This window comes from Cyprinodon tularosa, unplaced genomic scaffold (assembly GCF_016077235.1).
Source record: "Cyprinodon tularosa strain WSP-4 unplaced genomic scaffold, ASM1607723v1 ctg1612, whole genome shotgun sequence".
NCBI lineage: Eukaryota > Metazoa > Chordata > Actinopteri > Cyprinodontiformes > Cyprinodontidae > Cyprinodon > Cyprinodon tularosa.
Genome location: NW_024038452.1, coordinates 1 through 69,777, shown reverse-complemented (window position 1 = coordinate 69,777; position 69,777 = coordinate 1). Strand labels below are relative to the sequence as shown.

Below are 69,777 nucleotides of genomic sequence, written 5' to 3'. Positions count from 1 at the left end.
CCCAAAAAGTCAATCAGTGGTTCCAGTCAGTCCAGTGGTTCCAGTCCAATAAACAGTCAGTCCAGTGGTTCCAGTCCATTAAACAGTCAGTCCAGTGGTTCCAGTCCATTAAACAGTCAGTCCAGTGGTTCCAGTCCATTAAACAGTCAGTCCAGTGGTTCCAGTCCATTAAACAGTCAGTCCAGTGGTTCCAGTGCATTAAACAGTCAGTCCAGTGGTTCCAGTCCATTAAACAGTCAGTCCAGTGGTTCCAGTCAGTCCAGTGGTTCCAGTCCAATAAACAGTCAGTCCAGTGGTTCCAGTCCATTAAACAGTCAGTCCAGTGGTTCCAGTCAGTCCAGTGGTTCCATTGGGACTCTCTGCCCTGTCTTCAGGCGAAGTCTAAAGACTTTTCTCATCCTAAGGAGGCGAAGGCCTCCAGCCAATCAGCATCCAGTGAACATCCCAGTTCTCAGTCTCTGCAGACAACAAACCCAAACTTCAGACACAAGAGAATCCAGGAGCACGAGAAGGAGAGGAAGGAGCTCCTCTCCAGACCTCCCCTTCAGGTACTCCCCCGCAGATCAAGCACTCGCTAAACCCGAGCAGGTCGCTTCATTCTGCCGTGTCACTCAGACATCAGAGAGGAGAGGAGAGGAAGTGGATCCTCCTCCTGCCAGGAGCGTCTCAGAGGAGCCTGCTGATCCGTCCAGCAGAGAGGAGGTTCTGCCGGTGGAGCAGCCCTTCATCAAGCTGAGTCAGGAGGAGTACGGAGAACACCACTCCTCCATCATGCACTGCAGGTTTGGACTGAGCCCTGATCAGCTCCACCCATCACCGCCGCCTCCTTTCTCACCTTTCTCCCTCTGCTGACCTGCAGGGTGGACAGTTCTGGTCGCCGGGTGGCCAGTCTGGATGTGGACGGCGTCGTCAAGGTCGGATTATTTTACCTTCCATTGTGGTAAAATGATGTTTTGGTCAAGGAGGCTTTAAAAGCTTTCCTCCTGCCTCCTCAGGTGTGGTCCTTCAACCCCATGATGCAGACCAAAGCCACCATCATGTCCAAGTCTCCTCTGCTGTGCCTGGAGTGGGCGACCAAACCAGACCGACTGGTAAAACCTTCCGGTTGGCCAAACTCTGCCTAGAGCCAAAGTCTTCATCAGGCCTTCTCTCCGTCTCAGAGAGCGCCTCAAACGCCTGAATGGAGGCATTTCTGTCTGCAGGATGCATGAAGACTTTAGCTCTGGACAGCAGCTAGCACTGATTAGCATGTAGCATGCCTGTTGTTCTGAATGCTTTTGTCTCTGGCTAGTTGTTGCTAGGCAGCGGTGTCGGAACGGTGCGACTCTATGATACAGAAGCCAAGAAGAATCTCTATGAGATGAACATCAATGAAACTCATCCCAGGTGAACCCGCCTCTCTGGACTAATCAGCGATGATGATAAAATCTAACCTATCAATATCTGGATCAGAGCTACGCAGAGCAGAAATCCCAGCGGTGATTAGATCAGATTGGGACAGAGATGCAGGGATGTCTGATAAAACATCGTCTGACGGTACGAACAGGTAGATGAAGGATGCTGCAGGGAAACCTCCAGCAGGTGGAGACGGTTTTACGCCTCAGAGGGCCAATTAGCTTAATCAGCAGCTTTAGGCTTTGATGAGTCACATGCCTGAAAGAATCAGGATAACATGGCAGAAAGTTAGCTGCTAGCTACCTGCTCCGCTGTTAGACAGTAAAGATGTGCGACTGTTTCTGCAGTAAGACCTGACTTGGTATCGCAGTCATATTTAGGTCAGAGCCTTGACTGGAGCACTAAACTTATGGCTGAGAGAAGCTAGCAGACCTATTAGCTGCTACATGCTAACAGTGTGAAGAAGCCATTTTCCCTCAGAGCTTCTGAAAGTTTAAATGACAGGAAGTGAAGCTTTAATCCACTGCTAAGCCTGAACTAAACATGATCCCGGTTTAGAGCAGCGGAGAGTTTAGCACACCATTAACATCTGAAGCGCGGAGCTGCTAATGGCCTTCATGTTAGCGCTTTGATTACTGGCACTCCTTCTAAAAGACATTTAGACTCACTTTATTGCATTTTGTTTCCAGAGTGTTACAGCTTTCAGTGAATGAGCTTCAGCTGCGCGGTAAAAATGAACATTTCCATTTCTGAGGTGCAGCAGTGATCAGAATATAAACACTGTAGGAGAGAAGATGGATGGATGGATGATGGATGGATGGATGGATGATGGATGAGGGATGGATGGATGGATGGATGGATGGATGGATGATGGATGGATGGATGGATGGATGATGGATGGATGATGGATGGATGGATGATGGATGGATGGCTGGATGGATTGGATATGATGGAGATGGATGGATGATGGATGGATGATGGAATGATGGTATGATGGATGGATGCTGGATGGATGATGATGGATGGATGGATGGAGGATGGTGGAGGATGGATGATGGATGGATGGATGATGATGGATGATGATGATGGATGGATGATGGATTGATGCTGGATGGATGGATGATGGAGGAGGATGGATGATGATGCGGATTGAATGGATGATGGACGGATGCTGGATGATTGGATATGGATGGCATGGAGGATGGAGGATGGATGGAGGATGGATGATGGATGGATGATGATGGATGATGGATGGAGGATGGATGAATGATGGATGGATGATGATGGATGGATGGATGGATGGATGGATTGATGGATGGAATGAATGGATGATGGATGGATGGATGGATGATGGATGGATGATGGATGGATTGGACTGGATGGATGGATGATGGATGATGGATGGATGGATGATGGTTGGATGGACGGATGGATGGATGATGGATGGATGATGGATTATGGATGGATGGATGATGATGGATGGACGGATGGATGGAGGGATGATGGATGATGATGGATGATGATGGATGGATGGATGATGGACGGATATGGATGATGGATGGATGGATGAAGGATGGATGACGGATGGATGGATGATGGTTGGATGGAATGAATGGATGGATGGATGGATGGAGATGGATGGATGGATGATGGATGGATGGATGGATGATGGATGTATGGATGATGGATGATGGATGGGATGATGGATGGATGGATGATGGATGATGGATGGATGGGATGAATGGATGATGGAAGATGGAGGATGAAGGATGATGGATGTGGATGGATATGGATGGATGGATGATGGATGGATGATGGAGATGGATGGATGGATGATGGACTGGATGGATGTATTGTATTGGTGTGATGGAGTGAAGGATGTGAGATGAATGGATGGATATGATGGATGATGGGACCGGATGAGTTGGGTAGGTGTAAGATGGATGGATGGATGGTGGATGGATGAATGGATGGAGGATGATGGATGAATGGATGGATGGAGGATGAATGGATGGGATGGATGATGGATGGATGATGGATGGATGGATGGATGATTGATGGATGGATGGATATGATGGATCGATGGATGATGGATGGATGATGATGGATGGATGGATGATGGATGGATATGGATGATGGATGGATGGGTTATGGATGGATGGATGGATGATGGATGGATAATTGATGGATTGATGATGATGGATGATGGATGGGATGATGATGGATGGATGGATGATGGATGGATGGATGGATGGATGATGGATGATGGATGATGGATGGATGGATGGATGGATGATGGATGGATGATGGATGATGGAGGATGGATGATGGATGATGGATGATGGACTGGATGATGGATGGGATGGATGATGGATATGGATCGGATGATGGATGATGGATGGATGGATGGATGGATGATAATGATGATGGATGGATGATGGATGGATGGATGGATGATGGATGGATGATGGATGAGATGGATGGATGATTGGATGGATGATGGAGGATGAATGGATGGATGATGGATGTGGATGGAGGATGGAGGATGAAGTAAGTATGGATGATGGATTGATGGAATAATGGATTGCATGAAGGATGAAGGATGGATGATTGAAGATGATGGATTGATTGAATGATGGCTGGAAGCTGGAATTGATATGAAGAGGATGATAGGATTGATGATTGATTGATGGCTGATGGATGTAAGATGGATGGATGATGATGGATGGATGATGGAATGGAATGGACTGAAGGATGTATGATGGATGATGGATGGATGGATGATGGATGTATGGATGGAAGGATGGGTGTGATGGATGATGATTGATGGATGATGGATGGATGGATGATGGGAAGATGGATGGATAAGTGGTAGGTGTATGGATGGATGGATGGATGGATGGATTATGGATGGATGGATGATGGAAGGATGATATGGATGGATGGATGGAGATGGATGGATGGATGATGGAAGGATTATGGATGGATGAAGATAAGGATGAAGGAAGGAAGAAGGATGCGGGATCTGGATTTATGGTGGATGATGAAGGATGAGGATGGATGGCGGAAGGATGGATGAAGGATGGAAGGATGGATTGGATAGATTGGAAGAAGGATGATTAAGATGGTATGGCTGGATAGATACGGATGTATGGCAGGCTGGAAGACTGGAATGGCTGGATGATGGTGAAGATGGATTGTCTGGATGTATGTGAAAGAAGGAAGGAAGGAGAATGGATGAAGGCGATGGATATCGCAAGGAGAGCGTGAGATGTTATGTGATGGATGTATGGAAGTTCTGTGCAGTGAGCGTATACGGAGGTGATGATGGATGAAGGATTGGATGGATGGGATTGAATGCAGGAAGATGGATGGATGGATGGCTGATGGATGATGGATGGATGGATGATGGATGGATGGGATTGATGATGTGATGGATGCTGGATGATGAAGGATGGATGATGGATGATGGATGGATGGATGGATGGATGATGATGGAATGGATGGAGAAGGATGATAGATGGCTGATGGATGGATGATGGATGGAATCTTCATTCATCAGTGCAGGCAAGGAAGGCAGGCAGCATTCAGTCAGTTCGCAGTCAGGCATGGCAGCAGGCTGTGCAGGCCATCATGCTTGCAGTCATTGCAGCATTCATAAGCATTCATTCATTCATCAGTTCCTTCATTCATCATTCATTCATCATTCATTGCATTCATTCATTCATCATTGCAGTCAGTCATTCATTCAGTCATCATTCCATTCATTCATCATTCTGTCATCATTCATATCAGTCATCATTCATTAAATCATCAATTCATCATTCAATTCATTCACATTCATTCACATTAATTCATTCATTCATCATTCATTCATCATTCATCTTCCATCATTCATTCATCATTCATTCATTCATCATTCATTCATCATTCATTCATTCTTCGATTCATTCATCCATTCATCAGTCATCATTCATTCATTCATTCAGTTCATGTTCATTCATTCATTCATGTATATCATTCAGCAGTCATTTCATTCATCATTCATTCATCATTCATTCATTCATTCATTCATTCATTCATTCATTCATTCATTCATTCATTCATCATTCATTCATTCATTCATTCATTCATCATTCATTCATTCATTCATTCATTCATTCATTCATTCATCATTCATCATTCATTCATTCATTCATTCATTCATCATTCATTCATTCATCATTCATTCATTCATCATTCATTCATCATTCATTCATTCATTCATTCATTCATTCATTCATTCATTCATTCATCATTCATTCATTCATTCATCATTCATTCATTCATTCATTCATCATTCATTCATTCATTCATTCATTCATTCATTCATTCATCATTCATTCATTCATCATTCATTCATTCATTCATTCATTCATTCATTCATTCATCATTCATTCATTCATTCATCATTCATTCATTCATTCATTCATTCATCATTCATTCATTCATTCATTCATTCATTCATTCATTCATCATTCATTCATTCATTCATTCATCATTCATTCATTCATTCATTCATCATTCATTCATTCATTCATTCATTCATTCATCATTCATTCATTCATCATTCATTCATCATTCATTCATACATTCATCATTCATTCATCATTCATTCATTCATCATTCATTCATTCATTCATTCATTCATTCATCATTCATTCATTCATTCATTCATCATTCATTCATTCATTCATTCATCATTCATTCATTCATCATTCATTCATTCATTCATCATTCATTCATTCATTCATTCATCATTCATTCATTCATTCATTCATTCATTCATTCATTCATTCATCATTCATTCATTCATTCATTCATCATTCATTCATTCATTCATTCATTCATTCATTCATTCATTCATTCATTCATCATTCATTCATTCATTCATTCATTCATTCATTCATTCATTCATCATTCATTCATCATTCATTCATTCATTCATTCATTCATCATTCATTCATTCATTCATTCATTCATTCATTCATTCATTCATCATCATTCATTCATCATTCATTCATCATTCATTCATTCATTCATTCATTCATCATTCATTCATTCATTCATTCATTCATCATTCATTCATTCATCATTCATTCATCATTCATTCATTCATCATTCATTCATTCATTCATTCATTCATTCATTCATTCATTCATTCATTCATCATTCATTCATTCATTCATCATTCATTCATTCATTCATTCATTCATTCATTCATCATTCATTCATTCATTCATTCATTCATTCATTCATTCATTCATTCATTCATTCATTCATTCATCATTCATTCATTCATTCATTCATTCATTCATTCATTCATTCATTCATTCATTCATTCATTCATTCATTCATCATTCATTCATTCATTCATCATTCATTCATTCATTCATTCATTCATTCATTCATTCATTCATTCATTCATTCATTCATTCATTCATTCATTCATTCATCATTCATTCATCATCATTCATTCATTCATTCATTCATTCATTCATTCATCATTCATTCATTCATCATTCATTCATTCATCATTCATTCATTCATTCATTCATTCATTCATTCATTCATTCATTCATTCATTCATTCATTCATTCATTCATTCATTCATTCATTCATTCATTCATTCATTCATTCATTCATCATTCATTCATCATTCATTCATTCATTCATTCATTCATCATTCATTCATTCATTCATTCATTCATTCATTCATTCATTCATTCATTCATTCATTCATCATTCATTCATTCATTCATTCATTCATTCATTCATTCATTCATTCATTCATTCATCATTCATTCATTCATTCATTCATTCATTCATTCATTCATTCATTCATCATTCATTCATTCATCATTCATTCATTCATTCATTCATTCATTCATTCATTCATTCATTCATTCATCATTCATTCATTCATTCATTCATTCATTCATCATTCATTCATTCATTCATTCATTCATTCATTCATCATTCATTCATTCATTCATTCATTCATTCATTCATTCATCATTCATTCATTCATTCATTCATTCATTCATTCATTCATCATTCATTCATTCATTCATTCATTCATTCATTCATTCATTCATTCATTCATTCATTCATCATTCATTCATCATTCATTCATTCATTCATTCATTCATTCATTCATTCATTCATTCATTCATTCATTCATCATTCATTCATTCATTCATTCATTCATCATTCATTCATTCATTCATTCATTCATCATTCATTCATTCATTCATCATTCATTCATTCATTCATTCATTCATTCATTCATTCATTCATTCATTCATCATTCATTCATTCATTCATTCATCATTCATTCATTCATTCATTCATTCATTCATCATTCATTCATTCATTCATTCATTCATCATTCATTCATTCATTCATTCATTCATTCATTCATTCATTCATTCATCATTCAGTTCATCATTCATTCATTCATTCATTCATTCATTCATTCATTCATTCATCATTCATTCATCATTCATCATTCATTCATTCATTCATTCATCTTTCATCATTCATTCATCATTCGATTCATCATTCATTCATTCAATTCATTCATCATTCATTCATTCATTCATTCAGTTCATTCATTCATTCATTCATTCATCATCATTCATTCATTCAGTCATTCATTCATTCATTCATCATTCATTCATTCATTAATTCATTCATTCATTCATCATTCATTCATTCATTCATTCATGCATCATTCATTCATTCATTCATCATTCATTCATTCATTCATTCATTCATTCATTCATCATTCATTCATTCATTCATTCATTCATTCATTCATTCATTCATTTCATTCATTCATTCATTCATCATTCATTCATTCATTCATTCATTTCATTCATTCATTCATTCATTCAGTCATTCATCATTCATCATTCATTCATTCATTCATTCATCATTCATTCATTCATTCATATCATTCATTCATCAGTTCATTCATTCATTCATCATCATCATTCATTCATTCATCATTCATTCATTCATTCATCATCATTCATTCATTCATTCATTCATCATTCATTCATTCATTCATTCATTCATTCATTCATCATTCAGTCATCATTCATCATTCATCATCATTCATCATTCATCATCATTCATCATTCATTCATTCATCATTCATTCATCCTTCATTCATCATTCATTCATTCATCATTCATTCATTCATTCATTCATTCATCATTCATCATTCATTCATTCATTCATCATTCATTCATTCATCATTCATTCATTCATTCATTCATCATCATTCATTCATTCATTCATTCATTCATCATTCATTCATTGCATTCATTCATTCATTCATTCATTCATTCATTCATTCATTCATTCATTCATTCATCATTCATTCATTCATTCATTCATCATTCATTCATTCATCATTCATTCATTCATTCATTCATCATTCATTCATTCATTCATTCATTCATTCATTCATTCATTCATTCATTCATCATTCATTCATTCATTCATTCATTCATTCATTCATTCATTCATTCATTCATTCATTCATTCATTCATCATTCATTCATTCATTCATTCATTCATTCATTCATTCATTCATTCATTCATTCATTCATTCATTCATTCATTCATTCATTCATTCATTCATTCATTCATCATTCATTCATTCATTCATTCATTCATTCATTCATCATTCATTCATTCATTCATTCATTCATTCATCATTCATTCATTCATTCATTCATTCATTCATTCATTCATTCATTCATTCATTCATTCATTCATTCATCATTCATTCATTCATTCATTCATTCATTCATCATTCATTCATTCATTCATTCATTCATTCATTCATTCATTCATTCATTCATTCATTCATTCATTCATTCATTCATCATTCATTCATTCATTCATTCATCATTCATTCATCATTCATTCATTCATTCATTCATTCATTCATTCATTCATTCATTCATTCATTCATCATTCATTCATCATTCATTCATTCATTCATTCATTCATCATTCATTCATTCATTCATTCATCATTCATTCAGTCATTCATTCATTCATTCATTCATTCATTCATTCATCATTCATTCATTCATTCATCATTCATCATTCATTCATTCATCATTCATCATTCATTCATTCATTCATTCATCATTCATTCATTCATTCATCATTCATTCATTCATTCATTCATCATTCATTCATTCATTCATTCATTCATCATTCATTCATTCATTCATTCATTCATTCATCATTCATTCATTCATTCATTCATTCATTCATTCATTCATCATTCATTCATTCATCATTCATCATTCATTCATTCATTCATTCATTCATCATTCATTCATTCATTCATTCATTCATTCATTCATTCATTCATTCATTCATTCATTCATTCATTCATTCATTCATTCATTCATTCATTCATTCATTCATTCATTCATCATTCATTCATTCATTCATTCATTCATTCATTCATTCATTCATTCATTCATTCATTCATCATTCATTCATCATTCATTCATCATTCATTCATTCATTCATTCATTCATTCATTCATCATTCATTCATTCATCATTCATTCATTCATTCATCATTCATTCATTCATTCATTCATTCATTCATTCATTCATCATTCATTCATCATTCATTCATTCATTCATTCATTCATTCATTCATTCATTCATTCATTCATTCATTCATTCATTCATTCATTCATTCATTCATCATTCATTCATTCATTCATTCATTCATTCATTCATTCATTCATTCATTCATTCATTCATTCATTCATCATTCATTCATTCATTCATCATTCATTCATTCATTCATTCATTCATTCATCATTCATTCATTCATTCATTCATTCATTCATCATTCATTCATTCATTCATTCATTCATTCATTCATTCATTCATTCATTCATCATTCATTCATTCATTCATTCATTCATTCATTCATTCATTCATTCATCATTCATTCATTCATTCATTCATTCATTCATCATTCATTCATTATTCATTCATTCATTCATCATTCATTCATCATTCATTCATTCATTCATTCATTCATTCATTCATTCATTCATTCATTCATTCATTCATTCATTCATTCATTCATTCATCATTCATTCATTCATTCATTCATTCATCATTCATTCATTCATTCATCATTCATTCATTCATTCATTCATTCATTCATTCATTCATTCATCATTCATTCATTCATTCATTCATTCATTCATCATTCATTCATTCATCATTCATTCATTCATTCATTCATTCATTCATTCATTCATTCATTCATTCATCATTCATTCATTCATTCATCATTCATTCATTCATTCATTCATCATTCATTCATTCATTCATTCATTCATTCATCATTCATTCATTCATTCATTCATTCATTCATTCATCATTCATTCATTCATTCATTCATTCATTCATTCATTCATCATTCATTCATCATTCATTCATTCATTCATTCATTCATCATTCATTCATTCATTCATTCATTCATTCATTCATTCATTCATCATTCATTCATTCATTCATTCATTCATTCATTCATCATTCATTCATTCATTCATTCATTCATTCATTCATTCATTCATTCATTCATTCATTCATTCATTCATTCATTCATCATTCATTCATTCATTCATTCATTCATTCATTCATTCATTCATTCATTCATTCATCATTCATTCATCATTCATTCATTCATCATTCATTCATTCATTCATTCATCATTCATTCATTCATTCATTCATTCATTCATTCATTCATTCATTCATTCATTCATCATTCATTCATTCATTCATTCATTCATTCATTCATTCATTCATTCATTCATCATCATTCATTCATTCATTCATTCATTCATTCATTCATTCATTCATTCATTCATTCATTCATTCATTCATCATTCATTCATTCATTCATCATTCATTCATTCATTCATTCATTCATTCATTCATTCATTCATTCATTCATTCATTCATCATTCATTCATTCATTCATTCATTCATTCATTCATCATTCATTCATTCATTCATTCATTCATTCATTCATTCATTCATTCATTCATTCATTCATTCATTCATTCATCATTCATTCATTCATTCATTCATTCATTCATTCATTCATTCATTCATTCATTCATTCATTCATTCATTCATTCATTCATTCATTCATTCATCATTCATTCATTCATTCATTCATTCATTCATTCATTCATTCATTCATTCATTCATTCATTCATTCATTCATTCATTCATTCATTCATTCATTCATTCATTCATTCATTCATTCATTCATTCATTCATCATTCATTCATTCATTCATTCATTCATTCATTCATTCATTCATTCATTCATCATTCATTCATTCATTCATTCATTCATTCATCATTCATTCATTCATTCATTCATTCATTCATTCATTCATTCATTCATTCATTCATTCATTCATTCATTCATTCATTCATTCATTCATTCATTCATTCATTCATTCATTCATTCATTCATTCATTCATCATTCATTCATTCATTCATTCATTCATTCATTCATTCATTCATTCATTCATTCATTCATTCATTCATTCATTCATTCATTCATTCATTCATTCATTCATTCATTCATTCATTCATTCATTCATTCATTCATTCATCATTCATTCATTCATTCATTCATTCATTCATTCATTCATTCATTCATTCATTCATCATTCATTCATTCATTCATTCATTCATTCATTCATTCATTCATTCATTCATTCATTCATCATTCATTCATTCATTCATTCATTCATTCATCATTCATTCATTCATTCATTCATTCATTCATTCATTCATTCATTCATTCATTCATTCATTCATCATTCATTCATTCATTCATTCATTCATTCATTCATTCATTCATTCATTCATTCATTCATTCATTCATTCATTCATTCATTCATTCATCATTCATTCATCATTCATTCATTCATTCATTCATTCATTCATTCATTCATTCATTCATTCATTCATTCATTCATTCATTCATCATTCATCATTCATTCATTCATTCATTCATTCATTCATTCATTCATTCATTCATTCATTCATTCATTCATTCATCATTCATTCATTCATTCATCATTCATTCATTCATTCATTCATTCATTCATCATTCATTCATTCATTCATTCATTCATCATTCATTCATTCATTCATTCATTCATCATTCATTCATTCATTCATTCATTCATTCATTCATTCATTCATTCATTCATTCATTCATCATTCATTCATTCATTCATTCATCATTCATTCATTCATTCATTCATTCATTCATTCATTCATTCATTCATTCATTCATTCATTCATTCATTCATTCATTCATTCATTCATTCATTCATTCATCATTCATTCATTCATTCATTCATCATTCATTCATTCATTCATTCATCATTCATTCATTCATTCATTCATTCATTCATTCATTCATCATTCATTCATTCATTCATCATTCATTCATTCATTCATTCATTCATTCATTCATTCATTCATTCATTCATTCATTCATTCATTCATTCATTCATTCATCATTCATTCATTCATTCATTCATTCATTCATTCATTCATTCATTCATTCATTCATTCATTCATTCATTCATTCATTCATTCATTCATTCATCATTCATTCATTCATTCATTCATTCATTCATTCATTCATTCATTCATTCATTCATTCATTCATTCATCATTCATTCATCATTCATTCATTCATTCATTCATTCATTCATTCATTCATTCATTCATTCATTCATTCATCATTCATTCATTCATTCATTCATTCATTCATTCATTCATTCATTCATCATTCATTCATTCATTCATTCATTCATTCATTCATTCATCATTCATTCATTCATTCATTCATCATTCATCATTCATTCATTCATTCATCATTCATTCATTCATTCATTCATTCATTCATTCATTCATTCATTCATCATTCATTCATTCATTCATTCATTCATCATTCATTCATTCATTCATCATTCATTCATCATTCATTCATCATTCATTCATTCATTCATTCATTCATCATTCATTCATTCATTCATTCATCATTCATTCATTCATCATTCATTCATTCATTCATTCATCATTCATTCATCATTCATTCATTCATTCATCATTCATTCATTCATTCATTCATTCATTCATTCATTCATTCATTCATTCATCATTCATTCATCATTCATTCATTCATCATTCATTCATCATTCATTCATTCATTCATTCATTCATTCATTCATTCATTCATTCATTCATTCATCATTCATTCATCATTCATTCATTCATTCATTCATTCATTCATTCATCATTCATTCATCATTCATTCATTCATTCATTCATTCATTCATTCATTCATTCATCATTCATTCATCATTCATTCATTCATTCATTCATTCATTCATTCATCATTCATTCATCATTCATTCATCATTCATTCATCATTCATTCATTCATTCATTCATTCATCATTCATTCATTCATTCATTCATTCATCATTCATTCATTCATTCATCATTCATTCATTCATTCATTCATTCATTCATTCATCATTCATTCATTCATCATTCATTCATCATTCATTCATTCATTCATTCATTCATTCATTCATCATTCATTCATTCATTCATTCATTCATTCATTCATTCATTCATTCATTCATTCATTCATTCATTCATTCATTCATTCATTCATTCATTCATTCATTCATTCATTCATTCATCATTCATATCGATTATTCATTCATTCATCATTCATTCATTCATTCATCATTCATTCATCATTCAATTCATTCATTCAGTTTTCCATTCATCATTCAGTCTTTCATTCATTCATCATTCATCATTCATTCATTCATCATTCATCATTATTCATTCATTCATCCATTCAATTCATTCACCCACATTAGCCACTACCCTACCCCCCTCTACCCCCTCCCTACAATAGAATCCCACATCATCATCATTCAGAACTCCCCCGTCACCCCATCACGCAGCACCCCCCCCCCAAAAAATAAAGCATCACCCCCAACATATACCAAAAGACCCCCAACCCCCCCCCGCGAAAGTTGCCCCTCCCTCCGACTTAAAAGCATCCAGTCAAAGTGCCCATCGCAGCATTGAATCATGTCAACACAACATCATACCCTGCCTCTAGTCGAACAGCTTGCAGCCCATCGGCTTCAACCTTCGACATTCTCGCGCCTGCTCCTCCTCGCTCCCGGAGGAGCCTACGCCGTCCCTCTTCTCGCCCCATCCCCCAGTGTCGGGTCAGCTGCTCCTCTGGGACACCAAGACGGTCAAACAGCAGGTGGGGAAGCAGCAGCGTGAAGCTGATCAGAGCAGACCTGTCTGAGCGTCGATCCACGCGTTTTCATGGACTCTGATGGTTTATCTTCCAGCTCCAGTTCTCTCTGGAACCAGAACCAGTAGCCATCAACTGCACCGCCTTCAACCACAATGGGAACCTGCTGGTAACGGGAGCTGCTGATGGCGTCATCAGACTCTTTGGTTGGTCTCATCAGACTCTCCCACATCTTTATCCGCCGCTGTTCAGTCCCACTGACTCCTCCCCTCTTCCTGCTGCAGATATGCAGCGATACGAGAGCGCCATGAGCTGGAGAGCTCATGACGGCGAGGTTTACAGCGTGGAGTTCAGCTACGACGAGAACACAGTGTTCAGTGTGGGAGAGGATGGGAAGGTGAGCGGCGCGTGGGGGACTCTGCTGCCCCCGCAGGCCACAGGCTGTAACTCCATGTGTCTGGTTGCAGTTCATCCAGTGGAACATCCACCGCTGCGGCGTCAAGCAGTCAGAGCAGGTTCTACCGCAGGACGCCACGGGCCCCTTCGTCCTGTCCGGATACAGCGGCTATAAACAGGTGGGGGCCGGCTGAGTACGGGTAGAAAGTCACAGACGGTGCACGCTCCCCGTGCGGCCGGTTGGAATGAGGCGGAGCCTGTTCACAGTGGTGAGGGAATGGCCTGATGATGTCACTTTCACTCTCTGAAGGTCCAGGTCCCCAGGGGCCGACTGTTCGCCTTCGACTCTGAAGGACAACATGTCCTGACCTGTTCCAGCGCCGGAGGACTCGTCTACAAAGTACGTCCGCCTCCATCACACTTCTTTCTCTCGCACATCTACATCCGTTTTCTATGCTCCTCCTCTCAGTATAACGTAGATATGCTGTTTCTGCTCCAGACTTAATACAATAGAATAGAGTAGAATATTCCTTTATTTTCACACAATGGGGAAATTCTGCTGTTTACAGCAACAAAAGGATAATAGAAAAAATGGTCACATAAATGTGGACCTTAGAAAAATGTATAAGAATAACATAAAAAAATAAACAATAAAATATTGTAAAGTGTTTTATATATAAAACTGGAGAATAAATAACCAATAAGCAGCTATGGACATTTTTACAGTAATTTGAAAATAGCAGCAACATCAGAGACGAGCAGAATGGCAGCAGCAGGTTATTATATTTTATTATATATTTATATATTATAACTGACTAAGGTAGAAACTGAGCAGAATCAGCCTGAATGGAAGAACTGGTTGAGGTTGATGGGATGGTTCTAGAGTCTTCCAGCTGCTGGGAGGAAGAATCTGTGATAACGCTCCCTGGTGCATTTAAGGTGCAGCAGTCTGTAACTGAAGGAGCTGTCCAGTTCAGCACCAGCTGAACCAGTATGGGGGGGGGATCCGTCTGTTTCCAGAGGGCATCCAATCACAGCTACCTCAGTGTCCGTTCCCTGGATGTTCATCGGTGTCAGTGGGGTGGATCTGCCTAAGGTGGTTCTACTGGAACCAGACCACCGAGTTCTGGGTCCCTGTCTGTCCTCTGAGTCGTCTCCACCTGAGATGAGGCCAACTATGGCAGAAAGGTCAGAGAAGGTCTGGAGGAGGCGGTGTGGGGAGCTGATGGAGACGTCTGCAGGGCAGAGGGTGAAGAGGAACGGTTCCAGCACTGTTCCCTGTGGGACCCCCGTACTGCAGACCAACCTATCAGAGACACAGCCCTGTGTCCTCACACACTGTGGGGGGCAGAGGTAGTCCAGAACCCAGTGGGACATGTTCTGGTCCACTGCTGGCAGCTCCAGCTTAGGAATCCTGGCTGGATGGAGCTGAAAGCAGTGGAGAAATCAAAGACCATGATCCTCACAGAGCTTCCAGGATTCTCTGGGTGAGTCAGAGGAAGATGATGACATCATCTGCCCAATCCCAGCGCGCTAGGATAACTGGATCCAATGGTAAACTGGAGCTTTGCTGAAAGAAGCAAATATCACTTCAACCCTTAGAGATTAAAACTCTGTTTTATCAACAAGCTTTTAATTTGACAGGATGAAGGTAACTCCTCCTTTCTGAGCATCTCCAAAGTCTCTTTTATCTTTAGTTCATGCAAACCTGCCTGCTGTGTATATCAGCATAGATGTGTGTTTGATAGAAGCTGACATGTTGGATCAAAGGTCATCACTCTGTGCTGCTCCTCTTCCAGCTGACGGGTGAAGAGCCGGCCCTGGAGCGAGTGCTGTCGCTGGGCGGACACAGAGCCCCGGTGGTGACGGTGGATTGGTCCTCGGCGGTGGACTGCGGCACCTGCCTCACGGCCTCCATGGACGGGAAGATCAAACTGAGCACGCTGCTGGCGCAGAAGTCCTAACTGATCCAGTCTGACTCCTGTTTCAGGCTCCAACCATTAAAAGCTGACTAGTCTGACCCTGAAGGCTCATTTATTCTCCTGGTGATGTTCCAAAGGTTTCCTCCAATCCTAATCTTTCTGTCTGAGGTGATTGACAGATTTAATGTCCAATCATCATTAGCAGGATGCAGCTGAAGATTCTCATCCAGAAAAGTTTAAAATCATTCCACTGGACTTAGTCTCCAAGTTTGAAGACATTTCTCTTCCATCCAAGGAGAGTTTTCTATTCAAAAGAAATAGCATTGACAGCATTGGAAAAACTCCCTTTGAACAGGAAGAAACCTCCAGCAGAACCAGGCTCAGTGTGAGCGGCCATCTGCTGAGGCCCACTGGGGTTCAAGGAGACAGAAGCAGAGATAGAAAAAGAAGCATAGATACAAAAGGCAACTGTCAACCAGCTCCACAGGCGGCCCCGTCCAGGAAACACACAGCCAGGCAGACGAGCTCCGAGCCAGCTCCCATGTCAGAGGATGAAGAGAGCACATCCAGTTAGTCACAGTCAGAGAAACAGGACTACACTGGAAAACAGGCCAAGCTCCAACATCTAGAAACAAAGGTGTTGATGGCAGCAGCACAGCTGATATTTCTCTCCAGGATGGAATCACAGCCAAACAGGAACAGACCAGATGAAGCTACTATGAGAAAAAGCAGAGAGAGCAGAACGTTAGAGATTGAACTAACAGATTCTGCAGAGTGGGAGAATAGAGATAGAATGAAGCAGAATGATGAAAAAGGGGTCCCTATGTCCTCCAGCAGTCTAAGCCTATAGCAGCAGAACTATAGAGATAGCTCAGGATAACCTGAGCCACTCTAACTAGAAGCTTTATCAAAAAGGAAAGTTTTAAGCCTAGCCTTAAAAGTAGACAGGGTGTCTGCCTCACGGACTAAAACTGGTAGTTGGTTCCACAGGAGAGGAGCCTGAGAACTAAAAGATCTGCCTCCCATTCTACTTTTAGAAATTCTAGGAACCACTAGTAAACCTGCAGATTGAGAGCGAAGTGCTCTGTTAGGAACATAAGGAACAATCAGATCTCTGATATCAGATGGAGCTTGGCCATTTAAGGCTTTATATGTGAGAAGGAGGATTTTAAATTCTATTCTGGATTTAACAGGAAGCCAATGAAGAGAAGCCAGGATAGGCGAGATATGATCTCTCTTTTTCATTTTCATCAGAACTCTGGCTGCAGCATTTTGGATCAGCTGAAGGCTTTTAACTACAGTTTGTGGACTTCCTGATAGTAAAGAATTACAATAGTCCAGCCTTGAAGTAACAAATGCATGGACTAGTTTCTCAGCATCACCCCTGGACAGGAGATTTCTCATTTTAGCAATATTCCTCAGATGAAAGAAGGAAATTCTAGAAACCTCTTTGATCTGGGATTTAAATGACAGGTCCTGATCAAAAACAACACCAAGATTTTTTACTTTATTATCTGAAATCAGTTTAATCCCATCCAAATGAAGTGACTGACTAATCAGCTTCTTTTTCAGAGACTCTGGTCCAAAGACTATAACTTCTGTTTTGTCTGCATTCAGAAGCAGAAAGTTAAGAGTCATCCAGGTTTTTCTGTCTTCAGACATGCCTGTAATCTATGTAATGGGTTAGCTTCATCTGGATTTATAGACAGATATAGCTGGGTATCATCAGCATAACAGTGGAAATTAATCCCATGCTGTCTAATAACTCTACCAATTGGGAGCATGTATAAAGTAAAGAGAATTGGTCCTAGCACTGATCCCTGTGGTACTCCACAGGTAACCTTTGAGCGTGTTGAAGATCTATCATTAACATGAACAAACTGAATTCGATCAGATAGATAAGATTTAAACCAGTCTAGTGCTGTTCCTTTATTTCCAACAAAATATTCAAGTCTTTCTAAAAGAATATTATGGTCAACTGGATCAAATGCAGCACTAAGATCCAACAGGACGAGCACAGATACAAGTCCATTATCTGAGGCCATGAGAATACCTCCTTAAATAACCTGGTTGGAACTGGATCTAACATCCAAGTTGAAGGCTTAGATGAAGACAATAATTTTGCTAATTCAGAAAGTTCAACTGGATCAAAGCAGTCTAAACCCGGTTCAGATTCCATGACTACCTCAGGTACAATCGCGGATAGAGGAGTGCTTATGATCTTATTTTTAATAAGATCAATCTTATTTATAAAGAATCCCATAAAATCATTGCTGCTAAGAGCAGGTGGAATGGACGGTTCAACAGAGCTATGGCTCTGGGTGAGTTTGGCAACTGTATTAAAAAGAAATCTAGGATTATTCTTATTCTCCTCTATTAATGAGGAGAAGTATGCTGCTCTTGCTTTACAAAGGGTCCTCTTATACAGCAGTAAACCATTTTTCCAGACTAGGAAGGATTCCCGTAGACCTATATCATGCATTCTCTCTCCAGTTTCCTAGCATTTTGCTTCAAAGTACGCAGCTCTGCATTAAACCAAGGAGCAAGCTTTCTATTTTTAACGGTTTTCATTTTCAAAGGAGCTGCGTTGTCTAAGGCAATACGCAGAGAACTAGCAACCCCATCAACAAAATCATCAACCTGTGAAGAGGAATAAACTAAGCTTTTGCACTGTGCAGCACTGCTCAGCGACACAGAGGAGAGAGAAAGTGAAGCAGATTCTTTCAAATTTATAACTGCTCTATCTGATAAAGATCTACTAATGGAAAACTTTTGGGGGAGGAGAACTCTGTTAAAGTAATCCTGAAGGTCAGAGAGGACAGGGTTGTGAGGAAATACTGTTATTTATTCACATTCTCCAAAGTATGAAGATGAGAATGCGTGGGACTATTCACATTTTGAACAAAGCCAATAGTGTCTAAGATAGCATTAAAGGCTGCTCTTAAGCTATCGCCTTCAATGTCAGCATGGATGTTAAAATCTCCCACTATGATGACCCTGTCAGTATTTAATACCAAATCAGAAAGGAACTCTGAAAACTCATCTAAACATTCAGCTCCAATGATGCCACACCTGGAAAGTTTGGTTTAAACACCTTTATTTCTTATTTTTGGAACAACTTCATTCTTTTAGTTTCCATGTTTGATCAGAACATTCAGAAAGAATCACATATTGATTGATTGATTGATTGATTGTGTAGAAAGTCTGCAGTGAGCTGGAATCCCTCCTGGCAGACTGAAGCAGGCTGTATGAGGCAGACAGCTGATTGGACACTCAGCTGAAGCTGTAGGAAAAGTACAATGTGCCTCCTTTCCTCAGGCTACAGCGCTCCCAGTGGTTTCCCCTCCTAAGCCGGGTGTAGCAGCGTCCCACTTCGTCATCAAAGAGAGGATCCTGGTCGTAAACTCTGAGCTCCAGGCGATCGTTGGCCCGGGCGTCTGAGTGGGAGAAGGTTTGTGACCAGTAGGGGTTTGGGTTGTTCCGGATAACGTTGGTTTCACCCAGATAACGGGAGACGCAGTAGACCTTCACATAGCCGTCTGCTTCGCTTACACCCTTTCGCAGACCTCTAGCGCTGAGGTGAGACACCCTTAGGTCTGAGAGGGCCACGCCCACACAGCAGAGCAGCAAGACGAGCAGAGGAAGGCTGGAGGCCATGACTTCAGGAGGCTGCAAGCAGAAGATCAAGGAGTTAGAGAAGAACCTTCCTGATGCACTCAGCATCTGCTTGATTCAGCTCTATTTCACTGCCTTTGAGGTGGAAGTCAACAACACAGCAGGATGAACAGTGGGGGACCCATCTGACAGCATGAAGTAGGCTAACAGGAGATGTAAAGACCAGACTAGCATATCTGAAGAAGCCAGTGAAGGTGGCCTGGCTGTGGGAGCAGCTGGAGGAGCAGCTTGGTCACTTCTGAGGCTGAGATCAGCCCAAAGGTGAGGAGGAGATGTGGAGGTCTTACCTGCAGCTGTGATGTCAGATCTAAGCTCAGGTGTGTCTGCAGCTCCTTATAAACAGCCCAGCAGAGGGAGGAGGCTGCTTTATGATGGCTGCTCTTATCAGTCCTGTTCTTTACTGCATCTGCTGCATCTTTTGATCACGTCCTCTAGGAACAGAGATCACTTTGATAAAAACCTTCCATCTTTATTGTTCCTGGTGGTTCTGACCCTGACCTGCAGCGCTGCCACGCTTACGACCATCAGAGATGGGAAGTAACGGAGTACAAATACTTCGTTACTGTACTCAAGTAGATTTTTCTGATATTTTGACTTTACTTTACTACTTATTTCTATGGCGACTTTTTACTTCTACTCCTTACATTTTTACACAAATATCTGTATTTTTTACTCCTTACATTTTAAAAAATTGTCTCGTTACTTTAGTTTTGAATCATTTCAATGGAGTTACCGTTATTATTTTTCACGTCATCAATACCAAATTCAATCTAATTGGATGGGAATCTACGTTGCATTTGACGCACCGCTACAAGATGAATCGACAGATTCGGCGGTATTCATTCACGGCAAATCATTGCAGCTTGGTGGCGGTGGCGTTAGCATAGTAGCATGGACGACGAGATGATTGAAAATGAACACAACGGAGATCTAGTCCTATTGGCAGACATCCATTTAAAATGTAGGCAACGGCATGAAAAAAGTGGTTTCTACTTTTACTTTTATACTTTAAGTAAATTTACAAGCCTGTACTTTGTTACTTTTACTTGAGTAAAGAAGTTTAATCAGTACTTCCACTTTTACCAGAGTATTTTTTAACTCGAGTATCTGTACTTTTACTCAAGAACGGAAAGTGAGTACTTTTGCCATTTCTGCCGACCATCAGAGAAAGAATAATGTTGATGGCGTTTATCTGGAGCACGATCCTAGAAATGAAGCCAGACTTTGATTTGGAAAAGCAAACGTTGCCTTTCTGCATTGAATGCTGTTAAATGCAGGATGTTGGTCTGTAGGAACTAAAAGGCTTTGATTGAATCCAGTGAAACCGTCCGTCTGGGTCTCCTGCTTTGGCCAAATATTGGTCAGGTGAAAAACGGAAGTAGAAATGAGGTCAGTGCAGGTTTATAGGGAAACAACAAGGTGGAGTTTCTGCTGCAAGGTCACCCAGTCAGTAACCAGAGTGGTAAATTTAATCCCAGTTTGCTATAAACTGGCTGCTATTCATCCTTTTATTGCTTCATCCCAGAAACTGTTCTCCACTTCCCTGACTTTACTGGGACCTACTGGCAGCACTGATAACATCAGGGAAACACGGAGGCTGCAGTGGGATTAAATGGAAAGGATTTGATGTGGAACTGGGTCCCAGTCTGGACCTTCCTCTCTTTTCTGGGACTCGCTGTCATCAAACCAAGGGTCAGAGACACGGATCTGAACACGGTTCCAGCTGCAGAAATGCAGCAAGAACAAAAACGCTATTTTCCATCCTCTTAATCAGGATTTGCTTTTCTACAAAGAAATGATAATTAACTCACTAAACACCAACGATGCGGCGTCCTTGACCTCCTTGCAGCATTATAACTGTTTCCTACAATCATACAGGTGCTGGTCATAAAATTAGAATATCATGAAAAAGTAGATTGATTTCAGTAATTCCATTTAAAAAGTGAAACTTGTATATTATATTCATACATTACATACAAACTCATATATTTCAGATGTTTATTTTGTTTAATTTTGATGATTACAAATGACAACAAATGAAAATCTCAAATTCATCATATCAGAAAATTAGAATATTACTGAAGACCAATAAAAACAAAGGATTTATAGAAATGTTGGCCAACTGAAAAGTATGAACATGAAAAGTATGAGCATGTACAGCACTCAGTATTTAGTTGGGCCTCCTTTGGCCTGTATTACTGCAGCAATGCGGCGTGGCATGGAGTCGATCAGTCTGTGGCACTGCTCAGGTGTTATGATAGCCCAGGTTGCTCTAATAGTGGCTTTTAGCTCTTCTGAATTGTTGGGTCTGGTGTATTGCATCTTCTTCTTCACAATACCCCATAGATTTTCTATGGGGTTAAGGTCAGGAGAGTTTGCTGGCCAATTAAGAACAGGGATACCATGGTCCTTCAACCAGGTACTGGTAGCTTTGGCACTGTGTGCAGGTGCCAAGTCCTGTTGGAAAATGAAATCTGCATCTCCAAAAAGTTGGTCAGCTGCAGGAAGCATGAAGTGCTCTAAAACTTCCTGGTATGTGGCTGCGTTGACCCTGGACCTCAGAAAACACAATGGACCAACACCAGCAGATGACATGGCACCCCAAACCATCACTGACTGTGGAAACTTTACACTGGACTTCAAGCAACGTGGATGAAGTGCCTCTCTTCTTTTCCTCCAGACTCTGGGACCTTGATTTCCAAAGGAAATGCAAAATTTACTTTCATCAGAGAACATGACTTTGGACCACTCACCAGCAGTCCAGTCCTGTTTCTCTTTAGCCCAGGCAAGACGCTTCTGACGCTGTCTGTGGTTCAAGAGTGGCTTGACACAAGGAATGCGACAGCAGAAACCCATGTCTTTCATACGTCTGTGTGTGGTGGTTCTTGAAGCACTCACTCCAGCTGCAGTCCACTCTTTGTGAATCTCCCCCACATTTTTGAATGGGTTTTGTTTCACAATCCTCTCCAGGGTGCGGTTATCTCTCTTGCTTGTACACTTTTTTCGACCACATCTTTTCCTTCCCTTCGCCTCTCTATTAATGTGCTTGGACACTGAGCTCTGTGAACAGCCAGCCTCTTTAGCGATGACCTTTTGTGTCTTGCCCTCCTTGTGCAAGGTGTCGATGGTCGTCTTTTGGACAACTGTCAAGTCAGCAGTCTTCCCCATGATTGTGTAGCCTATAGAACTAGACTGAAAGACCATTTAAAGGCTTTTGCAGGTGGTTTGAGTTAATTAGCTGATTAGAGTGTGGCACCAGGGGCCATCAATTTTGAACCTTTTCACGATATTCTAATTTTCTGATATGATGAATTTGAGATTTTCATTTGTTGTCATTTGTAATCATCAAAATTAAACCAAATAAACATCTGAAATATATGAGTTTGTATGTAATGTATGAATATAATATACAAGTTTCACTTTTTAAATGGAATTACTGAAATCAATCTACTTTTTCATGATATTCTAATTTTATGACCAGCACCTGTATAATGTTTCTATTATTAAAGTGGGTTTATAATAGTAAAGGATTAAATGTAACTCAACCTTTTATCGTCGTCCTTTATTGCTGCTGTCTGACTGTTTAAATAGCTCCTTATGTCTATTATCTACAATCACAACGCTAAGAATGAGCCTACGTTTATTCAGATACAAAATCCCTTTAACAATCATAAAAGACAATCTAACACTATTTTATCTGTAATGTAATATTATCCAACATAAACAGCCAGATTCCAGCATTATTTACATACATTAATGTTTGTACTAATTTACTTATGGACGGTGTGGAAATCTAGAAAAATAGAATCAGTTTAAATAGAGCTCCTCTTTTTATCTTTATTCCATTTCTAGAAGTAGAAGTCAATTAAATAGAACTATTTTTATGTGGACAAAAAATAGCAGATCTTTAGCATCCTTCTCTTGTTTTTATTTTCTACAAAATAAATAAAACCTGTTATTTTTACCTGAACTTCTGTCAAAATGAAAACAGTAACAGCAAATAAATATTGTTAAAGCGAATCAGAAATGTTGATATTTTTCAGTCTTTGTTCATTTTAACAGCAGTTTTCCTTGAATCCTGTTGACTGAATATTTTTTTTTTAGAAAATAAATCCAAAACTTTGGTTTCCTTCCTTTTCTCAATTTTACAAAAAAAAACTTCTCTTGCTTCTTTACGGAATGGGAATCAGAATTTTTTTAAAATTGGGACAAATTTTTCCTTGCCTAATATTAAAATGTTGGAGCGCCGATTGTGGCGTAACAAACACGTCAAATAAAACTAAAAAAAACAAGCAACAAAAAGATCAGAGGGGATTTAAAAAACAGTGCGTTTGAAATTTTAAAAGGGTTCAGGAAAGAGCGTTGCAGCTACCAGGGAGGAGCTCCCAGGGGAAAAGGGAAGCAATGCTGCTGTAAAACCTTCAGCCGTAAAAATCATGATACAGATCCCTCAACTTTCTTAAATTTCATTCAAATTAAAACCCTTAGCTCACACCCCCAAAATTTAAACAGTCTTGGGAAAGCAGGGAAAAATCTTTTGGGGCGCCTTTAAAAAATGTAAAAATAAAAATTTCCCACTGGTTTGTGTTTGGACACCCAATTTGACAACAGTCAAAGCAGTTTTTAAAATAATTGCTAAATCAGTGACTCGTGTCTTCAGATAAATTACCCCTTTCCAGCCCTGGGAAATTTTTAGAGGAAGTCAGGGTTTTTAAAAGATAGGCAGAAGTTTGAAATTTAATCAATTATTCTTTACAAAAAATTTAAAAACCAATTAAATCACAACATCATTTTTTTCTTGGGGGGCCTGATAAATCGGCTTTTTTTAAAATTTTTTTTTTAAACCCCCCTAGATCTGCCAGTTCCTCTTTTTGAAAACCCTTTGATCTGTTTCCCCCGGCCCCACCCTCAAACCTGCCATTTCCAGGAAACCCCCAACCAGAGAAATCAGAGAAAAAATTTTAACAGGTTTATTGAGGGAAACAATTTGGGGTTTGGATTCGGGGGAAATCAGAGAGTGGGAACCGGAAGGGAAGTGTAAAGGGGAAGTTCACAGGGGTTTATTTCCCGGGTCCGGGGGATTTTTGAACGACGTCTTCCCAAAAACCAGGGGACAAAAGGGACTCAGTTTGCGGAAAAAGGTTTTTTTCCGGAATCCAGTTGTGGGGTTTTTCCAGAGATTGAGGGGGGTCGTTTGAGGGGGCAGGTTTTGGTTTGGTTTTGGGTCCTAAGGGAGCAATGGAGCCCGGGCTTTCCATTAGATTTCCCGGAAAAACTTGAATGGGAGTAAAGGAGAAAACCCTTTCCCCAGTGTGAAAAATCAAAAAATTTCCGGGGAAGGGAAAGGGCCCAAAAAATCCGGGGAAGCAGGTGACTTTCCCGTCAAAAGGCCCAAAAAAAAAACAACTTTAGCCCCCAAGAAACAAAAGACCCAGTTAAAAATCAAACCCTTTGGGTAGAGTACACAAAAAAAATTTGGGAAAAAAACCTTGGGGTCAAAAGGGAGTGCCGTCCCCCCGCTCAAATTAAATCCCCCAGCGATGAGCAACCCGGAGGGGGTGCAGGGGGGGGCCAAAAGAGGCAGGGTATCCCCCTGGTTTTTTGGGGGGAGAAGAACACCCACACAAACAGGGAAACTCCCCACAGCTTTGAAAACGCCCAAACCTGGTCAAAAACCCGTTTCCCGGGTTTTATGGAATTTGGAAAAAATTTTCCTCTGATCGAGGCCCTCAATTCTTTTACAGGTAAGGAAGGGGTTTTGTTCGGCCCTTTGGGGGGAAAGGGTTTATCCTTCGGCTTCATCCCCCGTCTTTAAAGGTCAAATTGAAACGTATGAAAAAAAAGGGGGTTTGGGGGCCAGCCTTTAGTGTTCTCCCTTCCAAAACCCCCCGCTGAGTGGGCAAGTTTCCTTCCCATGGATTGGGACGCCCACAACGCCCCTGTTTCGGGTGCCCCAGGACTCTCCCCCTTTCGTGGCCTCCATTGATATCAGCCCCCCCCTTTCCCCGCTGAGGGGCTTTCCCTTGCAGTGCCCTCCCTTCAGGGACCAGTCCGCCGGTTTCAGAGCCATTGGAAAAAAACCTTACAGCCCTTTGGTGATCTGCTGAGCGGAAGTAGGTGGGCGACCCCAGGGGGGTGGGTCGCCCCCAGTTTTTTTCCCCGGGGAGAAGGTCTGGTTTCTACCGGGCCCTCGTATAAAGGCCTTTTCAAGAAGATGTTCCCCCCCCAAAAGTTTTATTGGTCCTTATGGGTGGAGAGGACCATTTGGGGCTTCCCCTGTCTGGGCTTCGTCTCCCCTCTAAATCTCGGGGTTCACCCCACCCTTAAAGTTTTCCCCAAATTAAGCCCCTTGTTTCCAGCCCCTTTGCCCCCCCACTGAGCCCCCCCCCCCTTTGGGCTTGATGGCCCCCCAGCCCACCGGTCTGTAGGATCATTGAGCCCGTTGACCGTAAAATGGGGAAATGTTTTCCCTTTTAAAAGCGCCCCCTTTTTAAGTCAGGGACCCAAAGCGTTTTTTCATTCATTCATTACCCATTCCTCACACACTGATGGTGGCAAGCTACATTGTAGCCACAAGCCTTTTCCTGGGGGCCCTGACAGAAGCGGGGTTTCCGTTTCACTGTTGCCCCCCGGGCCCCCTGACCAAACCATCAGTAGACCCAATTTTTTAGGTGAAGTGTTTTTGCCCAAAAAGGGCCAAAGACCCTGAAAGTCAGGGGCCCGGGGGTTGAACCCTTAAACCCCTTTGATTTCAGGGCAACCCTGTACATCCAAGCCATAACGTTCACATATCGAGGACTGGGGGGGGTTTCGGTTTTAGAGGATGTTGTTTTGGGCCCTTTGGGTCCTTTATTTTGGACCCTACCCCCTTTTTGGGGGGCTTTTCCCCAAAATTTTAAACCCCCGGCCTTTTGGAACCACCCTATTTTCAGTCGTTGAGGGGGGGGGGTTTCTTTTTAGGAAACCAGTTTTTGTGGGGTTGTGTTTTGGGGTTTTTCTTTTCCCCACCGGTGGTTTCCCTTTTCTCGTTGGTCCTTTTCGAAAACCGGGGGCTGGGGGGCTCACACTGAGGACTAGCGGTTTGGGCTGTAAATAAATCGAGGCAGAGTGTTTTCCCCGTTTTGGGTTTTCTCTGCCAAGCTGGGGAATTTGCGAGTCATAAAAAACCCCCTTTTCCCCCTTCAAAAAAAAAAGAAACTTCCCCCCCTTTGGGTTTTAACCGCCCCAAAAACAAAAGGGGAATTTTGGAAAGGTTTTATCCCCTAACCCTGAGTCCCGTTTTCTCTCTTTATCCAAAGTCATCTTTTAAAAATTTCCCCTGGAAACCCCGAACTAACCCCCGATACCCCTTTCCCTTCATTCCATGGTTCATTCAAAAAAACTTGTTTTTAAAATTTTCCCCGTCTCTCTGAGTGGTTTTTTTGCATTAAAATGTCAGATTCTTAAATAAAATCATGACATAAACGAATTTAAAAAAGAAAAAAATGAGGTGTTTTTGCGTCCCGGTTTATACTTACGTTTTTTAAAAAAAAAAACAAACCAAAAAATTTTCCAAATTTTTAAATCTAAAGAGAAAGTAGATCAACAAAACTGATCCCGAAAGCCGTGCCCGCGTCCCCACTAGAAACTATAGAAAGTTTGATCAGAGGGAAAACCCGAGCCCGGCCCGCTTTTCGGGGGGCCTCACTAGAACTAAAAAGAAAGTAAAATAGACAGCCGATAGATTTCTGCTGCCTCCCCCATCCACCCCCCCCAAGAAAACTTAGAAAGTAGAAAGGGGCAGCTGATCCAGAAGTGCTGCCTGCGTCCCCACTAGAACTATAGAAAGTAGATCAGGGCAAAGCTGGAATTTCCGATTTTCCTGCATGCCATTTCCCCCTTTTACTTGAATAGAAAAATAGGTTTTAGAAGTGATTCCCGACGCCGCTGCCTTTCGTTTTCCTTGAATATAGAAAGTAGATTAAAAAGCTTTATCCCGACGCCACCTTTCCGCGTCCTCACTAGAAAATTTTAGCAAGTAGATCCGAAGCGATCCAGACGCTGCTGCCTGGTCCTCACTAGAACTATAGAAAGTAGATCAGAAAAGCTGATCAGATGCTGCTGCCTGCCCCTTTCCCCATAGAAATATAGAAAAAAAGGGTCAGACAGTGATCCCAGGGGTGGGTGCCTGCGTCCTCACTAAAAAACATAGAAAGTTGAAACAGAAAAGTGAACCGATGCTGCTGCCTGCATCTCACCAGAACTATAGAAAAATAGATCCCCGACAGCTTTATCCCGTGCTGCTGCCGCGTCCTCACTAGAACTATTTGAAAAATAGGGTCAGGGCAGCTGATTCCCGAAGCCATGCCTGGTCCCCACTAGGGAAAAAAAAGAAAATTGATCAGGGCAAACTGATCCAGACGCTGTTTCCTGTTTCACTAGAACTATAGAAAGGGAGATCAGAAGCTGATCCAGAGCTGCTGCCTGCGTCTCACTTTGAACCTATAGAAAGTAGATCAGACAGCTATCAGATGCCGTGCTGGTCCTCACTGAAATATAGAAAATTAAGGGTCGGCAAGGATCCAGACGCCCCTGCCCGCGCCTCACTAGAACTATTTGAAAGAGATCAAAAACCAGTTTATCCCGACGCTGCTGCCTGCATCCCCCACTAGAAAACTATAGAAAGTAGGTCAGGGGCAGCTGATTTCCCCGAGCCGCTGCCCGGTCCTCACTAGAATATAGAAAAGTAGTCGAAAAGCTTTATCCAGCGCTGCTGCCTGCGTTCCTCCAAGAAAATTTAGAAAATGAAACAGACGTGATCCCGACGCTGCTGCTGCGTTTCCTTTTCCAGAAATATAGAAAGTAGAACCCGAAGGCTGATCCAGACGTTTCTGCCTTTCGTCCTCAATAAAAACCCATAGAAAAGGGAGAAACAGACAGTGTCCGGGGGGCCGCCCGCCTGCGTCCTCAATAGAAACTATAGAAAATAGATCAGACAGTGATCCGGACGCTGTCGCCCCGCGGGCCTCACTAGAACTATAGAAAGTAGATTAGAAAGGGTGATCCAAAAGCTGTGCCCGATCCCCTAGAACCCATAGAAAGTAGATCAGGAAAAAGCTGATTTTCCCGACGCTGCTGCCGGGTCCTCACTAGAAATATAGAAAGTTGTTTTGGCAAACTGTTTTCCCGACCGGGGGCGCCCGCGTCCTCTAGAACTATAGAAATTTGATCGACAAATGAAACGGACGCTGCTGGGCCCGCGTCCTCAATAGGGCTTAGGAAGTTTGATCAGACAGTGATCCAGATGCTGCTGCCCGCGGTTTCCCCACTAGAAAAATAGGAAGTTGATCAGGGGCAACTGATCCGAAGCTGCTGCCTGCGTCCCCCACTTTTGAACTATTGAAAGTGATAGACAGCTGATCAGGGCGCCCCTTTCCTTTCGTTTTCACCCAGAAATATAGAAAGTAGATCAGCCCGTGATCCAGACCCTGCTGTCTGGGGTCCTCACTAGGAAAAATATAGAAAGTTTGATATTAGGCAGCTGATCCAGACGCTGCTGCCTGCGTCCTCACTAGAACTATAGAAAGTAGATCAGACAGCTGATCCAGACGCTGCTGCCTGCGTCCTCACTAGAACTATAGAAAGTAGATCAGACAGCTGATCCAGACGCTGCTGCCTGCGTCCTCACTAGAACTATAGAAAGTAGATCAGACAGCTGATCCAGACGCTGCTGCCTGCGTCCTCACTAGAACTATAGAAAGTAGATCAGACAGCTGATCCAGACGCTGCTGCCTGCGTCCTCACTAGAACTATAGAAAGTAGATCAGACAGCTGATCCAGATGCTGCTGCCTGCGTCCTCACTAGAACTATAGAAAGTAGATCAGACAGCTGATCCAGACGCTGCTGCCTGCGTCCTCACTAGAACTATAGAAAGTAGATCAGACAGCTGATCCAGACGCTGCTGCCTGCGTCCTCACTAGAACTATAGAAAGTAGATCAGACAGCTGATCCAGATGCTGCTGCCTGCGTCCTCACTAGAACTATAGAAAGTAGATCAGACAGCTGATCCAGATGCTGCTGCCTGCGTCCTCACTAGAACTATAGAAAGTAGATCAGACAGCTGATCCAGACGCTGCTGCCTGCGTCCTCACTAGAACTATAGAAAGTAGATCAGACAGCTGATCCAGACGCTGCTGCCTGCGTCCTCACTAGAACTATAGAAAGTAGATCAGACAGCTGATCCAGATGCTGCTGCCTGCGTCCTCACTAGAACTATAGAAAGTAGATCAGACAGCTGATCCAGACGCTGCTGCCTGCGTCCTCACTAGAACTATAGAAAGTAGATCAGACAGCTGATCCAGACGCTGCTGCCTGCGTCCTCACTAGAACTATAGAAAGTAGATCAGACAGCTGATCCAGACGCTGCTGCCTGCGTCCTCACTAGAACTATAGAAAGTAGATCAGACAGCTGATCCAGATGCTGCTGCCTGCGTCCTCACTAGAACTATAGAAAGTAGATCAGACAGCTGATCCAGACGCTGCTGCCTGCGTCCTCACTAGAACTATAGAAAGTAGATCAGACAGCTGATCCAGATGCTGCTGCCTGCGTCCTCACTAGAACTATAGAAAGTAGATCAGACAGCTGATCCAGACGCTGCTGCCTGCGTCCTCACTAGAACTATAGAAAGTAGATCAGACAGCTGATCCAGACGCTGCTGCCTGCGTCCTCACTAGAACTATAGAAAGTAGATCAGACAGCTGATCCAGACGCTGCTGCCTGCGTCCTCACTAGAACTATAGAAAGTAGATCAGACAGCTGATCCAGACCCTGCTGCCTGCGTCCTCACTAGAACTATAGAAAGTAGATCAGACAGCTGATCCAGATGCTGCTGCCTGCATCCTCACTAGAACTATAGAAAGTAGATCAGACAGCTGATCCAGATGCTGCTGCCTGCGTCCTCACTAGAACTATTTCTAGAAGGAGTGTAGAAATCACAGAATAGATCAGCACCTCAGCGCAAAACATATCTGTTGTCAGTGGATCTACCTCCCAGACCACTCAGGTCTTCTAGTTCCACATAGAACCAAAGATGGAGAAGCAGCATCTATGCTCCGCAGATCTGGAGAAACTCCTGAGTTCTTTGAAGTCGTTAGTTTAGAGTCTTTGGGAGTTAAACCGTAAACCGAGGATCATTAGTTTAAGGTCGTGTTTTAACTGTTTGATTTACTACCTATTTTATCTTCATTTGCTTTGATTTTTCTTTTATTTTTTTCTATTTTATAGTTTGATTGACGGGTCAGCATGTGACTGAATGACTGAAGTTCTACAGACCATTTAAAGAACTTTGAATTGTCTTTGAACTGAATGTTGCTATGGAGATAAACTAGCCTTGTTGACCTGCGTTTGTCTACGACGGGAAGCCCTGCCACATTCCTGCTGGTTAATCAGGTTCTATGAAGCCTAGCTCTCAGTGTAGTGAAGCTTTTTCTCTTTCAGCTTCCAGCGGGATAAAAGTATTCAACTATTCACCCTAGTTAAATAAAAGGAGATCGATGGATTTCACTCAGTCGGTCCTTTATTCTCTGATCTTTGCAGAGAGAGAACATTTCATCAAATGGCCGTTAATATGTTGTAATCAGCCCCGTTCTGATCTGGACACAGTTAATCTCTCTTACTTATAAACAGGTTTGGGTCACACTCAAAACAAATTCCAGACACTGGGTTAAACCATAAAAATTTATTATAAAGAATTTGGCTTCTTATGGGAAAAAAACATCTCACTCAAACATTTTGCAGGTGAAACAGACGGAATAAAAACATTTTTCACTGGATAAAAAGCACAACTTAATATATGAGAAAAGAGAAATCTAAAGGACAATGATGCCACACCTGGAAAGTTTGGTTTAAACACCTTTATTTCTTATTTTTGGAACAACTTCATTCTTTTAGTTTCCATGTTTGATCAGAACATTCAGAAAGAATCACATATTGATTGATTGATTGATTGTGTAGAAAGTCTGCAGTGAGCTGGAATCCCTCCTGGCAGACTGAAGCAGGCTGTATGAGGCAGACAGCTGATTGGACACTCAGCTGAAGCTGTAGGAAAAGTACAATGTGCCTCCTTTCCTCAGGCTACAGCGCTCCCAGTGGTTTCCCCTCCTAAGCCGGGTGTAGCAGCGTCCCACTTCGTCATCAAAGAGAGGATCCTGGTCGTAAACTCTGAGCTCCAGGCGATCGTTGGCCCGGGCGTCTGAGTGGGAGAAGGTTTGTGACCAGTAGGGGTTTGGGTTGTTCCGGATAACGTTGGTTTCACCCAGATAACGGGAGACGCAGTAGACCTTCACATAGCCGTCTGCTTCGCTTACACCCTTTCGCAGACCTCTAGCGCTGAGGTGAGACACCCTTAGGTCTGAGAGGGCCACGCCCACACAGCAGAGCAGCAAGACGAGCAGAGGAAGGCTGGAGGCCATGACTTCAGGAGGCTGCAAGCAGAAGATCAAGGAGTTAGAGAAGAACCTTCCTGATGCACTCAGCATCTGCTTGATTCAGCTCTATTTCACTGCCTTTGAGGTGGAAGTCAACAACACAGCAGGATGAACAGTGGGGGACCCATCTGACAGCATGAAGTAGGCTAACAGGAGATGTAAAGACCAGACTAGCATATCTGAAGAAGCCAGTGAAGGTGGCCTGGCTGTGGGAGCAGCTGGAGGAGCAGCTTGGTCACTTCTGAGGCTGAGATCAGCCCAAAGGTGAGGAGGAGATGTGGAGGTCTTACCTGCAGCTGTGATGTCAGATCTAAGCTCAGGTGTGTCTGCAGCTCCTTATAAACAGCCCAGCAGAGGGAGGAGGCTGCTTTATGATGGCTGCTCTTATCAGTCCTGTTCTTTACTGCATCTGCTGCATCTTTTGATCACGTCCTCTAGGAACAGAGATCACTTTGATAAAAACCTTCCATCTTTATTGTTCCTGGTGGTTCTGACCCTGACCTGCAGCGCTGCCACGCTTACGACCATCAGAGATGGGAAGTAACGGAGTACAAATACTTCGTTACTGTACTCAAGTAGATTTTTCTGATATTTTGACTTTACTTTACTACTTATTTCTATGGCGACTTTTTACTTCTACTCCTTACATTTTTACACAAATATCTGTATTTTTTACTCCTTACATTTTAAAAAATTGTCTCGTTACTTTAGTTTTGAATCATTTCAATGGAGTTACCGTTATTATTTTTCACGTCATCAATACCAAATTCAATCTAATTGGATGGGAATCTACGTTGCATTTGACGCACCGCTACAAGATGAATCGACAGATTCGGCGGTATTCATTCACGGCAAATCATTGCAGCTTGGTGGCGGTGGCGTTAGCATAGTAGCATGGACGACGAGATGATTGAAAATGAACACAACGGAGATCTAGTCCTATTGGCAGACATCCATTTAAAATGTAGGCAACGGCATGAAAAAAGTGGTTTCTACTTTTACTTTTATACTTTAAGTAAATTTACAAGCCTGTACTTTGTTACTTTTACTTGAGTAAAGAAGTTTAATCAGTACTTCCACTTTTACCAGAGTATTTTTTAACTCGAGTATCTGTACTTTTACTCAAGAACGGAAAGTGAGTACTTTTGCCATTTCTGCCGACCATCAGAGAAAGAATAATGTTGATGGCGTTTATCTGGAGCACGATCCTAGAAATGAAGCCAGACTTTGATTTGGAAAAGCAAACGTTGCCTTTCTGCATTGAATGCTGTTAAATGCAGGATGTTGGTCTGTAGGAACTAAAAGGCTTTGATTGAATCCAGTGAAACCGTCCGTCTGGGTCTCCTGCTTTGGCCAAATATTGGTCAGGTGAAAAACGGAAGTAGAAATGAGGTCAGTGCAGGTTTATAGGGAAACAACAAGGTGGAGTTTCTGCTGCAAGGTCACCCAGTCAGTAACCAGAGTGGTAAATTTAATCCCAGTTTGCTATAAACTGGCTGCTATTCATCCTTTTATTGCTTCATCCCAGAAACTGTTCTCCACTTCCCTGACTTTACTGGGACCTACTGGCAGCACTGATAACATCAGGGAAACACGGAGGCTGCAGTGGGATTAAATGGAAAGGATTTGATGTGGAACTGGGTCCCAGTCTGGACCTTCCTCTCTTTTCTGGGACTCGCTGTCATCAAACCAAGGGTCAGAGACACGGATCTGAACACGGTTCCAGCTGCAGAAATGCAGCAAGAACAAAAACGCTATTTTCCATCCTCTTAATCAGGATTTGCTTTTCTACAAAGAAATGATAATTAACTCACTAAACACCAACGATGCGGCGTCCTTGACCTCCTTGTTAAAGTTCAGGAAGAGAAGAACAAGGTTTTCGGTTAAATGTGTGAAAAAAACTGACTGGGCTCCAACTGATTCATGAGCTGATCTGTCGCCTAGCAACCATGACAGCCAAACCCAGATGAAGCTAACCCATTACATAGATTACAGGCATGTCTGAAGACATAAAAACCTGGATGACTCTTAACTTTCTGCTTCTGAATGCAGACAAAACAGAAGTTATAGTCTTTGGACCAGAGTCTCTGAAAAAGAAACTGATTATTCAGCTGTAGGAAGGAAATTTGGTTTAGTGCAGCTTTCAGTAAATGAACGTTTCCATTTGATAAAGTTCAGCAATGATCAAATCTTCAAACGTAAACAATGTGGGAGAAAAAAACATGGTGCAAAAAAGACGCATAATCTAGAAGTTCAGAGCATGAATGTAAATGATGCAAATCTGCATTATTTTGGGTTGAAACAGGCAGAGTGATGAAAAAAGATAAATTAGAAATTATGAAGGTTTGGGTTTGATCACATATTTGTTATTTCTTATGTTGGGTTAAATTAAACTGTTAGCTAAATGATTATTTACTTTTTTATTTTCCTGGTGGTGAGTCTTGTTTCCTTGTTGGTGGCAATAATGCATTTAATTAAAACACAAGAAGACTTGACTTTTAACACTTTATTTACACAATTCAAACATATAAACAATTGTCAATTAAAATCATTAAATTAGGAGCTAGTTCTTTAACCTAAAATGTTGGTAAAACCCCACAGCTGAATAAAATCCTCCATGTTGTGTCTCTGTGGAAGTTAAACTTCAGACTAATTCTGGTTTTAACAGATCCACCGCATCAAGCTGAGCTCGGACTCTGATAAACGGCCATCTTTGATTCACTGATTAAAAATCGGGATTTTAGTTTATTTCTCCTGTTTTGGGAAACTCCTCCTTTAAAAAGAGCGTTTGTAAAGAAGAAGAAGAAGAAGGTTGTAACCATGGAAACGTCCCCTGATTCCAGACTGGTTCTGGTAGTTCTCCGGTTTGTCCTGAGGGGGCGCTGCTGCTGCTGCTGCGGAGCGATAATCCGATGAGAGAAGAAGAAGCATCTGAAGCTCCGACAGAAGGAGAAGCGGAGAAACAAAGGAGGGAATCTTTGCTCCTGGGGGATAATCTGGCCGCCATGTTGTTTGTTTTGATTCGCAGCCTGTAGCCCCCCCTCCTCCTCCTCCTCCAGCTGCTGTCTCGTTCTCCTTCTTGTTTCTCCTTCTGGTTTCTCCTCCTGCAGACATGGAGAGCCTCTATAAGCGCAAAATGTTCGCCTCCATGAGGAGAACCAAGGCGGCCGCCTCCAAGAAGCGGCAGATCGGCCTCCCCGCCTCCATCCTGGACGACAGCGATGAAGGCTCCTTCTCCTCCTCCTCCTCCTCCTCCGGCTCCCAGTCGGACTTCCGGAGCTCCGCGGAGGAGGACCGGGACTGGAGCCAGTCCGGGGGGGGGAGCTCCAGCGACGACAGCCGCTCGGTGAGCCGCAGGAAGCGCTCCTTCCTGGGAGGAGGCGACAGCTCCTCTTCCTCCAGCCCCGAGGAGGAGAAGAAGGAGAAGGAGGAGCAGGAGGGAAGGAGCCAGCCGAAGACGAAGGCCCCTCCGAGGAAGAGGAGCAGGCTGCAGCGGCAGGAGGAGTCCGACTCCGAGCAGACAGAGGAGAAGAAGAAGGAGGAGGAGGAGAAGGAGAAGAAGAGGAAGAGGCACAACAAGCTCCTGGAGCTTTCCCAGAGGATGAAGGCCCGGGACCCCGCAAGGAGGAGGAGCAGGCCCCCTCAGGTACCGCCACCTCCTACTGACCCCCCCATCCCCAACCAGAGGGTGGGAGGAACCAGTAGAACCCGGTAGAACCTGATAGGACCCGGTAGAACCTGATAGGGCCTGGTAGAACTAGATAGGACCCGGTAGAACCCAGTATAACCAGATAGGACCCAGTAGAACCTGATAGGACCCAGTAGAACCTGATAGGACCCGATAGAACCCGGTAGAACCAGATAGGGCCTGGTAGAACTAGATAGGACCTGGTAGAACCCAGTAGAACCAGATAGGACCCGGTAGAACTAGATAGGACCCAGTAGAACCAGATAGAACCCGGTAGAACTAGATAGGACCTGGTAGAACCCAGTATAACCAGATAGGACCCAGTAGAACCTGATAGGACCCAGTAGAACCTGATAGGACCCGATAGAACCCGGTAGAACCAGATAGGGCCTGGTAGAACTAGATAGGACCTGGTAGAACCCAGTAGAACCAGATAGGACCCGGTAGAACTAGATAGGACCCAGTAGAACCAGATAGAACCCGGTAGAACTAGATAGGACCTGGTAGAACCCAGTAGAACCAGATAGGACCCGGTAGAACCAGATAGGACCCGGTAGAACCAGATAGAACCCGGTAGAACCAGATAGGACCCGGTAGAACCCGATGGGGCCCGGTAGAACCAGATAGAACCCAACAGAATCTATGAGAACCAGATAGGACCCGGTAGAACCAGATAGAACCCAGTAGAATCAGATAGAACCAGATAGAACCCAGTAGAACCAGATAGGACCCGGTAGAACCCGATGGGGCCCGGTAGAACCAGATAGAACCCAACAGAATCTATGAGAACCAGATAGGACCCGGTAGAACCAGATAGGACCCGGTAGAACCAGATAGGACCCGGTAGAACCCAGTAGAAGCAGATAGGACCCGGTAGAACCTGATAGGACCCGATAGAACCCGGTAGAACCAGATAGGACCCGGTAGAACCAGATAGGGCCTGGTAGAACTAGATAGGACCCGGTAGAACCCGATGGGGCCCAGTAGAACCAGATAGAACCCAACAGAATCTATGAGAACCAGATAGGACCCGGTAGAATCAGATAGAACCAGATAGGACCCGGTAGAACCCGATGGGGCCCGGTAGAACCAGAAAGAACCCAACAGAATCTATGAGAACCAGATAGGACCCGGTAGAACCAGATAGGACCCGGTAGAACCAGATAGAACCCAGTAGAACAAGATAGGACCCGGTAGAACCTGATAGGACCCGGTAGAACCAGATAGAACCCAGTAGAACCAGAAAGGACCCGGTAGAACCAGATAGAACCCAGTAGAACCAGATAGAACCCAGTAGAGCCCGATAGAACCCGCTAGAACCAGATAGGGCCTGGTAGAACTAGATAGGATCCGGTAGAACCCAGTAGAACCAGATAGGACCCGGTAGAACCCGATGGGGCCCGGTAGAACCAGATAGGACCCGGTAGAACCAGATAGAACCCAGTAGAATCAGATAGAACCCAGTAGAATCAGATAGAACCCAGTAGAACCAGATAGGACCCGGTAGAACCTGATAGGACCCGGTAGAACCAGATAGAACCCGGTAGAACCAGATAGAACCCAGTAGAAACAGATAGAACCCGGTAGAACCAGATAGAACCAAGTAGAACCAGATACTACCCAGTAGAACCTGATAGGACCCGGTAGAGCCAGATAGAACCCAGTAGAACCAGATAGAACCCAGTAGAACCAGATAGAACCCGGTAGAACCTGATAGGACCCAGTCGAACCAGATAGGACCCGGTAGAACCCAGTAGAACCTGATAGGACCCGGTAGAACCAAATAGAACCCAGTAGAACAGGATAGAACCTGGTAGAACCTGATAGGACCCAGTAGAACCAGATAGGACCCGGTAGAACCTGATAGGACCCGGTAGAACCAGATAGGACCCAGTAGAACCAGATAGGACCCAGTAGAACCCGATGGGGCCCGGTAGAACCAGATAGGACCCGGTAGAACCAGATAGGACCCAGTCGAACCAGATAGGGCCCGGTAGAACCCAGTAGAACCAGATAGGACCCAGTAGAACCAGATAGGACCCGGTAGAACCCGATGGGGCCCGGTAGAACCAGATAGGACCCGGTAGAACCAGATAGGACCCGGTAGAACCCGATGGGGCCCGGTAGAACCAGATAGGGCCCGGTAGAACCAGATAGGACCCGGTAGAACCAGATAGAATCCGGTAGAACCAGATAGGACCCGGTAGAACCAGATAGGACCCGGTAGAACCAGATAGGACCCGGTAGAACCAGATAGAACCCGGTAGAACCAGATAGAACCCGGTAGAACCAGATAGGGACCCGGTAGAACCTGATAGGACCCGGTAGAACCAGATAGAACCCGGTAGAACCAGATAGAACCCGGTAGAACCAGATAGAACCCAGTAGAACCAGATAGAACCCAGTAGAACCAGATAGAACCAAGTAGAACCAGATACTACCCAGTAGAACCTGATAGAACCCGGTAGAGCCAGATAGAACCCAGTAGAACCAGATAGAACCCGGTAGAACCTGATAGGACCCGGTAGAACCCAGTAGAACCTGATAGGACCCGGTAGAACCCAGTAGAACCTGATAGGACCCGGTAGAACCAAATAGAACCCAGTAGAACAGGATAGAACCTGGTAGAACCTGATAGGACCCAGTAGAACCAGATAGGACCCGGTAGAACCTGATAGGACCCGGTAGAACCCGATGGGGCCCGGTAGAACCAGATAGGACCCAGTAGAACCAGATAGGACCCAGTAGAACCAGATAGGACGCGGTAGAACCCGATGGGGCCCGGTAGAACCAGATAGGACCCGGTAGAACCAGAGAGAACCCGGTAGAACCAGATACAACCCGGTAGAACCAGATAGGGACCCGGTAGAACCAGATACAACCCAGTCGAACCAGATAGGACCCGGTAGAACCAGATAGGACCCGGTAGAACCAGATAGAATCCGGTAGAACCAGATAGGACCCGGTAGAACCAGATAGAACCCGGTAGAACCAGATACAACCCGGTAGAACCAGATAGGGACCCGGTAGAACCAGATACAACCCGGTAGAACCAGATAGGACCCGGTAGAACCCAGTAGAACCAGATAGGAACCGGTAGAACCAGATAGGACCCGGTAGAACCAGATAGGACCCGGTAGAACCAGATAGGACCCGGTAGAACCCAGTAGAACCAGATAGGAACCGGTAGAACCAGATAGGAACCGGTAGAACCAGATAGGACCCGGTAGAACCAGATAGGGCCCAGTAGAACCAGATAGGACCCGGTAGAACCCGATGGGGCCCGGTAGAACCAGATAGGGCCCGGTAGAACCAGATAGGACCCGGTAGAACCCAGTAGAACCAGATAGGAACCGGTAGAACCAGATAGGAACCGGTAGAACCAGATAGGACCCGGTAGAACCAGATAGGGCCCGGTAGAACCCAGATAGGACCCAGTAGAACCAGATAGGACCCGGTAGAACCCGATGGGGCCCGGTAGAACCAGATAGGACCCAGTAGAACCAGATAGGACCCGGTAGAACCCGATGGGGCCCGGTAGAACCAGATAGGACCCCGTAGAACCAGATAGAATCCGGTAGAACCAGATAGGACCCGGTAGAACCAGATAGAACCCGGTAGAACCAGATAGGACCCGGTAGAACCCAGTAGAACCAGATAGGAACCGGTAGAACCAGATAGGACCCGGTAGAACCAGATAGGACCCGGTAGAACCCAGTAGAACCAGATAGGAACCGGTAGAACCAGATAGAACCCGGTAGAACCAGATAGGACCCGGTAGAACCAGATAGAATCCGGTAGAACCAGATAGGACCCGGTAGAACCAGATAGAATCCAGTAGAACCAGATAGGACCCGGTAGAACCAGATAGAACCCGGTAGAACCAGATAGAACCCGGTAGAACCAGATAGGGACCCGGTAGAACCAGATAGGGACCCGGTAGAACCTGATAGGACCCGGTAGAACCAGATAGAACCCGGTAGAACCAGATAGAACCCAGTAGAACCAGATAGAACCCAGTAGAACCAGATAGAACCAAGTAGAACCAGATACTACCCAGTAGAACCTGATAGAACCCGGTAGAGCCAGATAGAACCCAGTAGAACCAGATAGAACCCGGTAGAACCTGATAGGACCCGGTAGAACCCAGTAGAACCTGATAGGACCCGGTAGAACCAAATAGAACCCAGTAGAACAGGATAGAACCTGGTAGAACCTGATAGGACCCAGTAGAACCAGATAGGACCCGGTAGAACCTGATAGGACCCGGTAGAACCCGATGGGGCCCGGTAGAACCAGATAGGACCCAGTAGAACCAGATAGGACCCAGTAGAACCAGATAGGACGCGGTAGAACCCGATGGGGCCCGGTAGAACCAGATAGGACCCGGTAGAACCAGATAGAACCCGGTAGAACCAGATACAACCCGGTAGAACCAGATAGGGACCCGGTAGAACCAGATACAACCCAGTCGAACCAGATAGGACCCGGTAGAACCAGATAGGACCCGGTAGAACCAAATAGAATCCGGTAGAACCAGATAGGACCCGGTAGAACCAGATAGAACCCGGTAGAACCAGATACAACCCGGTAGAACCAGATAGGGACCCGGTAGATCCAGATACAACCCGGTAGAACCAGATAGGACCCGGTAGAACCCAGTAGAACCAGATAGGAACCGGTAGAACCAGATAGGACCCGGTAGAACCAGATAGGACCCGGTAGAACCCAGTAGAACCAGATAGGAACCGGTAGAACCAGATAGGAACCGGTAGAACCAGATAGGACCCGGTAGAACCAGATAGGGCCCAGTAGAACCAGATAGGATCCGGTAGAACCCGATGGGGCCCGGTAGAACCAGATAGGGCCCGGTAGAACCAGATAGGACCCGGTAGAACCCAGTAGAACCAGAAAGGAACCGGTAGAACCAGATAGGAACCGGTAGAACCAGATAGGACCCGGTAGAACCAGATAGGGCCCGGTAGAACCCAGTAGAACCAGATAGGACCCAGTAGAACCAGATAGGACCCGGTAGAACCCGATGGGGCCCGGTAGAACCAGATAGGACCCAGTAGAACCAGATAGGACCCGGTAGAACCCGATGGGGCCCGGTAGAACCAGATAGGACCCCGTAGAACCAGATAGAATCCGGTAGAACCAGATAGGACCCGGTAGAACCAGATAGGACCCGGTAGAACCCAGTAGAACCAGATAGGAACCGGTAGAACCAGATAGGACCCGGTAGAACCAGATAGGACCCGGTAGAACCCAGTAGAACCAGATAGGAACCGGTAGAACCAGATAGAACCCGCAAGAACCAGATAGGACCCGGTAGAACCAGATAGGAACCGGTAGAACCAGATAGAACCCGGTAGAACCAGATAGGACCCGGTAGAACCAGATAGGACCCGGTAGAACCAGATAGAACCCGGTAGAACCCGATGGCGCCCGGTAGAACCAATGAATCCAATAGAACTGAGCTGCTGCTGTGGGTCGGTACCGGGTCAGAGGTCATGCTGTGGGTCGGTACCGGGTCAGAGGTCATGCTGTGGGTCGGTACCGGGTCAGAGGTCAGGCTGTGGGTCGGTACCGGGTCAGAGGTCAGGCTGTGGGTCGGTACCGGGTCAGAGCAGATCAGAACCATGAGCGGGTCACTGATGATGATGATGTCTCTGTTTTTAGGGTTCTGATGAAGATGAAGGGTCCAAAGAGGACGGAACCAGAGGAAGCCGCGGGGCGGGGGAGGAGGACCAGTAGAACCGGTCCGGTCTGTAGAACCTGAGACCCAAACTGTTTGGTTCCTTCGGACTAATGATGCTTCAGGGTTGCCATAGCAACGAACCCAGAGAGCCGGTTCTGGACCGGTCCGGACTCCTGCTGATGAAGGAAGAGCCTCCAGTCCGTTTTCAGGAGCCAAGCCGAACAGAACCGACCCGGTTTGGAGGCTGAGTTCTTCTCTGTGGGCGGAGCTTCTTCAGCGATACCGGACTCCATTTCCCACAATGCTTTCTGCTGCCTAGACGAACGGATCAGGACTCCAGAACTTTGTGCGTTCTGCAGCATTGACCCGTTTACGCAGCCCTGGAATCTGGTTCTGTTGGTTCTGGCCCGGTTCATCTGAACCACATCTGGACCCTGAGGAGAACTCCTTTGTTCCTGAATGAGCCGGACCACCTGGTTCTTTCTGGACCGGTTCTGACCCGGTTACAGTTAACACCCAGGTTCTGATGAAAGAACAATCCTGGGTCCAAACAGCAGAGTTCTGTAGAACAACCCAGAAAAGGGGGGGGAGTGGGGTCTGGTTCTACCAGCTGTTCTGTTGCCATGGCAGCGCTCCTGTTGCCATGGCAGCTCCTGTTCATATAATCCAAACATGTTGAATAAATGGCTTCCTGTGTGCTGCTGCGTTTGTGGAAAATGGGACAAAGCGCTTCCATCCTTCCTGCTTCAGTTCATCTATTTAGCTGGAAGCTGAAGCTTCGGCCTCATCAATAAAAAGTATTCACACCCCTGCTTGTGTTTTTAGGTCCTGATTTAAACAACCTGTTCAGAATGAAAAGCAGCTTTTAGAAGGTTCACTTCATAAGGAGGGAAAAACTAAAGCTTCCTGGATCTAGGTCAGCTAGAACTGGACCTCCCGTACCATGATGACGCCGCCGCTGCAGAACACCAGCGGGTTCTAGAAGCACCAGCAACAGGATCTGCTGAGTAGCTCAGACTGACCCCTCATGGAGCGCTAAGGAGGGCTGAGGGCGCATTCAGAGGGTCTAAGCTCTAGTGGATAAAAAAGTAGTGCACTCAAAATCCCCCACAATGCACCTCGAAAAGTAGAGTGCATCAGATTTACCAGAATGCTTTGCAAGACCTCTCTTAGAATGGACCCTCGGAGGACCCGGTCTACCTGGACTGGACCCTCGGAGGACCAGGTCTACCTGGACTGGACCCTCCGAGGACCCGGTCTAACTGGACTGGACCCTCCGAGGACCCGGTCTACCTGGACTGGACCCTCCGAGGACCCGGTCTACCTGGACTGGACCCTCCGAGGACCCGGTCTACCTGGACTGGACCCTCCGAGGACCAGGTCTACCTGGACTGGACCCTCCGAGGACCCGGTCTACCTGGACTGGACCCTCCGAGGACCCGGTCTACCTGGACTGGACCCTCCGAGGACCAGGTCTACCTGGACTGGACCCTCCGAGGACCCGGTCTACCTGGACTGGACCCTCGGAGGACCAGGTCTGGTTCCTTGGAGGTCTGTGAAACGAAGGATGGACCAATGATCTATTTATTCACTGGACTGTTGATTGGCTGAAAAAAGTGAAGCCTCCGTCGGCCATGTTGGTACTCCCCACTCCCACAGAGACGCAGTGGAAAGCCTCCCTGCAGCATCCGTTAATCCAGCAGTTTTCCTGCCGTGGGAAGACGTTCCACAGATTATTCCACAGTCGAGGGTTCAAACATACTTGATGATTCGTTCTTTAAATGATGTTTGATGTTTCCTGTTATTTTCTAATTGTGATTCTGCTGGATTAGAACCTGAAACTGTGAAGTTATTAAATCACCTGATTAATTTAGCTCTATGGTAAATCTGTCAGATTAATAGGCTGTTTATGGCATCATTCATGCATAATCTGAAAATACAACAATATTAACAGACTTCTAATCCAGTCTTTATGTTAAATTTTAAAATCATATCTAATTAATAATGTAATCGATCCATGTTTATTAGATGTTCATCATCTATTTAGCACTTTAGCCTAATCTATATTATTCTGCTCCATTAACACATTAATGTTATTGTGATGGATTGTATAATATAATGTGATTTATAGATTTCATAATGATGCAATTAATGAGCCGATTGTTTCATTAACTTAAAGTTAATCTACTGATTCTATGAAGCAGCCAGTCTGAGTCAAAGTGATGAATTTATCTTTATTTTAAAAGTCTTAAGTTCCTGAAAGTGAGAACATCATCGTTGTTTGAAGCTTTAGCGCACAGATTGTTCACATTGAGGCCGGTCTAACTAGGGAGTACCAATATGGCGGCCGGTGGCTTCACTTCAACCCTGTTCTACCAACGGCCAATCAGAATCCAGAGATCAGTGGGATGGAAGAGTTTGGCTGTGGATTCAAAAGGTCCAGCCTTCACCGCCCATACGCTCTGTTGCTTAGCAACCGTCGACACACCAAGCAGCAAGGAATGGATGCTGAGCTTCTCCCTGCTGTTCTGGGTGCTAATAACATTCCTGAGGAGCTTCAGCAGCAGTACGGTCGTCTCAGATTTATTATCCCACCCTGCAGAGATATTAGGATCAGAGTTTAACGTTTCCTAAACATTCCCAAACCAAACTAGCCTCACAGAGGAATCTGCCATGGCTGTCTGCTAATTCCTGCTAACTGAGAGCAGGCCGCTACAGGCTGCCTGTTGCTGGAAGGGTTAGCCGCTTGAAGCTAGCTAGCAGATTAGCCTTTCCCTGCAGGATAAATCCCAAATCAATGATGCAATCAAAATGATTCATATTTTTTCAAAAGCTTCATGATTTGCCATGATGGCGGCCATTGTTAGATCTACAGCTCAGCATTTGGGAGTTCCTGCAGTCAGAGGAAAATGAAAGGATGAGGGGAAATGTTAACCCTTTCATCTCAGAGATTTGATGATTGGATCCAAAGAGATTAAAGTTCTTCTAAGCCTGAATGTTTCCCAGCTCTGCATTCTTCAGCTATCGACTTTAACTTCATATTGAAAAGAAAAGTCATGATTAATAAAGAAGATTCAGGGTTTAATGTTTTAGATATATCTCATACATTCTAACCATCCCTTAAAATAAAACAGATTAAAGGTATTTTCTAAATCGCTCATCGTGTTATTGAAGCTTTCAGGTCTAAAGTTCTCATGGAGGTGAAATAGAAATAGAATACTCAGTAAATCCTCCTCTGCTGCCCTCTAGTGCACAAGCAGAACTTTACAATCACCTTTATAACCTTAGCAATAATCTGGGCAGATTATGAAAGGCTGTCTGCTTCTGGGTCAGTTTCCGGGAAGGTAGATTTCTCCCATTCTGTGAGTCGTGAGTTAGCTGCTGTTCTCCATGTTGTTCCCTCAGAGGCGCGACTCATCGGCGCCCAGAGCTGCTCCTCAGGATGTTCCTCAGCTCAACTTTTCCTGACTAAAAATAATAGCAGAGCAGATTGAGACGGAAACCAGCTGCCAGCCTCCAGCTGTTAGTGTTTGGGAAAATTATCAGGATAAAGATGCTCATCAGCCCAGCTGCTTCTCAGCACTAAAACATTTTCACAAGTTACAGTATTCTAGTCGATGTATTTCTGGCCAAATTTCCTAACAGTAAGAAACTTCTCTGGTCATTCTGTCATCATCCCTTTATTGTCCCACAATGGAGAAATTAACTCTGCATTTAACCCATTCCCTTGGGGAGCAATGGGCTGCCATTGTGGGGCCCTCTAGCTCTAAGCACTAAGCTCTAACCTCTAGGCTCTAACCACTAGGCTCTAACCTCTAGGCTCTAAGCACTAAGCTCTAACCACTAAGCTCTAACCTCTAGGCTCTAACCACTAGGCTCTAACCACTAGGCTCTAACCTCTAGGCTCTAACCACTAGGCTCTAACCACTAGGCTCTAACCACTAAGCTCTCACCTCTAAGCTCTAACCACTAGGCTCTAACCTCTAGGCTCTAACCACTAGGCTCTAACCACTAAGCTCTAACCACTAAGCTCTAACCTCTAGGCTCTAACCACTAGGCTCTAACCACTAAGCTCTAACCTCTAACCACTAGGCTCTAACCTTTAGGCTCTAACCTCTAGGCTCTAACCACTAGGCTCTAACCACTAAGCTCTAACCACTAGGCTCTAACCACTAAGCCCTAACCTCTAAGCTCTAACCTCTAGGTTCTAACCACTAGGCTCTAACCACTAAGCTCTAACCTCTAAGCTCTAACCTCTAGGCTCTAACCTCTAGGCTCTAACCACGAAGCCCTAACCTTTAAGCTCTAACCTCTAGGTTCTAACCACTAAGCTCTAACCTCTAACCACTAGGCTCTAACCTCTGGGCTCTAACCTTTAGGCTCTAACCACTAAGCTCTAACCTCTAACCACTAGGCTTTAACCTCTAGGCTCTAACCTCTAGGCTCTAACCACTAGGCTCTAACCTCTAGGCTCTAACTTCTAGGCTCTAACCACTAGGCTCTAACCTCTAGGCTCTAACCACTAGGCCATAACCTTTAGGCTCTAACCACTAGGCTCAAACCTCTAGGCTCTAACCACTAGGCTCTAACCTCTAGGCTCTAACCTCTAGGCTCTAACCACTAGGCTCTAACCTCTAGGCTCTAACCACTAAGCTCTAACCACTAGGCTCTAACCACTAGGCTCTAACCTCTAAAGCCTAACCTCTAGGCTCTAACCACTAGGCTCTAACCTCTAAACTCTAACCACTAGGCTCTAACCACTAGGCTCAAACCACTAGGCTCTAACCACTAAGCTCTAACCACTAGGCTCTAACCTCTAAACCCTAACCTCTAGGCTCTAACCACTAGGCTCTAGGCTCTAACCACTAGGCTCTAACCTCTAGGCTCTAACCTCTAGGCTCTAACCACTAGGCTCTAACCTCTAGAATCTAACCTCTAGGCTCTAACCACTAGGCTCTAACCTCTAGGCTCTAACCACTAGGCCATAACCTTTAGGCTCTAACCTCTAGGCTCTAACCACTAAGCTCTAACCACTAGGCTCTAACCTCTAAACCCTAACCTCTAGGCTCTAACCACTAGGCTCTAACCTCTAAACTCTAACCACTAGGCTCTAACCACTAGGCTCTAACCACTAGGCTCTAACCTCTAGGCTCTAACCACTAAGCTCTAACCACTAGGCTCTAACCACTAGGCTCTAACCACTAGGCTCTAACCTCTAAACCCTAACCTCTAGGCTCTAACCACTAACCTCTAGGCCAAAACTCCCCTATAATTTATGAATTATCTTTCTTTGGGAGCCTCTTATGGTCCAACCTTCTGGTGTTATTTTATCCTCTACCTTAATTACTTTAATATAAACTTGGAACATAAACATTTTATTTGACTGCTTTTAATGATCAAGAACCTAATAAAGTCTGAGATGTTGTTAAACTTTTCTTCCAGCTAAATTTCATGCACAATGTGGCAAGTTTGCTAAGCAACAAGCAAATGTCAGTTTTCCTTTATGTCAACATGAAACCAAAATCTTTAAATGTTGCACTAATCTAAAGGCTGGTGTGCTGCCGCTCCTGGACCTGTATTCTAGCTTCTAATCTGGTTCCTCTATCTGATTCTAGCTTCTAATCTGGCTCCTCTATCTGATTCTAGTTTCTAATCTGGTTCCTCTATCGGATTCTAGTTTCTAATCTGGTTCCTCTATCTGGATTCTAGCTTCTTATCTGGTCCCTCTATCTGGATTCTAGCTTCTTATTTGGTCCCTCTATCTGGAATCTAGTTTCTAATCTGGTCCCTCTATCTGGATTCTAGTTTCTAATCTGATTCCTCTATCTGGATTCTAGTTTCTAATCTTGTCCCTCTATCTGGATTCTAGCTTCTTATTTGGTCCCTCTATATGGATTCTAGTTTCTAATCTGGTCCCTCTATCTGGATTCTAGCTTCTAATCTTGTCCCTCTATCTGGATTCTAGCTTCTTATTTGGTCCCTCTATCTGGATTCTAGTTTCTAATCTGGTTCCTCTATCTGGATTCTAGCTTCTAATCTGGTTCCTCTATCTGATTCTAGTTTCTAATCTGGTCCCTCTATCTGGATTTTAGCTTCTAATCTGGTTCCTCTATCTGATTCTAGTTTCTAATCTGGTCCCTCTATCTGGATTCTAGTTTCTAATCTGATTCCTCTATCTGGATTCTAGTTTCTAATCTTGTCCCTCTATCTGGATTCTAGCTTCTTATTTGGTCCCTCTATCTGGATTCTAGTTTCTAATCTGGTTCCTCTATCTGGATTCTAGCTTCTAATCTGGTTCCTCTATCTGATTCTAATTTCTAATCTGGTCCCTCTATCTGGATTTTAGCTTCTAATCTGGTTCCTCTATCTGATTCTAGTTTCTAATCTGGTCCCTCTATCTGGATTCTAGTTTCTAATCTGATTCCTCTATCTGGATTCTAGTTTCTAATCTTGTCCCTCTATCTGGATTCTAGCTTCTTATTTGGTCCCTCTATCTGGATTCTAGTTTCTAATCTGGTTCCTCTATCTGGATTCTAGCTTCTAATCTGGTTCCTCTATCTGGTTCTAGTTTCTAATCTGGTCCCTCTATCTGGATTTTAGCTTCTAATCTGGTTCCTCTATCTGATTCTAGTTTCTAATCTGGTTCCTCTATCTGATTCTAGCTTCTAATCTGGTTCCTCTATCTGATTCTAGTTTCTAATCTGGTCCCTCTATCTGGATTCTAGTTTCTAATCTGATTCCTCTATCTGGATTCTAGTTTCTAATCTTGTCCCTCTATCTGGATTCTAGCTTCTTATTTGGTCCCTCTATCTGGATTCTAGTTTCTAATCTGGTTCCTCTATCTGGATTCTAGCTTCTAATCTGGTTCCTCTATCTGGTTCTAGTTTCTTAACTGGTCCCTCTATCTGGATTTTAGCTTCTAATCTGGTTCCTCTATCTGATTCTAGTTTCTAATCTGGTTCCTCTATCTGATTCTAGTTTCTAATCTGGTTCCTCTATCTGATTCTAGTTTCTTATCTGGTTCCTCTATCTGGATTCTAGCTTCTTATCTGGTCCCTCTATCTGGATTCTAGCTTCTTATTTGGTCCCTCTATCTGGAATCTAGTTTCTAATCTGGTCCCTCTATCTGGATTCTAGTTTCTAATCTGATTCCTCTATCTGGATTCTAGTTTCTAATCTTGTCCCTCTATCTGGATTCTAGCTTCTTATTTGGTCCCTCTATCTGGATTCTAGCTTATTTGGTCCCTCTATCTGGATTCTAGTTTCTAAACTGGTTCCTCTATCTGGATTCTAGCTTCTAATCTGGTTCCTCTATCTGATTCTAGTTTCTAATCTGGTCCCTCTATCTGGATTTTAGCTTCTAATCTGGTTCCTCTATCTGATTCTAGTTTCTAATCTGGTCCCTCTATCTGGATTCTAGTTTCTAATCTGATTCCTCTATCTGGATTCTAGTTTCTAATCTTGTCCCTCTATCTGGATTCTAGCTTCTTATTTGGTCCCTCTATCTGGATTCTAGTTTCTAATCTGGTTCCTCTATCTGGATTCTAGCTTCTAATCTGGTTCCTCTATCTGATTCTAGTTTCTAATCTGGTCCCTCTATCTGGATTCTAGTTTCTAATCTGATTCCTCTATCTGGATTCTAGTTTCTAATCTTGTCCCTCTATCTGGATTCTAGCTTCTTATTTGGTCCCTCTATCTGGATTCTAGTTTCTAATCTGGTTCCTCTATCTGGATTCTAGCTTCTAATCTGGTTCCTCTATCTGATTCTAGTTTCTAATCTGGTCCCTCTATCTGGATTTTAGCTTCTTATCTGGTCCCTCTATCTGGATTCTAGCTTCTTATTTGGTCCCTCTATCTGGAATCTAGTTTCTAATCTGGTCCCTCTATCTGGATTCTAGTTTCTAATCTGATTCCTCTATCTGGATTCTAGTTTCTAATCTTGTCCCTCTATCTGGATTCTAGCTTCTTATTTGGTCCCTCTATCTGGATTCTAGTTTCTAATCTGGTCCCTCTATCTGGATTCTAGCTTCTAATCTTGTCCCTCTTTCTGGATTCTAGCTTCTTATTTGGTCCCTCTATCTGGATTCTAGTTTCTAATCTGGTTCCTCTATCTGGATTCTAGCTTCTAATCTGGTTCCTCTATCTGGATTCTAGTTTCTAATCTGGTTCCTCTATCTGGATTCTAGTTTCTAATCTGGTCCCTCTATCTGGATTCTAGTTTCTAATCTGGTCCCTCTATCTGGATTCTAGTTTCTAATCTTGTCCCTCTATCTGGATTCTAGTTTCTAATCTGGTTCCTCTATCTGGATTCTAGTTTCTAATCTGGTCCCTCTATCTGGATTCTAGTTTCTAATCTGGTCCCTCTATCTGGATTCTAGTTTCCAATCTGGTTTCTCTATCTCAACTGGAAATAAGAACCAAGGAAAATTGTTATTGTGTGATGAACTGTCAACCAATCACAGCTCAGAACGGAAGTCAGGTGACCGTCCGTCCGCCATCTTTGTTAGTGGCAGTGAAGCCGTGGAGGTGAAGAGAGGAAATCGGCGGAGTTTCCGTGGAGAAGCAGCAGCGGTTGGGGCGGCACCATGGTCCAGACCTGCTCCGCATACGGCTGTAAGAACCGGTACCATAAAGACAGAGACATCTCCTTCCACAAGTAAGTGGTTCTGAAGGAGCCGCTCGCTGCTAACGCAGAAGCTGATCGCGCATCTACTCTCAGTATTACGGTTCGCAGCTTCGTGGTGCTTTTGTGTTCGCCTCGGAATATACGCAATCGTCGTGTGAAGCTTTTCATTCTTCTTTAGGTTTTAACGGCAGCTTGCATCCATTACTGTTGCTCTGCTGCCATCTAGTGGATCCTAATATTTATCCCTCAAATTCCCAGAATGCTCTCAGTATTTTTCTAAAAACGAAAAATCTTCTTCCGTTCAATATTATTTAACTTTTCAACCAAATTTTCAAATTTCAGTTCCTCATTAATACCTAATTCTGCTTTTAGTAATGCTCTCTGATTTACATATTTTCTACCACTATTAAAAACAAGTTCCATTGTTTCTACTTTAAAAACCAGTAAGATGTTTCCCGTCCTCAAAAGATTTCCATTTAATAAACTGTGAACTGTTCTTATTGTATTTATAATTATCTCCTCCCTCCTGTTTGTTCCTCTAATCTTTGCTAATTTTACTGTTTCTTATATAAACGCTTTTATGTCAGTATTCCTCCTAATTTTCCATTTCTTCTCGCTTTCTGTCCAAACTAAACTTTTACCTTCAGATGTAAATAACTTTACTGGTGTGACTATATCTTTGTTTCTAAACGCCTCCTGAGTTAACCCACCTGCTCTTTCACTTCCCAAAATACCTACATGAGTCCAAAATAAGATTATCATTTTATTTTGTTCATATAATCTCTTATTACATATTTGGATGATTATTTGTACATTTTCAATACTTAACAATGCAGATAATGTCTCACTATAAATTATGATTTTATTTATATTAGTGTAATGTTGAGAACCGTTTTACTTTTCTCAATATTATGTTTCTATATGATTTTCCCAAGTTAGTTTCTTATCAAAAACGGAAACAGTTTATTTCCCGTATAAATACCACTTTTTATCAACCCCATTGTTTTGTTTTTTAACTGAAAAGACATTACGTTCGTCGTTTCGGTTGAAAATGAAAAAAATCCACTTTCTCCGATTGCAGAATCACAGTCAGCAATAAACCGTGAAGCTTTGATCTGTTTTTAGCCTTTAGGACCCAGTTTTTAATGCAAACTCTGCCGATTTAAGCGAGAGATTTAGAACATTACTTCTGATCAATAATCTCAGATTTTTTAGTGAAGAAAAACAGTAAACTTGTTTGGATAAATGCTGCAGGATCTGTCTGCTGTTTTCATGGCAGCAGCCAGTTATTCCTTCAGATGGGAGAGAGACAGTCTCACACACTGGTTAATTGATGTATTTATTATTAGACGGCCTCTGGAGATGAAACGTCTCATTTTGAGTCCAGGAAGCCAGAAAGGATTAAATAGTAAAAACTAAATTAACTGCAGTTTAACTGCTTATTATTCATCCGCTGGTTCTCGCTTCAACCATTAACTTTACAGTTTTTCATTTTCAGAATAAGCTTTCTTTATCAAGCTTAAAATACACAAGGAAGGACAAATAATTCCCCCTGGGCCGATTTTTCCCAGCAGGAGCTTCTCCTCTTTCACATAATACGCAGCTTAATACGATACAAACTAGACTTCAAACCCGCCTCTATGACCGCCTGCTGGAGCTACGCTCACTAAATGTTTTAAATCCAGACATTTTTGACCGTTTAAAAAGCTGCTACGGACGGATGTAAACAAAACAACAGCGGAATGTAACATTAGGAGGAAGAGATAAGCGAGATGGTGAAAGTGAGGAAGCAGCGGGTTTACATCATCATCACAGCTGGAGTTAAAATGCTGGATCCAGCTTCTGCTCTGCAGACATGGAGTTTCTGACTGTTACCTGCAGGCCGTTCTATCTGCCCAGAGAGGTCAGTGTGGTTAGCATCACTGCTGTTTATGTGCCCCCCCCCCCCCCCCCCCCCCCCCCCAGCACTAACACTAAAGAGGCCATGGAGACTCCATACCAGGATATCTCTGAGCTCCAATCTGCACACAGAGGCTGTTTCCATCATTGCTGGGGATTTTAACCAGGCTGACTGGAAGACTGTTCTCCCTCATTTCTACCAACAGGTGGACTTTGCAAACACTTTAGACCTGCTTTACTCTAACATCAAAGATGCATCCAATTAAGTTTGTTTTTGTTTATACTGTAAACAAAAAGACAAAATATAAATCTGTCTATTATTTTCCAAATTGCAGCCGCACAGTTATTCCAACAAATCATTCTAAAAAATTAATAATCAATCCTCTGGACTTTGTCTCCAAGTTTGAAGACGTTTCTCTTCCATCCAGGAAGATTTTTCAATTCAAAATGTCAGAAATAGCGTTTAGTTCCAGGTTTTATCCAGCAGCCCAACAAAGCCTGGTTTTAGTTTAGAAAACATGCAAATAGAAACGGATGAACGGGTCCCCCCCTTTGGAATGGGGGTCGTTTGGCTTCTTTGTTAGCCTGCAATGCCCCATACCTGTCTATGTCTCTGAAAGGGGGGTCGTTAGAGGGAATAGTTGGTCTTCTGTTCCCCTGTAAAGGGGAATAACTCTCTGGGTTAGTAATGTTTCCTGTAGATCCGGACGGTTCTGATTCTGTTGTGAACGCATCATGAAAGGTGTCTGTCTCTGGACTCTGCCAGGTTCCCGCTGGCCCGCCCAGATGTCTGCAGTAAGTGGGTCGCCGCCATGAGGAGGAGCAACTTCAGGCCCACTAAGTACAGCAACATCTGCTCGCAGCACTTCACCCAGGACTGCTTCAAGAGGGAATGCAACAACCGCGTTCTGAAGGAGAACGCCGTCCCCTCCCTGTTTGGCTTCAGCCTCAGCATAAAGGTCAGAGGTCAGACCCGGATCCGTCCTCAGGAACCTGGTCTGCCTGGAGATCAGGTTCTGCTAACATTTCTATCATGGAGGAAAAAATCAGTCCATCTCTAGTCATTTTGGCTCTTTACTGCTAACTGTCGTTAGCATAGACATATAAAGAGTAGATGCTCATGCACTCCTACTGCCGATAGAGGAAGCGGAGCTGACCTCAGCTAATCACGTGACACTATGACTCCGCCTCCTTGGATGGCAGAACAAATCAGCAGGATTACTGGGTTAGCCAGAGAACTTCAGGTTTAACTCTGGTTACCATGGTACCCTGCCCTGGACGGCTAGCCTGCCCGGGGGGGGGGGGGGGGGGGGGGGGAGGCTAGTTCCACTCAGCAGCCAATCAGCTGTTAGGAAACAGTGACGTCTCATTTGATTGAAAACCTGATTTCATTCAGAGGAAAAATATCTTTAACAAAAGAACCGAAAAACTAAATATTTTCTCAACAAGTTGAAGAGATTTTAATTTATTTATAGATTTTCTCTCCTGTCTAATGTCTTCACACACCTCTATTCACCGCTTTATTCTATAATTGATTCATGAAGCTAAAAATAAACATCTGCATAAGAAATAAAAGTCCGAGCGCAGATTGAGAGAAGATCCTTTGGATCATGATGAATACCTGAGATCCAGACCTCTCTAACCCGAAACACCTTTAAAACTTTGACCTGATCTGGTTGAATCGTCTCTATAAAGTGACCTGAATCACATGAATTGAATTGGAGCTATAGAAATAAACTGACAGGCGTCGCTGCGCCGCGGTGCATAAATGTTTCTGACCAATGAAATGCAGGGATTTGTATGACATCATCATGTCACCCAGAGGCTGAAGCAACGTCTCAGCTGCTGCTTCTGTGATTGGCTGAGAGGGACCCAATCAGCTGGAAGAGGCGAACTGAATGTCCCTCCCTGTTGTGAAGGCGTTCTACGAAGGCGTCCATCATGGATCCGTGTCGGAACCACAACCTTCGATCATCAAATATCGGCGTTTCTAATCCGGCGAAACACGGAGCCAATAACACATTTAAGATATTTCTAATTGATGATATCTATCGGTGCGTATCTATATCTGCACACAAATGTATGAAATGTTAAAGAAGCATAAATGTAAAATAATAACGACTAAATAATGACATCCATGTTCAGGTTTTACACATAGAGCTAATCTCAATATTAAGACAAATAAAGAAATAGACGATTATTCAATGACTACGGCAGCTTTACTCATATTTGATGCACTAAACTATATAAAGTGATGATCTAGCATTTTAATCACGTCTGGTTCCTCCGGATCATTTGGTTCGTCTTGATTAGAACCAGTTCCAAACTTTAATTCTCCCAGTTTTTCAATCTTCAGCTCGTAGTTTAGACGCCCGGTCTGCCGACCGCTTTCAAATACCAGCGAAGAAGAATCAGCAGCCATCTGTTTGGCCGTTTCTCAATCTGTGCACTTGTGCGTCATCGTGTCCGAGTCCCCGTGTCATGATCTGTCCTCAGAATGGACCTGTCCGTGATGTCGTTCTAGCCCCTCCCTCATTACCCAGCATGCATCAGAGCAGACTGAGGTGAGCAGATTCCTGAAATCCAGTCTGGTGACATTTCCAGCTGAGAGATAAAAATAAATACATTTCATCAAAATTAAAACAGGAAACAGAGACAGAGATGCTTTCAGCCATTTTCATATATTTATTAATATTTAAACAACTAAAATCAAGTGTTAAATCCAGGAATGTTCTTCTCCGTACTGTTAGTATTTCCTAAGATTAGTCAAATTAATCAATCGATTGTGTTTATTGGTGCCAATCGGTCATTCAGTCTCCTCTGTCTTCTTTTCTTTCAGTTTTCCTTTTACTGCCTCTTATTTTCTAGAATGAGGAACTTTCATAGATCCAAACTGAGTGGTAGAAAAGTAGATCTAAGCCTGGAAGTCTATGCTCAGAAATCACAACCATAAAACAACCACACAACCTATAACTCTACTGACAATAACTAACTATCTGCAGTAGGGTTGTCAAAAGTATCGAAACTCAAAAAAGTATCGATACTGAAATGTTGTATCCGGATACAATACTCGTTTTTAAAAGTATCGATACAGTGCCGTCACCAGTGGCACCTAAGCAGTCATTCATCTAAAGTGCAGAATAGAGGACAATGCACTTTCTGAACACTGTGTGATTGAATAATTCTACGCACTTTTCAGTTTCAGACTTTTTTTTGTAAGAGGTGCAGCTGCTGAGAATTATTTTTGTTTGTTTAACTGGTTTGGCTGGTGTCATTGTTATGTGTGCAAAGCATAGTTAAGTAAGGAACACTTAATTTGAATTTTCTAAGTTTTTTATCAAGCTTGCTTAATATTATGCACAGCATACAACCTTTATTGTGTTTATTTATTGTATTTTATTTATTAATGAAAATATTTCTGTAGACTTTTGGAGTCTTTGTTTTTATCCTTGTGGTATCGAAAATGGTATAGAGTATCGAATATTTTCCTTAGTATCGGTATCGAGTTGAAAAGTTTAGTATCGTGAAAACCCTAATTTGCAGATATAAACTAAAGGTCACAGATCAGTTGTAAAAACATCTTTAGATGAACCTTGTTGATCCTGGAGATCCACTGAACCAGATTAGCTCCTTATAAGGAGATTTCAGTCATTCTGGTTCATTTAATCTGAGTCTATTTCCTCATCTTTAGTAAAACAAACACATCAAAGCCTTTTTTATTAACTTGGGAACAAAGCAAACATTAATCCCACTGATCAGCCCAGTTCAGATCAATGAACCGATTAAACCCCCCCCACCACCATCACAGGGCAGCTAAGACCGCTGCTGATAACCAGCTTCCTCGTCTGAAGTCTCATCTATACTCTACCACCAGCTAACAGCTGCTAACCAGCTAGCTAACAGCTGTTTCTATGCTAAGCATGCTAACAAGCTAACAGCTGCTAACCAGCTAGCTAACAGCTGCTAACCAGCTAACAGCTGCTAACCAGCTAGCTAACAGCTGTTTCTATGCTAAGCATGCTAACAAGCTAACAGCTGCTAACCAGCTAACAGCTGCTAAACAGCTAGCTAACAGCTGTTTCTATGCTAAGCATGCTAACAAGCTAACAGCTGCTAACCAGCTAACCAGCTAGCTAACAGCTGCTAACCAGCTAGCTAATAGCTGTTTCTATTCTAAGTATGCTAACAAGCTAACAGCTGCTAACCAGCTAACAGCTGCTAAACAGCTAGCTAACAGCTGTTTCTATGCTAAGCATGCTAACAAGCTAACAGCTGCTAACCAGCTAACAGCTGCTAACCAGCTAGCTAACAGCTGTTTCTATGCACAGCATGCTAACAAGTTCTTCTTCCCGTAATAACCGTTAGCCAATCTGCTCTGCATAGCGTAAAGCAGCGCAGGCTCTGATGGAGGTTTGATTGTTTTATTTGCATTTTTCCTCCACTAAATGGAAAAAGTAATTAATTATTTTCTAGAGACGATTAATAACAGGAGGTTAAATTGATACAATGGAAATGTTTCTGATTCTTATTAAAGAATCCGAAATGACGATCCATCAGAACCAGAACCGTTCAAACGGCGCCCGACGCTGCAGAAATAGCGCACTGTGCTAATCAGTAATAAGTTGATCACATGACCTCTGACCTCAACACCATAACAAAACCTGCTGCAGGGAGCTCAGGGACCTTCTGCTGTTTGACCTCTTCAAAATGGCTGCTGTTCTCCATGCTAGGTTGATGTGGGGTCTAAAGACCATCTCCATGTTCTCTGTCCTTCAGACAGACTCTCTGGAGAAGCCGTTCCCCTCAGAGGTCCACTACGCCCTCCCCGTGACCTCTGACCCGGCATCCGCAGAGGAGCCCAACGGCGGCCCGGCAGATGCCCGCTGTGACTCGGCAGCGGTGTGCTGTGACCACAACTACACGGCGGAGGACTCGGCGCAGCAGAAGAGGCGCATGGAGCAGCTGGAGGAGCAGCTGGAGCTGCTGAGGAAGAAACTGAAGACGGCGCAGCAGAAATGCCGCCGACAGGAGAGGCAGCTGAAGAGGCTGAAGGCCGCGGGTCGCGGGCCCAGAACCGGGCCGGAACCGCTCAGCCACGGATTCTACACAAAGACATCCAGCACACGCTGACGGGTCAGAACTGAAGCCAGGAGGTTCCCTCAGATTAACATTTGGATCCGAGGAGCTTTTAGGGGCTTCATTCTCACCAGGAACCCAAACCAGACGGACCTTCCCGGGTCAGAACCTTGTAGAGACTGGGTGGGCGTGAAAACATCTACAGAACCTTTAGAAAATGGAGGATCTGGCCTTTGACTAGGCCGGCTCTAGTCTTCTGCAGCCTCTAACAGGTTCTCTTCCAGCACGGTTCTGGATTAAGCTCCATCCAGCAGCTTCCCCGCAGCATGCCGCTGCCTCCACCATGCTTCTCTTGGGAAACTTGAAATAAGTTCAGACCACCTCCTGAACAGCAGCAGCTCCTCCAGAACCACCGTGGTCCTCTATTATGGGTTCACTGGACTCTGGAAGAGGTTCTGGAACCTAAGCTGGATTTGATCAGAACCAGAACCTGATCCCTGACCCGTCTGTTGGTTCCTCCTGTTGTCGGATATTTGAAGGGACCAGAACCAGAATCATCTGGGTTTTATTTCAGGGCGTCCTGATCCTGGGGGGAAAGGAGATTTTCCTCCTCAGTGATTGGCTGCTTCCTATGATGTCAAAAATTAAACATAAACCTTTTGCTTGAAGAATCAAGGGGGAGTAAAAATGTGGTCCCTGCCCAGCAGGGGGCAGCAGGGAGCCATGGTGATGCGAAGTCCAGAGCTCACAGTGAAGAACTTGACCAAGAGCAGCCGTCTGAACCAACCAATCAGGTTCCAGCTGCAGCAGATGTTGCTCAGACAGGTGATGAAGGTCTGAGGGGACGGCTGGGATGATGATGATGATGAGGAGGAGAAATGATGGAGGCTCAAATATACGGAACTAAATTTGGGCTTAAAGTTTGTTAAACAGAATTATACCTCAAAAATAAACGTTTGTTTAAAAGAAAAACTAGATTTTTAATTGAAGTATTTTTATTAAATCAAATATAATAAAATGTTCATTTTTATGTTTTAACCACAAGAACCGAGGAAAATTATTGGGAAATCTCCAAAAGGGACTTTTCAGTGTTCAGTGCTGTGTTTTCATGTAAGCTGCATCCATCTTCCCACGGTCCCTGAATGCAGCTTCTAGCCTGGGCTGGCCCCGCCCCTCTACGAAGAGATATTTGTGCCTCGTTTTGAGCTCACAGGAACCAATCCGAGCGCGCAGTGACACAACACAAGCTCAACTCTGAAACTCTTCTCATCACACTGCGGTCGCGCTCGGTTCCTTCTCTGTTCGCGATCGACACCAGCTGTGCGCTCGGCTCTGTCCGAATTCTCGCAGATTCCTAAATGTATGTAAATAAACCACAATCAGCCTATCAGCTTTTTTTCATCCAATCAAAGTGTTTGTTCCAAATACTACATCCGGTTAAATGAAAATAAAATAAAAATCAGTCTCTGCTGGCGCTCCACCTGCTCCATACCAGCTGTGCGCTCGACTCTCTGAGCTCGCAAATTCCTACATGTCTGTAAATGTGGCGGCTGGCAAACAACTGGATGGGGATCTAAACCAATACATCCTGCTGTCTGCTGACTGAATGTTTGTGTTTTAATGAATAAAACGCTGAACTAGAATCAGAGCTAATTACATTTCTTAATGGAACAATTTCTTCAGTCTATTCTAAGGTCAAACATTTCTCCTTTGGAGGCTGAATCCATCACTGATTCTTTTACCTGATTTAAAATTTAATTCTGTAACTAAAACGAAACACTGTTCCTAATATTGGAATATTTTGAAGCATCCCTAAAGATTTCCCATATTTTTATCTAAATAGTGTTGAACCGTACTTGAATCTGTTTAAACAGCAAAATTAAATCAATAGCAGGCAAAAAAAGATGGATGACGTAATGATCTAATAACTGTTTTACTGACATTTACTTGAGATAATTCAAGATATTTTATAAGACTATCTGCTGTCCAACAAATTGAATGTTGACCCCAAAACTAAAAGAGTTTATTTTATTTCCTGACTTTTATTTTTTCATTTAACCGGATGTAGTATTTGGAACAAACACTTTGATTGGATGAAAAAAAGCTGATGGGCTGATTGTGGTTTATTTACATACATTTATGAATTCGCAAGAATTCATTCAGAGCCGAGCGCACAGCTGGCGTCGATCGCGAACAGAGATGGAACTGAGCGCGACCGCAGTGTGTTCAGAAGCGTTTTTCAGAGTTGAGCGCGTGCCAGACCGGTTTTGATGTGCAGGTGTTACCGCGAGCTCGGATTGGTTCCTGCCCGCTCAAACCGAAGGCACAAATATCTCTCCATAGCCCTCCCACCAAAACACGCCAGAAGTCTGAAGCTGAAAGAAAACAAAAATCTAAAAACTGATTCTTCTTTGAAGGTTTGGAAGCAGATCTGGAAAAGTCTGAGTGGCATCAAAATGCTTTTTTAATTCCTGTTAGGGAATCAACAACAAACATTTATTTTTTTTTCATGAAAGACAACAAAATAATGAAGATGGAAGTTGAATTTATTTTTAGAAAATATGTCAACAGTTAAAAATAAAGCAATAAAAAGATGAACAACTGAATTTGTGTTCGTAGAAATTATTTTCCTGGTTTCAACCCAAAGGAGGAATTTCTGTTTCTCCAAATATCTAAATAAAGAACTGAACTGCTAACGTCTAACTTTCACAGAAAGACAAGAATGAAAGTTCAGAAAAGCTCAAGAGAAATAAATATATAACCATCAAGCTCTGCCTCCTCCAGTAACCCTCTGCTAACTGACCCAACGATAACCAGTAACCCAATGATAACCATTGACCCATGCTAACCAGTGACCCAATGCTAACCAGTGACCCAATGCTAACCAGTGACCCAATGATAACCATTGACCCAATGATAAGCAGTAACCCAATGATAAGCAGTGACCCAATGCTAACCAGTGACCCAATGCTAACCAGTGACCCAATGCTAACCAGTGACCCAATGATAACCATTGACCCATGCTAACCAGTGACCCAATGCTAACCAGTGACCCAATGATAAGCAGTGACCCAATGATAAGCAGTGACCCAATGCTAACCAGTGACCCAATGATAAGCAGTGACCCAATGCTAACCAGTGACCCAATGCTAACCAGTGACCCAATGATAACCATTGACCCAATGATAAGCAGTAACCCAATGATAAGCAGTGACCCAATGCTAACCAGTGACCCAATGCTAACCAGTGACCCAATGATAACCATTGACCCATGCTAACCAGTGACCCAATGCTAACCAGTGACCCAATGATAAGCAGTGACCCAATGCTAACCAGTGACCCAATGATAAGCAGTGACCCAATGCTAACCAGTGACCCAATGATAAGCAGTGACCCAATGATAACCATTGACCCATGCTAACCAGTGACCCAATGATAAGCAGTGACCCAATGCTAACCAGTGACCCAATGATAACCAGTGACCCAATGCTAACCAGTGACCCAATGCTAACCAGTGACCCAATGCTAACCATTGAACCAATGCTAACCAGTGACCCAATGCTAACCAGTAACCCAATGCTAACCAGTGACCCAATGATAAGCAGTGACCCAATGCTAACCAGTGACCCAATGATAAGCAGTGACCCAATGCTAACCAGTGACCCAATGATAACCAGTGACCCAATGCTAACCAGTGACCCAATGATAACCAGTGACCCAATGCTAACCAGTGACCCAATGATAAGCAGTGACCCAATGCTAACCAGTGACCCAATGCTAACCAGTGACCCAATGCTAACCATTGAACCAATGCTAACCAGTGACCCAATGCTAACCAGTAACCCAATGCTAACCAGTGACCCAATGATAAGCAGTGACCCAATGCTAACCAGTGACCCAATGATAAGCAGTGACCCAATGCTAACCAGTGACCCAATGCTAACCATTGAACCAATGCTAACCATTGAACCAATGCTAACCATTGAACCAATGCTAACCAGTGACCCAATGCTAACCAGTGACCCAATGCTAACCAGTAACCCAATGCTAACCAGTGACCCAATGCTAACCAGTGACCCAATGATATCCATTGAACCAATGCTAACCAGTGGCCTAATGCTAACCAGTGACCCAATGCTAACCATTGAACCAATGATATCCATTGAACCAATGCTAACCAGTGGCCTAATGCTAACCAGTGACCCAATGCCAACCAGTGACCCAATGCTAACCATTGAACCAATGCTAACCAGTGGCACAATGCTAACCAGTGACCCAATGCTAACCAGTGTCCCAATGATAACCATTGAACCAATGATATCCATTGAACCAATGCTAACCAGTGGCCCAATGCTAACCAATGACCCAATGCTAACCAATTTAATTCAATTCAGTTTATTTATATAGCGCCAAATTCACAACACATGTCATCTCAAGGCACTTTACAGTTCAACCAGATCATACAGTCAAATCGATACAAAGTTTTCTATCTAAGGAAAACCAGCTGATTGCATCGACTCATTGACTCAAATACAATCCCCCACACTAAGCATGCTTGTAGCGACAGTGGAGAGGAAAAACTCCCTTTGAACAGGAAGAAACCTCCAGCAGAACCAGGCTCAGTGTGAGCGGCCATCTGCCGAGGCCGACTGGGGTTCAAGGAGACAGAAGCAGAGATACAAAAAGCAGCTGTAAAAGGCGGCCCCGTCCAGGAAACACACAGCCAGGCAGACGAGCTCCAAGGCAGCTCCCATGCCAGAGGACGAAGAGAGCACATCCACTCAGTCACGGTCAGAGAAACAGGACTACACTGGAAAACAGGCCGATCTCCAACATCTATAAACAAGGGTGTTGATGGAAGCAGCACAGCTGATGTTTCTTTCCAGGATGACGTCACAGCCAAACAGGAACAGACGAGGCAAAGCTACTCTGAGGAAAAGCAGAGAGAGCAGAAGGTTAGAGATTGAACTAACAGATTCTGCAGAATAGGAGAATAGAGATAGAATGAAGCAGAATGATGAAAAAGGGGTCCCTATGTCCTCCAGCAGTCTAAGCCTATAGCAGCATAACTATAGAGATAGCTCAGGATAACCTGAGCCACTCTAACTAGAAGCTTTATCAAAAAGGAAAGTTTTAAGCCTAGCCTTAAAAGTAGACAGGGTGTCTGCCTCACGGACTAAAACTGGTAGTTGGTTCCACAGGAGAGGAGCCTGATAACTAAAAGATCTGCCTCCCATTCTACTTTTAGAAGTTCTAGGAACCACTAGTAAACCTGCAGATTGAGAGCGAAGTGCTCTGTTAGGAACATAAGGAACAATCAGATCTCTGATATCAGATGGAGCTTGGCCATTTAAGGCTTTATATGTGCGAAGGAGGATTTTAAATTCTATTCTGGATTTAACAGGAAGCCAATGAAGAGAAGCCAGGATAGGAGAGATATGATCTCTCTTTTTCATTTTCTTTAATTTTCTTTTTAACCAGTGACCCAATGCTAACCATTGAACCAATGCTAACCAGTGGCACAATGCTAACCAATGACCCAATGCTAACCAGTGACCCAATGCTAACCAGTGGCACAATGATAACCATTGAACCAATGATAACCATTGAACAAATGCTAACCATTGAACCAATGCTAACCAGTGGCACAATGCTAACCAGTGACCCAATGCTAACCAGTGACCCAATGATAACCATTGAACAAATGCTAACCAGTGACCCAATGATAACCATTGAACCAATTCTAACTATTGAACCAATGCTAACCAGTGGCCCAATGATAACCAGTGACCCAATGCTAACCAGTGACCCAGTGATAACCATTGAACCAATGATATCCATTGAACCAATGCTAACCAGTGACCCAGTGATAACCATTGAACCAATTCTAACTATTGAACCAATGCTAACCAGTGGCCTAATGCTAACCAATGACCCAATGCTAACCAGTGACCCAATGATAACCAGTGACCCAATGATAACCATTGAACCAATGATATCCATTGAACCAAGGCTAACTATTGAACCAATGCTAACCAGTGGCCAAATGCTAACTATTGACCCAATGCTAACCAGTGACCCAGTGATAACCATTGAACCAATGATATCCATTGAACCAATGCTAACCAGTGGCCCCATGCTTACCAGCGACCCATGCTAACCAGTGGCCCAATGCTAACCAGTTCTCCAATGATAACCAGTGCTCCAATGCTAACCAGTGCTCCAATGCTTTTAAAGGAAAGCTCTGTTTCCACCTTGAAGCTTTTCTGTCTCAGTGACCCAATGATAAGCAGTGACCCAATGCTAACCAGTGACCCAATGATAAGCATTAAACCAATGCTAACCAGTGGCCCCATGCTAACCAGCGACCCATGCTAACCAGTGGCCCAATGCTAACCAGTTCTCCAATGCTAACCAGTGCTCCAATGCTAACCAGTGCTCCAATGCTTTTAAAGGAAAGCTCTGTTTCCACCTTGAAGCTTTTCTGTCTCAGTGACCCAATGATAAGCAGTGACCCAATGCTAACCAGTGACCCAATGATAAGCATTGAACCAATGCTAACCAGTGACCCAATGATAAGCAGTGACCCAATGCTAACCAGTGACCCAATGATAAGCAGTGACCCAAAGCTAACCAGTGACCCAATGATAAGCAGTGACCCAATGATAACCAGTTACCCAATGATAAGCAGTTACCCAATGCTAACCAGTGACCCAATGATAAGCAGTGACCCAATGCTAACCAGTGACTCAATGATAAGCAGTGACCCAATGCTAACAAGTGACCCAATGATAAGCATTGAACCAATGCTAACCAGTGACCCAATGATAAGCAGTGACCCAATGCTAACAAATGATCCAATGATAAGCATTGAACCAATGCTAACCAGTGACCCAATGATAAGCAGTGACCCAATGCTAACAAATGACCCAATGATAAGCATTGAACCAATGCTAACCAGTGACCCAATGATAAACAGTGACCCAATGCTAACCAGTGACCCAATGATAAGCATTGAACCAATGCTAACCAGTGGCCCAATGCTAACCAGTAACCCAATGCTAACCAGTGACCCAGTGCTAACCAGCGACCCATGCTAACCTGTGATCCATGGATAACCAGTGACCCAATCCTAACCAGTGACCCAATGATAACCATTGAACCAATGATATCCATTGAACCAATGCTAACTATTGAACCAATGCTAACCAGTGGCCCAATGCTAACCAGTTCTCCAATGCTAACCAGTTCTCCAATGCTAACCAGTGCTCCGATGCTTTTAAAGGAAAGCTCTGTTTCCACCTTGAAGCTTTTCTGTCTCCGTTTCTTTTTCTTGAGCAGAGATCAATCAGGACATACTCTTTAATTAACACTTCATCATGTTTATGTAATAAGTAACCATCTGCCATGACAGATTATGATAGAGATTGTAATCTTACTCAGATCAGAGAAGTTGCTTAGAGTTACAGAAGGCAGCTGCTCACCAACTGGGCTCACAACTCTTTGAAGTGGTCCTGAGTCACAGTCATCACACAGTCATGATCACATCATCATCACATCATCACACAGGTCGCATTGGAAAAGATCAATAAGGTTCATTTATTATTCTTATTATTATTACTATTAAGTCTTTCCATGGTGTCCTCGTCCTCCTCCTGGTGGGACGTCCCTAGAACCCCTCAGAGGGAGGCGTCCATCAGATAAAGATGTCTGATCCTCCTCAGCTGACTCCTCTGGATGAGGAGGAGAAGCAGCTCTACTCTGATCCTCTCCCTTATAACCCAGCTCCTCACCCTCTCTGTGAGGCAGAGCGCAGCCTCCCTGCAGAGGAAGCTGGGATCCAGGATCTGGTTGTTTGGGTCCTGATCCAGATTAATGATTAGAGGTGAGCGTAGGAACGTAGAACGAGCGCTAAACCAGATCTTTGCCTTTTCTCTCAGCTCTCTGAACCACCGCAGATGGAGCAGCGTCTGGATTAAAGCAGCAGCTCCGTGAGGTGGAGATCTATGATCCACTGATGGAACCACTGATGGATCCACTGATGGAACCACTGATGGATCCACTGATGGAACCACTGATGGATCCACTGATGGATCCACTGATGGAACCACTGATGGATCAACTGATGGAACCACTGATGGAACCACTGATGGATCCACTGATGGATCCACTGATGGAACCACTGATGGATCCACTGATGGATCCACTGATGGAACCACTGATGGATCCACTGATGGAACCACTGATGGAACCACTGATGGAACCACTGATGAAACCAATGATGGATCAACTGATGGAACCACTGATGGAACCACTGATGGATCCACTGATGGAACCACTGATGGATCCACTGATGGATCCACTGATGGAACCACTGATGGAACCACTGATGGAACCACTGATGGAACCACTGATGGATCAACTGATGGAACCACTGATGGAACCACTAATGGATCCACTGATGGATCCACTGATGGAACCACTGATGGAACCACTGATGGAACCACTGATGGATCCACTGATGGATCCACTGATGGAACCACTGATGGAACCACTGATGGATCCACTGATGGAACCACTGATGGATCCACTGATGGAACCACTGATGGAACCACTGATGGATCCACTGATGGATCCACTGATGGAACCACTGATGGATCCACTGATGGATCCACTGATGGAACCACTGATGGATCCACTGATGGATCCACTGATGGAACCCCTGATGGATCCACTGATGGAACCACTGATGGATCCACTGATGGAACCACTGATGGATCCACTGATGGAACCACTGATGGATCCACTGATGGAACCACTGATGGAACCACTGATGGATCCACTGATGGAACCACTGATGGAACCACTGATGGATCCACTGATGGAACCACTGATGGAACCACTGATGAAACCACTGATGGAACCACTGAAGGATCCACTGATGAAACCACTGATGGGACCACTGATGAAACCACTGATGGATCCACTGATGGATCCACTGATGGATCAGCTGATAGAACCACTGATGAAACCACTGATGGAACCACTGATGGAACCACTGATGGATCCACTGATGGAACCACTGATGAAACCACTGATGGAACCACTGATGGAACCACTGATGGAACCACTGATGGATCCACTGATGGAACCACTGATGGAACCACTGATGGATCCACTGATGGAACCACTGATGGAACCACTGATGAAACCACTGATGGAACCACTGATGGAACCACTGAAGGATCCACTGATGAAACCACTGATGGGACCACTGATGAAACCACTGATGGATCCACTGATGGAACCACTGATGGATCCACTGATGGAACCACTGATGGAACCACTGATGGATCCACTGATGGAACCACTGATGGAACCACTGATGGATCCACTGATGGAACCACTGATGGAACCACTGATGAAACCACTGATGGAACCACTGAAGGATCCACTGATGAAACCACTGATGGGACCACTGATGAAACCACTGATGGATCCACTGATGGATCCACTGATGGATCAGCTGATAGAACCACTGATGAAACCACTGATGGAACCACTGATGGAACCACTGATGAAACCACTGATGGAACCACTGATGGATCCACTGATGGAACCACTGATGGAACCACTGATGGATACACTGATGGATCAACTGATGGAACCACTGATGAAACCACTGATGGAACCACTGATGGAACCACTGATGAAACCACTGATGGAACCACTGATGGATCCACTGATGGATCCACTGATGGAACCACTGATGGAACCACTGATGAAACCACTGATGGAACCACTGATGAAACCACTGATGAAACCACTGATGGAACCACTGATGAAACCACCGATGGAACCACTGATGAAACCACCGATGGAACCACTGATGAAACCACCGATGGAACCACTGATGGATCCACCGATGGAACCACTGATGGAACCACCGATGGATCCACTGATGAAACCACCGATGGAACCACTGATGGATCCACCGATGGAACCACTGATGAAACCACCGATGGAACCACTGATGAAACCACCGATGGATCCACTGATGGATCCACCGATGGATCCACTGATGGAACCACCGATGGATCCACTGATGGATCCACCGATGGATCCACTGATGGAACCACCGATGGAACCACTGATGAAACCACCGATGGAACCACTGATGGATCCACCGATGGATCCACTGATGGAACCACCGATGGATCCACTGATGGAACCACCGATGAAACCACTGATGAAACCACCGATGGAACCACTGATGAAACCACCGATGGAACCACTGATGGATCCACCGATGGATCCACTGATGGATCCACCGATGGAACCACTGATGAAACCACTGATGAAACCACTGATGGATCCACTGATGGATCCACTGATGGAACCACTGATGGAACCACTGATGGATCCACTGATGGAACCACTGATGGAACCACTGATGGAACCACTGATGGAACCACTGATGGATCCACTGATGGAACCACTGATGGAACCACTGATGGATCCACTGATGAAACCACTGATGGAACCACTGATGGAACCACTGATGGAACCACTGATGAAACCACTGATGGAACCACTGATGGATCCACTGATGGAACCACTGATGGATCCACTGATGAAACCACTGATGGAACCACTGATGGAACCACTGATGGAACCACTGATGGATCCACTGATGAAACCACTGATGGAACCACTGATGGAACCACTGATGGAACCACTGATGGATCCACTGATGGAACCACTGATGGAACCACTGATGAATCCACTGATGGAACGGAGCCCAGGAGACTTCAGGCTGCAACATGTTAGTATTTTTACATCACAGTGATATTAGTTTAAATCCAAACTGGACAACTGCGTCTCAGACAGACGCAGACAGATGGTGAAGCACGGTGGGCGGAGGTGGTCTGACATCACCACCCAGCGGGGTTAAAGGGCGTGGCCATGAAACAGAGTAACAACACGCTGTAACTCGCACTGTGGCTCAGTGAGACTGTTTGTGGCTTTGAGTCACGTCTGATGCTTTCATTCCTGCCTGAAACACGGAGGAAGAGCAGCAGCTCGTTCTGCCACAGCGCTGCCGGGTTTGGACCCTTCAGAGTGTCTGATTATCAGGTTCTATCTGCTCTACATCAGGTTCTATCTGCTCTATACCAGGTTCTATCTGCTCTATACCAGGTTCTATCTGCTCTATACCAGGTTCTATCTGCTCTACATCAGGTTCTATCTGCTCTACATCAGGTTCTATCTGCTCTATACCAGGTTCTATCTGCTCTATACCAGGTTCTATCTGCTCTAGATCAGGTTCTATCTGCTCTACATCAGGTTCTATCTGCTCTACAACAGGTTCTATCTGCTCTACAGCAGGTTCTATCTGCTCTACAGCAGGTTCTATCTGCTCTACATCAGATTCTATCTGCTCTACAGCAGGTTCTATCTGCTCTACATAAGGTTCTATCTGCTCTACATCAGGTTCTATCT

The 69,777-nt window shown here is 42.8% G+C and overlaps 3 protein-coding genes and 1 pseudogene across 4 annotated transcripts; all 4 read left to right on the top strand.

Annotated features, from left to right (window-relative positions):
• Nucleotides 1–5: 5 nt before the first annotated feature.
• Nucleotides 6–17,265, top strand: LOC119780524 (annotated as a pseudogene).
• An 18,924-nt stretch (nucleotides 17,266–36,189) lies between these two features.
• LOC119780528 (UPF0329 protein ECU05_1680/ECU11_0050-like) lies at nucleotides 36,190–43,486 on the top strand. The gene is made up of 2 exons (XM_038280603.1): nucleotides 36,190–36,931; nucleotides 42,656–43,486. The coding sequence occupies exons 1-2, from the start codon at nucleotides 36,398–36,400 to the stop codon at nucleotides 42,728–42,730; spliced, it is 609 nt and encodes a 202-aa protein (XP_038136531.1). The 5' UTR covers nucleotides 36,190–36,397; the 3' UTR covers nucleotides 42,731–43,486.
• A 7,655-nt stretch (nucleotides 43,487–51,141) lies between these two features.
• On the top strand, nucleotides 51,142–59,660 carry LOC119780525 (THAP domain-containing protein 1-like). 2 transcript variants are annotated; one of them, XM_038280601.1, is made up of 3 exons: nucleotides 51,142–51,330; nucleotides 53,966–54,165; nucleotides 57,980–59,660. In XM_038280601.1, the coding sequence occupies exons 1-3, from the start codon at nucleotides 51,260–51,262 to the stop codon at nucleotides 58,327–58,329; spliced, it is 621 nt and encodes a 206-aa protein (XP_038136529.1). In that variant the 5' UTR covers nucleotides 51,142–51,259; the 3' UTR covers nucleotides 58,330–59,660. The 2 variants fall into 2 exon arrangements, with proteins under 2 accessions (XP_038136529.1, XP_038136530.1); XM_038280602.1 differs by having other exon boundaries at nucleotides 51,148–51,330; nucleotides 53,966–54,158; nucleotides 57,976–59,660.
• On the top strand, nucleotides 58,963–69,100 carry LOC119780523 (papilin-like; the record flags this gene model as incomplete). The annotated part of the gene is made up of 2 exons (XM_038280600.1): nucleotides 58,963–59,050; nucleotides 67,208–69,100. Coding segments are annotated over exons 1-2 (1,981 nt in total), but the record flags the coding sequence as incomplete, so codon positions are not given.
• Nucleotides 69,101–69,777: the final 677 nt, after the last annotated feature.

What these genes read in the sequence shown, in the direction of transcription:
- LOC119780525 (XM_038280601.1), top strand. Translation starts at nt 51,260, where the DNA reads ATGGTCCAGACCTGCTCCGCATACGGCTGTAAGAACCGGTACCATAAA. An exon ending in AGAGACATCTCCTTCCACAA is followed by an intron (nt 51,331 to 53,965) that starts GTAAGTGGTTCT and finishes GGACTCTGCCAG; the next exon opens with GTTCCCGCTGGCCCGCCCAG. An exon ending in CCTCAGCATAAAGGTCAGAG is followed by an intron (nt 54,166 to 57,979) that starts GTCAGACCCGGA and finishes TCCTTCAGACAG; the next exon opens with ACTCTCTGGAGAAGCCGTTC.
- LOC119780528 (XM_038280603.1), top strand. Translation starts at nt 36,398, where the DNA reads ATGGAGAGCCTCTATAAGCGCAAAATGTTCGCCTCCATGAGGAGAACC. An exon ending in GGAGGAGCAGGCCCCCTCAG is followed by an intron (nt 36,932 to 42,655) that starts GTACCGCCACCT and finishes CTCTGTTTTTAG; the next exon opens with GGTTCTGATGAAGATGAAGG.